Source organism: Cibotium barometz, chromosome 42, assembly GCF_041138505.1.
Source record: "Cibotium barometz isolate CiBa-2024 chromosome 42, ASM4113850v1, whole genome shotgun sequence".
Classification (NCBI taxonomy): Eukaryota; Viridiplantae; Streptophyta; class Polypodiopsida; order Cyatheales; family Cibotiaceae; genus Cibotium; species Cibotium barometz.
In genome coordinates, this window is record NC_141087.1 from 13,979,389 (window position 1) to 14,051,477 (window position 72,089).

Sequence of the window (72,089 nt, forward strand, 5' to 3'; positions counted from 1 at the left end):
TGTACTCAACAGGTGTCCCACTAAGGCCTTGTAGTCTATTACTCCATACGAAGCTTGGCATGGCAGGAAGCCTTCTATTGGTCACTTGCGTGTCTTTGGTTGCTTGGCCTGTGCTTTAGTGTCTGTGTAACAACGCAGAAGATGATAAGGCTGTCAAATGCATTTTTGTTGGTTACAGTGCTGAGAGCAAGGGTTACAGATTGTATCATCCGCAGTCAAAGCGTATCTTGATTAGTCGAGATGTTGTTTTTGTGGAAGATGTTGTGCAACCTTTGTTATCATGTACCAAAGAGACAGGTGTGAGCTCACGGGATGTATTTGATACATTGTTGCCTCTGTTTATAGGTGGGAATTCAAATGTAAGTCCTAATGAGGCAAATATTCAGCCTATGCAGATTTCAAATGACATCATAGATCAGCCTATTTCTGATGCAGATTTACAGGATGTAATTTCTGAGGATAGGGCTGAAAATGAGCAGGCTAGAGGTATGCCTAAATGGCTGGTGCAAACCTTGCGTGATAGTAAAATTGATGCACCTATGACTAGTCATACTCATTCAGGTTTTCAGCATGCCTCTTATACATCAGATTGTTATGCTTTGGCTGTGTCTAGTATGTGTGAAGAGGAAGAACCTCTTTCATTTGATGAGGCACAAAATTCAGAAAATTGGTTGGCTGCAATGCAAAGTGAATATGATGCTATAATGAAGAATGGTACATGGTCTTTGTGTGATTTGCCTATTGGTAAAAAGGCCATTGGATGTAAGTGGGTTTTTAAGTTGAAACGAAAGCCAGATGGCAGTGTTGATCGCTATAAGGCTAGACTTGTTGCAAAGGGTTATGCTCAAGAAAAGGGCATTGATTTTGATGAGACCTTTGCTCCCACTTGTCGTATGACTACCATTCGTAGCATTTGTGCATTGGCAGCTCATAATGGTTGGAATGTACATCAGTTGGACATAAAGACTACGTTCTTGAATGGAGATTTGCATGAGGAGGTGTACGTATTGCAGCCTCGTGGTTTTGTTCAAAGAGGGCAGGAAAACAAAGTGTGCAGGTTGAAAAAGGCTTTATATGGTTTAAAGCAAGCTCCACGAGCTTGGTATGAAAAGATACATGCATATTTTTGTATGTTAAACGTGTGGATGATGTACATCTAATCATTGCTCTCTATGTCGATGACATGCTGCTCATATAGTGAACCCCCGGAGGATGATGATGATGTATCTTATACTCATATACATGATGATGTATCACACATACACACATGCATGACGTGCACATGATGATATGACGAGACACATGATGATAGTGATATATGTGCACATGATGACATGGACATGTTATGCACATGATGTTGATATATGTGATAGTGATGTGTGCAGGCCAGATCATATGGGCATGATCTTGAGGGCAGGGATGACATCGAGCATTATGAGTTTTCATACATCTAGGCATGAAGAAATTCCATGGGAGCTTGCATTGGGTGAGCAAGGAGAGATATGGTGGGTGTATGTGAGTGGCATTCATAGTGCTAGTGTAGTATGAGTGATGTGTGCAGGCCAGATCATATGGGCATGATCTTGAGGGCAGGGATGACATCGAGCATTATGAGTTTTCATACATCTAGGCATGAAGAAATTCCATGGGAGCTTGCATTGGGTGAGCAAGGAGAGATATGGTGGGTGTATGTGAGTGGCATTCATAGTGCTAGTGTAGTATGAGTGAGATAGTGATTATAGATGGGTAAGATAGAGGTAGAATAGCAACCCACAAATTTTTCTCTCATTCATATGGCTCTTAAATAGGAAAAATACATGGCTACACTTTTACAATGATTGGTGTCATTTTTCAATGACCTTTTGTTCATTGGCTTGTGTTATTACAAGTACCCTTTTTTAATTGGACCACCTTGACTCTGCTCTAATGCTATTGGACCACCCTTTCCACCGTTCCCTTTTGTTTATACCCATTGGCTTTATGTAATGTGAGATTGTGTGCTCGTAAGCACATAACTGGCATCACTATTTAACACCCCCCTCTTTGATGCTAGGATGGTCATGAACATTAGCCTTGCCATTAGCCTTGCCATTAGCCTATGTCACCAAAAAGTGTAGGTGTTCCCCCCTTAAGCTAGGCTCAACCAATGGTGTATTGATTATGAAAAAAGGGTGTGGGATACTCCCCCCTTGAGTGCCCACATTTGCTCATAGCTCATGGAGTCATAAAAGGTGTAGGAGTTATACATAAATTAGCTCATTGAGCTTACAAATTAAAATGGCTAAAAAATCTTTTCCTCATTGAGGTCATATGAATCAAGTGGTGCATTTGATACAAAATTAGATTGTTGCTTTTGAAAGCACTTGTTTGCTTCATGCCCAAATCTTTGACAAATAGAGCATTTTGGTTTACCTTTGTTCCTACAATCTTTCTCCTCATGGTTGTTGTAGCCGCCGCAATAGGTGCACTTGAGTCCTTGTGTAGCCATTTGAGGTCTTGGATTCCTCCTTGTAGAGCCACGAATGCTAGACTACTTGATGTAGATGTCCATGCTTCCTTTTTCACCTTCATCTCTCTCTCCAATAGAGAGGCCTCAATATCATGCAATGATACATTGTCCATATTTGATAGATACTCAACCAAATCGCTATAACCTTGAATGTCACAGCTTGCCAATAAAATGGCCATAGCCTCATCATCTTCCAACTTCTTGTCAACAATGGAGACAAGTTGTTGCTTCAAGATCTTACATCTATTGATATGACTCATTACATCTTCATTGGGTTTTAGTTTAAGACCATATATTTGCATGAGTAATTTTACTTTGGAGTGTTTAGCCTTGGTGCCATAGATTTTTTCCATTTCATCCCAGGCCTCTTTGGCCTCATCAGTGATGCCACTAATGTTGTGGATTACTTCATCCCCTATTGCAGAAGCAATTATGCCTAGGAATTTCTCATTTCTCTCTTCCCATGCATCTCCTAGGGTATTCTTGGTGTCTCTCCCCTTTATTAGACCCCATAAGTTCTTTTGCATTAATAAATACATGACTTTAGATTGCAAGGTGTGAAACCTGAACCCATTAAATTTTTCTATTTCACTTTTGGGTGCAATTGCATGCAATGAGAAGATACAAGGAACTACAAATGGCAAGGTCTTACCTCCTTGGGACTCCCAAGGGCAGTTTCTATGCCTTACAATAAAAGATTTTTTCTTGGGTTTACTAAAATGAGTGCAAGGATTTGATTTGGCCAAAATGAATTGCTTCAGCTAAACACCTTGCATGTGTGTGTGAACTTATGTGGGTTGTGCAAGGAGATTAATGTAGGAGGAAAGAACAAGAAAGGAGGAATAATGTGATGAAATTGAGCTTAAAATAAGCCAAATTAAACTCCCAATGAGTGATTATTGAAGACTTTTGAAAAAGGATTTTAAGTTGATTACCTACAGCTTCAATGGAAGCTTCAAGATGAAGGGAGCTGATCAGGAAAATGCTCCATACAACCACATGGGTGCTTAGCTTGCCACAAGACTTTAGAGGCTCTTAGAAGGATATTAGGTAGACCTCCAACTCAAGCCATTTTTGTTCAGTCCTCACCATTTGCAAGAACGAGCCATTTTCCCAACCAAGCTGCTTAGTGTCTACTTGCTGAAAGCTGCTTGTTTGAAAGTCACACAATAATGGGCTTAATAATCATGAAATTTAATCATTAATATAGTAGAGAGGAGTGCCTAGTGTGCTCTAAGTGTCCCTACAAGGATTTTCCCAATGGTTGAGTGCACAAGGAGGAATTAGTGGATAAGGTGTGTGTGGTAATGGATATGGCAGCAAGAGGGTTGAAGCCTAATCACACTTAGTGAGTTAATTAGAGTGGATAATTGATGAAAAAGAGTAGAGAGATAAGTTATGAAATCTCATGTCATAAAACCAAGCTCTGATACCATGAATAACTTCCATGGGAGCTTGCATTGGGTGAGCAAGGAGAGCTATGGTGGGTGTATGTGAGTGGCATTCATAGTGCTAGTGTAGTATGAGTGAGATAGTGATTATAGATGGGCAAGATAGAGGTATAATAGCTATGGTTTTGGATTATTTGCTTGAGATTCAGATGCACCTATGGCACATCCTTGTCTTGGTGTGCACAATGATTCTTTTATGCCAAGAAAGTTTGACATTCTGGCCCATGAGTTTTGAGCTCATCATGTGGATGTCTTCAGTGCCAGATTCACATTATGACTCTAAGGATGGGCTAGTTATTAGTCTTCCCTGACTGCAACCCAGGAGGATTTGGTGCTAGCCTCATCATTGACATTTCTCTTCCATATTTACCATTTGACCCAGGTTGTTGGAGGGCCATTATTTTGGAGTTTGGATGGTTCAAATTTTCCTATGATCTAGGTAGTTCCATGATTAGCTTCATTATTGAGTCTGTTATCCTTTCCATTTGACCTTGGGTGGGTTATACAACTCCTTGGATTCACATTCAACTCAAAGGATGTAATATAGTGTCATCATTGGCATTACACTACATTTCTTTCTATTTGATCTAGGAGGGTTCATATGCTCTTGATGATGACATTAACATTCAGTTTTGGATGTGATTTTTGGATTTTGTATATAGCCTTTTGTATGTGTCTTGTGCATAACCACCCTTCGATTTTAAGGACGAAATCACTATAAGAGGGGATGGTTTCTAACAAAGGGATTTTAGGTTACACATGCACATGGGGGATGGGCCTAGGCACATGGGGCTTAGAGACATTTACACATGTGGTGTTAGGGAATGTGGGCCTTAACTTAGGCACCATACCTAGAACTATTGTAACCTTTTATGACTATTATGTCATTTCTTGGAGCTTATGCCCAAGCTTTCATGGCTCATGTCTAGGTACTACTCCCTATGATGAGTGGGACATGTGTGTACTCTATGCTAAAGAGTGCAATCCCATAGGTCCCTTCATTGCATGTTGTAAATATCTTACACACTTTCTACAAACAATCTCTTGCTACATCCTCATTCAATCATTGACGTGCACTTAGAGCATTAGAGTGTAGATTTTATTACATTTTTTGTCATTTTTCTTTCACTTTTTATGCTATCCATACTATCATCTGCACTCACTATCTTCACTAGATTCAATAAAAAAGTGACGACGATGATTCAAGAAAGAATATAACAAACAACTTGCATGCTTTAAGTTGATGCTTTTATTAACCACCTCAATAACAATAAGACTTTTGATTTACATGCTCTAGTGGATCCAATGATTTATTTGGGCTTATAAATTTTAATGTTTTTTTCCCATACTCTCAATTTGAACATATAACTAAGCTTTTTCTATTTACACCTCATTAATTGCAACTTGCAAATTATAACACTCTTTTTCCTTCTCTTTCATGAATTGGAGAGCTTGCATGTACCTTTGCTACAAGTTATCTAGGTCTTGTCTCATTATTCAAGAGAAAACATTAAGAAGATATATATACATTATGCACTTGATCAACAAGCCTCCTAGCGTACCCTAGCAAACCATTATTACTCACATACATATGTAATAAAACCAAAAATCTAAAAAATTATGAATTTTAACAAGTGAGAGGATTTGCTAGTAGATACAATGGACCCTCAACCCAAAGATCAATGTGTATCTTATCTATATTGGATTTTCACTTCTTTAGTTAACAACTACAAGGCATTCTAAAAAATAATTGGGGGGAGGGGGGGGCACAGTTCAGAGTCATATGAGGTGTGTCTTGGCAATCTTTGATATTGGTGGATTTCATTGATGGATTTGGGCTCTCTTTTTTTTCTAGAGCGAATGATTTTAGCAAGACCTCTCCTTCCCACCAGTGTGAGAAAAATGTGGTCCCATTAGGAAAAATATGAGCTCATTTTGGGGCCTTCTAAGGAGTTTCATGCTCTTTCTATCTCTTAAAAATGAGGCCACGATGAAATTTGAGCACATCATTCTCAAATTTTTTGGAGTTGGTAGATCTAGAATGTATTCTTCAAGATCTTTCCAATGGTATATATCATGATGGCATTCTAACATAGGATAGTGACGTTCCCCAAAAAGTGGCTTCAAAAGTGATGATGTGGCATGTAATATTACATTTTGGCAACTTAAATCTTGTTTGTGGTGTATCTTGAGCATTACTACTTCAAAGTTGTCGAAAATTGTATAGTTGAAATCTACTCGATAAGGTTCTTTGATATGTCACATGGAGGGGTTTTGACATAGGATTGACAATGCTCACCATGGCCCCATTTTTTAGAGAGAAAAAGAGCATGAAAATCCTTAGAGAGCCCCCAAATGAGCTCATAATTTCCCTGATAGTGGCCGACCGTGGGTGGCCCAAAGAGGCTCACAAGCAACTAACCAGCCCCGTGGGTGTCCTAGCTAGCCCCTCATGTGATATTTTTCACGTTAGCTTGTGAAGAGCTAGGTTGGGATCAGGAAGCCATTGGGTGATGAGTTGCAAGAGAGAGAGAGAGAGAGAGAGAGAGAGAGAGAGAGAGAGAGAGAGAGAGAGAGAGAGAGAGAGAGAGAGAGAGAGAGAGAGGACGGCACCTCTTTTATAAATTATGCTAGCCAAGCTCTTAAGCTTCAAATTGCATGCACTTTGAATTTATTATTTGTTGTTCTTTATCCAAATAATTATACTTTCCCATGGACTATTGGATTCATGATATGCTTAAGATAAACAAGGTATAGCCTCAAATATCCAACTACTTAGCCTTTTTATTAAAAAAATCCCCAACTAAATTATGGCGCTTCACATAAATGACATTTTACAAATGGTGCATCAAGAGTGGAAATGAGCCAAACATGAAGAACTCTTGGAAACATTTTACAAAAAAATTATGGTGCATCACGAGTGGACATTTTACAAACATGGTGCATCAAGGGTACAAACATGAAGAAATCTTGGAAACATTTTACAAACAAATTATGGTGCATCAAGAGTGGACATTTTACAAACATGGTGCATCAAGGGTGGGAATGAATGAAGAAATTTCTTGGAAACTTTCATTCATGTTGGGCTTACACATGCTAAAATAGTTTATGTATGAGGACTCACATTTACTTTGTATGGAGTAATGTGAGCTAGATGCACACCCACGAGTTTGAAGGACTATGCAAAAAAAAATGCATTAAGAAAAAGTACTTCATTTAAATATTCACATTTAAAATTCACTTAGAACCATTCAAGCTTTGACTTTAACAAAAAAAGGAATGTTTAGAAATTTTGAAAGAATAGTAACATATATGTGTCTCATGCAAGAGACAACTTATTCCAAAAGAATTGAGAGGGTGATGCATACATGTAGTGGGTAAAGAGGATTGTTTCCTTGCTCATTTCTCATTTTACAGCCGTCAAGAAGAGAATGAAGTGAACCATGAGATACGGATGGCATGACCTAGCATGATTTACCATATAGGCGAGTGCTACATGTACTCTCCCATAGTGCAATAGCCACTAGCTACAAGGATATTTTTGATGGGATGGTTTACCCTTCAAAATGACAAGTTTAATAGAAAAATGCATGTTTTTGACAATTTATCTTATTTTTTTGACCATCACTCAAAATAAGTATCTATATTTTACGATCAAAAAACCCAAAAATAAGCATGACACCCGTCAAAAACAACCTTGGAACCTTTGCCATTAGCGATGATGATGTAGATGATGTAGATGATGACTAGTGGCATTAAATGTGGTGGTGATGATGATGAAGACGATGGTGAATCTTATCAAGATGGTAGTGGTGAAGATTAGGTAGATAAGATTGTGTGAGATGGTGGTGGTGATGAAAATGATGATGCCAATGATGACAACAAGGAAGAATATGATGATGATGATGAATGGTGGTGGTGGTGGGGTGATGGCGATGATGATGATGATGGCAATGACGGTGATGATGATGATGATGGCAATGACGGTGATGATGATGATGTCAATATGACGGTGATGATGTTGAAGATGATGATGATGATGACGACGTCGAAGGGTCGTGACTCATGAGATGGAGGAGAATGATGGTGATGAGATGGAGGAGAATGATGGTGATGATGATGGAAGAAGATGAGGATGACCACAAACTATGATCATTATCCATCATCTTCTAGTCCACCCTAGTGTTGATCATAATACATGTCCGAAGAGGTGTCGTCGTGGTCGGATTTCCTCATGTTTTCAATCATGGTAACAACGTCGGCCATGGGGGGGCGTTTATCAGGGGAGGGTGAGACACAGGACAAGGCGATCTGGAGGAGCTGTGTCATTTCCTCTTGGATGTACTCGAATTTCAGGATCTCAAGGTCGAAGACTTGAGCGGTCCACTGCTCACGGCCGACGGATTGGACCCATTTAGGCAAATCGCTGCCGCCGTCGGCACTATTTATGGCGGCAAGGATGGGAGATTTTCCCGTGAGGAGCTCTAGAAGCAACACCCCGAAGCTGTAGACGTCCCCCTTGTAGGTGACCTTGCGCATGTCGCCGACCTTGCCCTTGTACGTGTGTCTTGGCAATCTTTGATATTGGTGGATTTCATTGATGGATTTGGGCTCTCTTTTTTTTCTAGAGCGAATGATTTAAGCAAGACCTCTCCTTCCCACCAAAGTGTGAGAAAAATGTGGTCCCATTAGGAAAAATATGAGCTCATTTTGGGGCCTTCTAACGAGTTTCATGCTCTTTCTGTCTCTTAAAAATGAGGCCACGATGAAATTTGAGCACATCATTCTCAAATTTTTCGGAGTTGGTAGATCTAGAATGTACTCTTCAAGATCTTTCCAATGGTATATATCACGATGGCATTCTAACATAGGATAGTGACATTTCCCAAAAAGTGGCTTCAAAAGTGATGATGTGGCATGTAATATTACATTTTGGCAACTTAAATCTTGTTTGTGGTGTATCTTGAGCATTACTACTTCAAAGTTGTCAAAAATTGTATAGTTGAAATCTACTCGATAAGCTTCTCTGATATGTCACATGGAGAGGTTTTGACATAAGATTGACAGTGCTCACCATGGCCCCATTTTTTAGAGAGAAAAAGAGCATGAAAATCCTTAGAGAGCCCCCAAATGAGCTCATAATTTCCCTGATAGTGGCCGACCGTGGGTGGCCCAAAGAGGCTCACAAGCAACTAACCAGCCCCGTGGGTGTCCTAGCTAGCCCCTCATGTGATATTTTTCACGTTAGCTTGTGAAGAGCTAGGTTGGGATCAGGAAGCCATTGGGTGATGAGTTGCAAAGAGAGAGAGAGAGAGAGAGAGAGAGAGAGAGAGAGAGAGAGAGAGGGGACGACACCTCTTTTATAAATTATGCTAGTCAAGCTCTTAAGCTTCAAATTGCATGCACTTTGAATTTATTATTTGTTGTTCTCTATCCAAATAATTATACTTTCCCATGGACTATTGGATTCATGATATGCTTAAGATAAACAAGGTATAGCCTCAAATATCCAACTACTTAGCCTTTTTATTAAAAAAATCCCCAACTAAATTATGGCGCTTCACATAAATGACATTTTACAAATGGTGCATCAAGAGTGGAAATGAGCCAAACATGAAGAACTCTTGGAAACATTTTACAAAAAAATTATGGTGCATCACGAGTGGACATTTTACAAACATGGTGCATCAAGGGTACAAACATGAAGAAATCTTGGAAACATTTTACAAACAAATTATGGTGCATCAAGAGTGGACATTTTACAAACATGGTGCATCAAGGGTGGGAATGAATGAAGAAATTTCTTGGAAACTTTCTTTCATGTTGGGCTTACACATGCTAAAATAGTTTATGTATGAGGACTCACATTTACTTTATATGGAGTAATGTGAGCTAGATGCACACCCACGAGTTTGAAGGACTATGCACACCCACGAGTTTGAAGGACTATGCAAAAAAAAAAAGCATTAAGAAAAAATACTTCATTTAAATATTCACATTTAAAATTCACTTAGAACCATTCAAGCTTTGACTTTTAAAAAAAAAAGGAATGTTTAGAAATTTTGAAAGAATAGTAACATATATGTGTCTCATGCAAGAGACAACTTATTCCAAAAGAATTGAGAGGGTGATGCATACATGTAGTGGGTAAAGAGGATTGTTTCCTTGCTCATTTCTCATTTTACAGCCGTCAAGAAGAGAATGAAGTGAACCATGAGATACGGATGGCATGACCTAGCATGATTTACCATATAGGCGAGTGCTACATGTACTCTCCCATAGTGCAATAGCCACTAGCTACAAGGATATTTTTGATGGGATGTTTTACCCTTCAAAATGACAAGTTTAATAGAAAAATGCATGTTTTTGACAATTTATCTTATTTTTTTGACCATCACTCAAAATAAGTATCTATATTTTACGGTCAAAAAACCCAAAAATAAGCATGACACCCGTCAAAAACAACCTTGGAACCTTTGCCATTAGCGATGATGATGTAGATGATGTAGATGATGACTAGTGGCATTAAATGTGGTGATGATGATGATGAAGACGATGGTGAATCTTATCAAGATGGTAGTGGTGAAGATTAGGTAGATAAGATTGTGTGAGATGGTGGTGGTGATGAAAATGATGATGCCAATGATGACAACAAGGAAGAATATGATGATGATGATGAATGGTGGTGGTGGTGGGGTGATGGCGATGATGATGATGATGGCAATGACGGTGATGATGATGATGATGGCAATGACGGTGATGATGATGATGGCAATGACGGTGATGATGATGATGGCAATATGACGGTGATGATGTTGAAGATGATGATGATGATGACGACGTCGAAGGGTCGTGACTCATGAGATGGAGGAGAATGATGGTGATGATGATGGAAGAAGATGAGGATGACCACAAACTATGATCATTATCCATCATCTTCTAGTCCACCCTAGTGTTGATCATAATACATGTCCGAAGAGGTGTCGTCGTGGTCGGATTTCCTCATGTTTTCAATCATGGTAACAACGTCGGCCATGGGGGGGCGTTTATCAGGGGAGGGTGAGACACAGGACAAGGCGATCTGGAGGAGCTGTGTCATTTCCTCTTGGATGTACTCGAATTTCAGGATCTCAAGGTCGAAGACTTGAGCGGTCCACTGCTCACGGCCGACGGATTGGACCCATTTAGGCAAATCGCTGCCGCCGTCGGCACTATTTATGGCGGCAAGGATGGGAGATTTTCCCGTGAGGAGCTCTAGAAGCAACACCCCGAAGCTGTAGACGTCCCCCTTGTAGGTGACCTTGCGCATGTCGCCGACCTCCGGCGGTATGTATCCGATGACTCGGTCGTTTCCCGCCGGCGAGAACACGGCCAGCTGCACCAGGCCGTAGTCCGTCACGCACGCCTCTCCTGCTCCGTCCATCAGCACGTTGGACGACTTTATGTTGCCATGCACCACCCTCTGGCTGTGCAAATACGCCACCGCCCTCGCCACCGTGCCCGCCACGCTTAGCCTCCTCTCCCAGTCCAAGGGTACTCTCGCCGTGTTGCCTGTGACATCCCATACAAACAAGACGGCTAATCAGTCCATTTCTTGAGTTGACATCGTGCTTTAGAAAGCTTAATGGAGAGAGTAAAGCCTATAATTCGCTCCTCTATATTACTATACTTAAATAAAAGTGTAAAAACAAATCCTTTTTTTAGTGAATTAAGCATCATTTTTACAAAAACAAAGCTTTCGCCTATCAAGTTTTCCCATCTCAATTCAATCAACATTGTAAGTTGAAATTTTGGCCACATTTTTTCAAGAGTGCCTTCTTTAAATAAAATATGCTATGTTACATTGTGACGTGTTGGGGAATCTGAGCCTTGTGGCTTGGCCACGTATCCTCCCATTAACTAATATTGGCACATTTGGAGTTCATGGCATTGGCACTAATGATGACACTTCAAGTTTGGTATCTCAACTTTAATGTTGGCATCCAACAAAAACTTTAAATCATTGACTTTAGAGGCCTAATATCCCCAAATACCAAGCAACTTCACGTTGTGAGGGTAGAGAAATAAACCAAAAAAACAGGTAAATTTGTATAGAACTCTGGAGTTTGTGTGTCATGCAATGATGATTGGTTTGCACTTAGGGTAGATGTCACAGAATAGAGGGGGTTTTGCCTTGAAATGCATCTTTGCATTTTGTATATATAGCATTGTGTAAGATTATGTGTGGGTGAACATCATAGTTTAAGAGATGATGATATATTTGGTCAGGGGTTCTTCTACGAGATAACCTTTGGTGATCTTTGGTTGGGTGGCATTCAGACTTGACCACTTTTTTGGTTGATTTATAGTGGTAACAAGGCAATGTTTGAACCATGTACTTAAGCTATTCTATACATGCATTTAAAAGGTTTGTCTACTAAGGTATTTAATACCTTAGTAGCCGTCGCTATGATCAAAGGTGACGAGAGCTGTGACGGGGTCATTGGAGAAGCTAGCTCGCTACAGGGAGATTCCAGATCATCGAGGAGAAGCGGCCGCAACTGAAAATAGAAGATGCATGGTAGGAGCATGAAGGTGGCGATGCAATCGACTGAAGAAGTAAGGCAAGCATGTGCAGAGCCGGTACCGTTGGCATCAGGGTTGGAAGGAATGGAAGACTGGATCGCTTCAGAAGGTGCTCGAAGGTGAAAAGTTATAAAAACGTGTAGAGTGAAGGCACGAATGAGCTTTGTACTTAGTAGAGGGGGAGACACTGCTGCTCTGATTACCCAAGCTCAAATAAGAGAAAATCAAGCAGACTGTGAGCTTAAGAGGCTGTATGTAGTGTTCAATTGAGGGCGGAGCTCAAGACAGTTATAGTGAATGGTGTGAAGGCCTTCAAATGCTCTCTTCGCTCAGGTTTTTTGCCATAGGGAAAGCTGTCGGGGGCTTTGCTTGATATCTGAGTATTTCTTGCAGTAGAAATTTAGCGCAACTTGCTTGCTTCATATCTTTTCCCTCTTGGTGTTGGCTAGTGGCACTATTCACAAGAAGACATACTCTTTGGTGTTTTGTAAAGTTCGGGGCTGTTCCTGCGCTTTGGTGGAGAGGCTACCTACACATCTTGATTGTACACTCAAAGAGCATTGAAGATTATCTTGGGTTTGATTCTTGTTATGCATGTGTGATGTGAGAGTTTGTTTTGAGATGATGCTCTTAATTATGGATGTGTGGTGTCGATGAGTGTGTGTCATTGTGGTGGTGCCTATTCTATTCAAAACCTTGTAAAGCTTCACTCTATTCCAATGTGTACGTGTGATGTGTGGGGTGTTGTGTGAGTTCACTCTCTCAAAATATTCACTTATGGACATCATATTAACTGGGTTTTGAGTTGATACGTTAAGATCAATTTCAAGGAGAGAAAGATTAAACATAAGCTAGAGTCATGTCTCATTGAACATTCACAACTTGTAACAATGCAAGTGTTATATGCTGTATTAGGTGTGTGAGGTTGGATAAAGGATTAACACCATGATTCTCTCTCTTGTACACTGGAACCTTGGCTACAGCACATATCCATTGTGGATTTTCCATTCAACATTGCAGGTACTTTCCACACTGATTATGAGTGGTTTGTCCTACTCCAATTACCAGTAGGGTTGGGTAATGTTCGTATTTCTCGAAATCTTCTAGAGTGGGTGATAGATGCAAAAAAAGTGGAGGAAGAAGAGGTAGATAGTAACTAACTTTATGTGGATGTTTTGTATTTTTTGGTGAACAAAGTCATGTATCTACCTCATGGTTGTACCTAGCAATGGTTTTTTGTATAGAGTTAGGTTTCTTTGATATATATCAACAATGTTTATCTTCCTTGGGATGGCTATGGTGACGGGTTAATTGGTCATTATTCTCATGGGGTTTTTTATGAGAGGCTAAGAGTTGTGTTTTTATTCCATTCAAGTGTGTCAGTGGCTTGCTTGTCAATTGGGTGTACACTTGTCCAATATCTAGCATTTTTCAATATCTGCTTATATGGAATAAAAGTCAGTATGAAATCTTCTTGGTAGGTTCATGTTTGTTCAGTAAGGGTTGGCCATGGCGGATTTGGGGTTCAACAAAGAATCTTAGGGTGTTTCTCTCATATGTTCTAAGGGTTGAGGGTTGACAGAGAGGAGTTGTAGAGGCAAAGACGGATTGTAGCTCGTCACATCACATCATTTTGGTGCCCCCACTAAGGAACCTATTTCAAGCACCTTTGGTTTGTTAATTGTGCTAATATGGCTCAAGATTTTTCACTTTTCCATGGGTTGCCGTATGAAAATGCCAAAACGTTTGTGGAGCAATTGAAAATCACTTGCTTGATCAAAAACAGGCAAGATCCTATCTTTATGCTAAGGATTCTTTGTTACTGCTTTTAGGATGAGACCCAACAATGGTTGAAGGGCTATGAAGGTTCTGTTCAAGAAAGAGACCCTCCACATAAGCTCACTTATGAAGCTATAAAGCGAGAGTTCCTGCAGCATTACTAGAAGATCGAAGATCCTAATCGGGTGTGACATGAAATTCTAGGGCTCACTTAGAAAGAAAATGTGGATATTTATGTTCAACATTTCACAAAATTGTGCGATGTGGTGTGTTTCGTTAGAGAATGAAACCCCTCCATCTATGTTGAAAAAGATAGATTTGTTGGCTTGATTAAGGGGGAACCTAAGGTTCAAAGTGGAGTTAAAAAATATTCAACTTTTCAAGAAGCTGTGGAAATAGCAAAGAGTGAAAAATGATTAGGTTGGGTCAACTTGGATAAGAAGTAAGTCACAGTGTGGAGATTGTGGAGGAGGGAGTCAAAGGAGAAGTTACAAATTGAGTGCAAACCTCACCTCAACTGTTAGTGAAAATCCAAAATGATGATGAATTAAAAAAGGAGGTGCATGAAGTAGTCAGCCCCTTCAAGAACCTTAGTTTGAATTTGCTAGGGGTGGGAAGAGAAAGAGGCAGAAGATATAGACCACCTAGTCTATGACCTGAAGATTATGGTGAAGGACATAGTGAAGGAAATGCCAAAGAGGTAGAGGAGTGCTTAGAAGAAGGTTTAATAAACCTTATAATTGTTTTAATTGTGGTAAATGGGGACACACAAGCCCAAATTGTGATAAGCCTTCTAGAAGAGAAGGAGATATGTATCCTTTATCATCACCCTTGCCTAATCGTAATGATTTTATAGTGGAAATAAAGGACAAGCCAAAAGCTCTAGTTTTTTGACACCTGAAGAAAAAGGCAAAGCAACTGTGAGTTCAATACAAGTGGAAGAGGTGACAATAGATCAAGAGCTTGATGTTATGCCCATGAAAAGAACTCGAGAGAAAGAGTTTGAAGGTGATCAAGAAAAGTCCAAGGGGAAATGACAAGAAGAAGCATCAACAATAAAAAAGAAAGCCAAGCCAACAAGACACTATCAAAGCAGCACACTTGCCTCGTGGAGATGGTCAAACAAGTTACGTGCTAAAAGAGGATCTTCTCAACAAAAAGGTGGACATATCATATGGCAAACTCATGGAGCTTTGTCCAAGACTAAGAAGAGAGTGGAAGAGGTTGGTGAATCTAAAAGGAAAAGAACCAAGAAAAGGCTATGTCTCTCTCTCTCTCTCTCTCTCTCTCTCTCTCTCTCTCTCACATTCTGCTTGAACACAACTGGTATCAGAGCTTTTGTGCTCGATCCACGAGAGAGCAGAGAAGAGCAAGGAGCCTGGAGCTTGGCATCTAGAGTAAAGCATTGTGTTTCTATATCCCTACTTCTCGCTTTTGCATGCGCGCATATTTTAGAGGTATGATCTCTTCCCGAGCTTGGCATCGGGAGATTCAGCATCCCAGGAGCTTTTCCATCAAGTATCCTCGGGTTTTACCCCCCTTTCGGAGCCATTCGTGCAGTCAAAATTGCCATCTGAGCTACAATTCAGGACCTACAATTAGCTTTGGATTAACTCGAGAGTGGAGCAGGACTTTGTTTGTTTGCTGGTGTTGTTGAAGAGTGTGTGTCTTCATCGACATTCTCTTTCGAGCTCCTTGCATTCATAACACACAATCGTCTCTAAGGCCATTTCATTCCCTCATCATAGAGCTTGGCTCTCTCTTTCGAGTCAGTGGGTGCATATTTTTCTTGCAGGTACATAAGTTGGCAATGACAGTGACACATGCTAGTGATCATGCTATTTTGGCAGTGATTATGCAGAGATACTGGATGCATTTTGGAACATTATGTTTATGGCAAGTAGTCTAAATCAGCCCACAAGAGACAGGCTAAGAAAGAGCTTGAGAAACTGGACTTGGTTCATTTAGATGTATGTGGTCCTATGCCTACATGGTCATTTAGGAGGGGCTGAATATTTTGTCACGTTCATAGATGATGCAACCAGGAAAGTTTGGGCTTATGCTATGGCTCGTAAGAGCAATGTGTTCAATGTGTTTTAGAAATGGTTGGCTTTGGTTGAGAATCAATCAGGTGGAAGGCTTAAATACTTGCGGATTGATAATGGTGGGAGAGTATGTCTCCAATGAGTTTCAGCATTTTTGTGACACATGTGGCATAAAGAGGGAGGTTACTACTCCTCGTACTCTAGCCCAAAACGGAGTTGTAGAGAGGATGAAACGCACCATTCAAGAAAGTTTGTAGTGTATGCTTTCTCATGCTAGTCTATCTGATGGATTTTGGGCTGAGGCAATGAAGACTGCAGTACATGTGATTAATAGATCGCCCAATAAGAAGTTGGACACTAGTGTTCTTGAAGAGGCATAGAGTGGCAAGAAGCCCTCTTACAGTCATTTGCGCATATGGGTGTGAGGAATATGCACATGTGCGCCAAAAGAGCTTCGCAAGAAGCTAGATCCAAAATCTAAGAAATGCATCTTTCTAGGTTATGGTGAAAGTGGAGAGATGGGTTATCGTCTCTGGGATCCAGAAGGCAAGAAGATCATACGTAGCCATGATGTGGTCTTCAATGAGAAGAAGATGCATGACACCCATCAGAGATATTGAAATGCACCAAATCACTTTTGAGGATGTAAATCCACTAGCACATGATGGTAGAAGGCAAGCTGGCCAAGCACCAGATGTGGATCAAATGGTGCAATCAGGTACTCCCACTGGTACACAACAAAGGGCAGATGATAGATCATCCATTGGTGGACATGATGAGCAGAATGTGGATCATATGCAAGATGGATAGCAAGCTAAAACACCCTTGAAAGATTAACTAGAATGTCTAGACCGCCTGGTAGATTTGTTCCAGGCATAGACTATGTGATGCTTTACTGATTTGCGGAGAGGCTATGATGCGCGAGGATCAGCACAGGTGGGAGAGTGCTATGCAGTCAAAGACGAGCTCACTTATGAAGAACAAGACATGGGACTTGGTTTCTTTGCCATGTGGAAAGAAAGCACTACCATATGTAAATGGGTTTATAAAATGAAGGTCATAGGTGATGATGTGCCTAAGTACAAGGCATAGTTAGTTGCTAAAGGCTTCAAGCAAGAGAAAGGTGTGAACTTTGATGAGATCTTCTCTCCTATAGTGAAGATGACCACAATGTGTCCTTGGACTTGTGGTAACACAGGATATGGAGCTTATGCAGATGGATGTCAAGAGAGCGTTCTTACATGGTGATCTTCATGAAGAGATTTACATCATACAGCCAAAAGGTTTTGTTGAAAAGGGCAAAGAGCATATGGTTTGCAAGCTAAAAAAGAGCCTCTATGGTCTCAAGCAAGCACCTAGAGAATGGAATCACAAGTTTGATGCTTTCATACGGTCCCAGGGTTTCAGAAGAAGTGAAATAGATCACTGCCTCTACACTAAAAAGGCTAAGGATGGTAGTCTTAAACTCCTGGCACTCTATGTGAATGATATGCTATTGGCTAGCAAGAACACTTATGAGTTGGATGCATTAAAGGCCAAGTTATGCGCGGCCTTTGACATGAAGGATTTGGGACATGCCGGTCATATTCTTGGCATGCGTATTACGCGTGATCGGAGTAAGAAACTTTTTTGGCTTTCTCAAAAGGAGTATGTTACTAAAGTCTTGTAGAGCTTCAATATGGAGGAGGGGAAGGCATTGAGTACTCCATTGCCTCCATGTGAAACTGAGTCGGAATGATAGTCCTAAATCTAATAAGGAGAGGGCCATGATGGCCAAAGTTCCTTATGCATCAGCAGTTGGTAGTCTTATGTATGCCATGATAGCTACTAGACCGGACATTGCGTTTGCAGTGGGAGTTGTTAGCTGGTACATGGCTGATCCAGAAAGAGACATTGGGAGGCAGTTAAGTGCATCATGAGGTATATGAAGGGCACTAAGGAGATGTGTATCTGCTTTGGCAGAGGAGATACACATGTACTTGGATACACAGATTTTGATTTTGCAGGGCATGTAGATATAGGGCATGTGGATAACAAGAGATCCACTTCTAGATATGTGTTCACCTTTGTAGGTGGTGCACTATCATGGATGTCTCGTCGTGCACAGAAGTCCATTACTTTGTCTACCACAGAGGCCGAGTATGTTGCAGCCCACTAAGGGATGCAAAGAGGCCATATGGCTTGGTCGGCTAATGGGAGACTTGGGGATTCCTACAGGTATACCGACATTGCATAGTGATTCTATGAGTGCTACTCAGCTAGCGTGGAATCCAGTCTTCCATGTGAAGACCAAACACATTGAGATCAAGTATCATTTCATCATAGAGGTACTTGAGGACAAGCGCATAGAGCTTGTCAAGGTGCATATGGATGATAACCCTGCAGATATGCTGACAAAGAGTCTACCTAGTCAGCGGTTTGATCATTGCCGTATATTGATTTGGGCATTGGATAGTATGTTCATTGGTTGTTCTCCCTTAAAGGTACATTGGCCTTTAAGTGGGAGGTTGTTGGGGTGAAGGCCAATGGCCCAGTTACCCTTTGTATATATGGCATATACTTCTAATAAGAACATTATCTTGATTTGGGTGGATTGTGCACCCACCACCACAAGCTCTCTCTCTCTCTCTCTCTCTCTCTCTCTCTCTCTCTCTCTCGCATTCCACTTGAACACAGGTACCATTACACTTTATGATTAAAAAAAGGATGAGAAGGAAGTTTAGCATGATTGATAAAAAGTTGTTGAGGGAAGATAAGGAAGAGGGAAATGATAATACTGAGAGTGAGGTTGAGAGTGAAACAGATAGTGATGAGGGGAGAACATGTTCATGTTCATGTTGATGTATACATGCTTACTTTAAAGCCCATGAGTGAAAGGGATGTAGGAAAAGTGATGGTGGGTGGTAGTGAGAGAAGATATTTTGAAGAGATAAAGGAATTCCTTGAACCAAAAAGGAATGTAAAGATGGATTTTGTTGACAAAATGGTAAGTTCTGATCTTACTTTGTGGAACATTATCAATACAAAACCATGTTGTAGGAGTTTCCTAATCTTTTCATCACCTCATATGAAGAGATTTGAGGCTTTAAAGGAGAGAGCCTTTATATATAACTCAAGGAAGGTGCCAAGCTAGTGTGCCAAAGGCTCAGGTCTTTGGGAAAAGGTCAACAATATGCATTAAAGGACAAAGAAGAAAAGTTGTTCATTAGGGGAAGGTTGAGGTCTATAGGGGCCCTTTAAGATGCCATGTGATTAAAATATTATTAAGGAAAAGGGCCAATCATGTGATGCCATGTATACAAAAATGTTGGGTGATTAAAGGTGGTCAAAAGATTCTCTAGAAGATGCCTTTTTGTACTTTTCATTTCCAAAAAGTGGGGGGGGGAAGTTTTTGAAATTTTGGACATCCATAACTTCTACATATGAGCTCAAAATTTGTCGGAGATTAGAGATCCAAAATCTACTCGTCGCTGAGCTCTTTCCATAGATATGTCACATGATATGGTTTTTCCCACTCAATTTTAAATTCAATTTTGGCCGAAAACTTTGAAATTCAAACTTCTAGCCATTTGAAGAATAAGAAGGCATCTAAAGTCAAAGAAACTTAACATTTTAACAAAAAGTCATTAAAATCATAATATGGCAGCTTAAAGGGCCCCTATAGACCTCAACCTTCCCCTAAAACTTCATCTACCTAGTCACAACTTCTGAATGGGTGAGTCCACTGGTCATTCGAAGATGGAGAATTTGTGTGGACCACTTAATGCAGCTACAAAAGGAACCACTATCCTCTTCCTTACATAGATGAAGTTTTGGATTCTGTAGTAGGTCATGAAAGGTATAGAATTTGTGATGGTTATTCATGATATTTTCTTTCTTCAAATTTCTCCTTAGGATCAAAAGAAAATCACCTTCATAACCCCTTGGGGGTGTTTCTGCTACAAAGTATTACTATTTGGTTTAACCAATGGGCCCTCATCTTTTCAAAGGAGGATTAATGTTGTGTTTGTACCTTATCTTGGGAAGTTCATCAAAGTTTTCATTGATGACATTTGCATACATAGTAGTAGAATATTGCATTGTGAAAAGTTGTGGCTTACATTTGAAAGATTGGATAGGAGTGGTGGTCAAATTAACCCAAAAAAATGTTTCCTTGCTCAAGGTAAAGTCAAGCAACTTGGACATGTTATTTCCAAAAATGGTATTGAAGTAGATGACGGCAAGGTGAAGACTTTAGTGCTTTTACCTCCTCCTAAAGACACAAAGCAATTAATGGTTTTTATTCACAAGGTCAAGTATATGGGAATATTTATTCCTTTGGCCTCTCAAGTCTTGTATCCTTTCCAACAAGTTGTTAAGCATGACCCTTTGAAGTGGACTCATGAATGTGAAGAGGTCTTCACCAAGGTCAAAGAGGTGCTTTGTAAGCTTTCATCTGTGCAAGCTCCTGACTGGGACAAAGTAGTTTATGTGAATCCTTCAATTGGTGTTGATTTTTTGGGAGCAGTCTAACTCCAACAAGGAAAATGAAGTCTTTACATGAAGCCTATTTACTATGCAACTAGGGTGAAAGCTGTAGTGGAAAAAAGAGGCTATAGTGAAGCATAGCAGGTAATGATCAGTGTGATCTTTGCTTGTAGAAAGTTTAGACATTTTCTTCTTTCAAAGCCTTTTGTGTTCTTAACGAGCCATGCTTTACTTCCTCAACTTATAAACAATGAGGTTATTAGTCCAAAAGAATGATAAAGTGAGTTGTAGAATTACAAGAGTTCCAATACTCTTTACTACTAGAGGAGTCACCTAGAGCTACTTTTGCTGATATACTCACTTACAAGGATGGCCCTTTTCATCATAAACAAGTGGAACCAAGGATGGAAGAAGCTGAGGATGCAAAGTTAGATAATGCTTTCACCATGTTTTTTGATGTTTCTTACAGGAAGGCTCATGAAACTTGTGGTATAAAGAATGGGTATAAAGAAATTGAAACTTTTGAAAAAGGTTTTCTATTTACATTTGAAATGGGTATAAAGAAATTGAAAATCAAAGGTGATGCCTTACTTGTGGTAAAACAAGTATTAGGTGTGAGGCAAAGCAAAAATATGGTTTTGAGAAAGATGTGTTAACAAATTAAAAGGTTGTTAAACAAGTTTAAAGCATGGTCTCTAAGTCATGAGAGAGAGAAGAATGAAGAAGATCATGTAGCAGCTCAGCAAAGTGTTTTAGAGGTGTTTGTTGTAAAGGCTAATTCTCCTTTGTATCTAGGAAGGAAAATCTTAGAGCATGAGGGGAATTTTTTATTAATAGGTCATCTTCTAGAGAACTTGGAGAAATCCAAGAAATATGCTTTTGTCAAGAGAGCAACAAAGTACATTTTAATTAATGATGTTTTGTATATGAAGGGTGAAGATTTGGTACTAAAAGGAGGGTACCATGGAGAGAGTAAATCTACAAACTTCTTGAAGCCAATCATAAAGGGACATGTGGTAGTCATTATGCTATGAAAATAGCTTTGCATAAAGTGTTTTTGGAGGGTTATGTTTGTCCTAGTATTCAAAAAGATGTATCTCATTGGTGTAGGTCTTGCATACAATGTTAACATATGGGTAAAAGGGTGTTAAAGTATGAGCTCAGGCATACCTTTATGTCTTTTGATGTTTTTGAAATATGGGGTATTGATGTAGTGGGGCCTTTGCCATGAGATCCAAAGGGAAGTACTACATTCTTAATAATATGGATTATCTTCCGAAATGGGTGAAAGCTAGAGCTGTGAAGCAGGTTGAAGCTAAAGAAGTAGCCAGGTTTGTATATGAAGACATCTGCTGTAAGTTTGGTGTGCCTTTGGAGCTTCTCTTAAATAATCGACCAGGATTTAGAGGAAAACTCATGACTCACTTGTGTGCTAAGTTGAAAATTCAACATAAGTACACTACTCCTTATTATCCCTTGTGTAATGGGATGAATGCAAGATTCAATGGTTAATTTATAAAGATGTTGACCAAGATGATGGAAGGTTATGGTAAAACTTGGAATTTAGATTTGCTTGGTGCTTTGTGGGCTTACAAGGTTGCAATAAAAGAAGGAACTAGGTTTTCTCCTTTTCATTTGGTATTTGGAAATAAGGCTTTGCTACCTATAGAAGTGGAAATACCATCAATAAAGGTACTAATAAAATATGAAGAAGTAGGTAGTAATGCCTTTTTTTTCAACTGGCCTTTGGCCCAAGATCCTCCAATAGTTACCAAATTTCACCGTCCGTAGACAACCACCCATAGGCTCTTATTTATCCACCCATAGGCGATGCCGCCAAGGAAGCACAAAGGGAGGTTTTGAACCCAGGACCTCTTGGTCCTAGGCAAACACCTTCACCACTTGAGCTATCACCTCATTGGCAGTAGGTAGTAATGCTTTACAACAAAGATTTTTGTACTTGTGCAAGAGCTACAAGTTGACAGAGTTTGAGATTTTGAGCATTATGCTCAAGTGCTTCTGAGAAATTAAGAGAGGTTCAATAAAGAAGTCAAAGACAAAGACATTGGGAGAGGGGATCTTGTTCTCAGATATAACAACACGCTGGATAGTATTTTTCAAAAAAAATTCTAGCTCAAGTGGGAAGGACTGTTTTGTGTGATAGAAAAATTCAGAAATGGAACTTATCAACTTGCAGATCTAGATGGGAGGTGGCATAAGAAGAGAGTAAATGGGTATAGGCTGAAGAAGTATGTACATATGCGGAAGCTCTAAGATGCTTCTTTTAGCCCTAAACACCATCTAGAACATGTTGATGCAAAAACGCAAACAGAAGGGAGAGTAGAGAGAGAGAGATAGCTAGAAAATTCAGTATTTCATATGGTACAAAAAGGTACATTTGTCTTGTAGCCCTTGGCTGCCTCCCATGAAAATGTAAAACACCTAAACAAATCCTAGTTCTATGACCCAGCCAACAAGGGGCTGAATGGTCACAACAATGAGCCTTGGCAACATTTATAGGGTTGGGAGAGCACCAATGGACTAGACGAATACTTGGGCCTCTTACCTATGCACTTTCCTTTACCTTGGACCTGTACACCTTCTTACAGGACTGAATCAGTGTTTAGCCTTGCTGAGCCGAATGCTCTAATACCAATGTTACATGTGGAAGCTCTGAGATGCTTCTTTCAGCCCTAAACACCATCTAGAACATGCTAATGCAAAAATGCCTCCCATGAAAAGGTAAAACACCTAAACAAATCCTAGTTCTATGACCGAGCCAACAAGGGACTGAATGGTCACAAGAATGAGCCTTGGTACCTTTTATAGGCTTGGGAGAGCACCCAATATTCAGTATTTAAGCTGCAACCGATAGATCATCCAAGTCATCCAGGGTTGACCATCAGCTCACCATGTCCTCCAACAGTAAACTCCTTTGCCAATTCAGCTACCTAAGCTCTCCACAGTTTGGTTCTACTCTTGTCTTTATCTTGTTGCCTCTTCAGGACTAGCTTTGAGGTATGCATGTGCATGTCTTGCACATGACAAAGTTTATAGCTCGTCTCATGACTATAATGAAAGATGACATATTTTGGGGTGAGGTTGTAGATAAAGATTTCTCTCAACAAGAAGAAGAAAGAGATTTTGGCATATGCACTATTTTCTACTACTCAAGCATGAATGCCCTAGGAGTTTGGGGGGAGGGCAAAATATGTGAGGCTAGAAAAATAAACCCAAAAAACACGTATATTTGTATAGAACTCTAGAGTTTGTGTGTCAAGCAATGATGGTTGGTGTGCACTTAGGGTAGGTGTCACAACAAAGTTGTTTATCCATAATAGACGGCATTGTGCCTTGAAATGTATCTTTGCATTTTGTATATGTAGCATTGTGTAAGATTATGTCTGGTTGAACATCATAGTTTAAGAGATGATGATATATTTAGTGAGGGGTTCTTCTACGAGAGATAACCTTTGGTGATCTTTGGATGGGTGGCATTCAGACTTGACCACTTTTTCGGTTAATTTATAGTGGTAACAAAGCAACGTTTGAACGATGAACTTAAGGTATTCTATAAAGGAATTTAAAAGGTGTATCTACGAAGGTATTTAATACCTTAGTAGCCGTCGCTATGATCAAATCTAACAAGAGCTTTGACAGGGTCATTGGAGACGCTAGCTCGCTACAACGAGAATGAGCTTTGTAATCAGTAGAGGAGGAGACGCTACTGCTCTGATTACCAAAGCTCAAATAAGAGAAACTCAAGCTGACTGTGAGATTAAAAGGCTTTATGTAATTGAGGGGGTGAAGCTCAGGAATATTATAGTGAATGGTATGAAGGCCTTCAAATGCTATCTTTGCTGAGGTTTTTCACAATAGAGAAAGCTGCTGAAGGGTTTGCTTGATATCTGAGTATTTCTTATAGTAGAAATTCAGTGCAACGTGCTTGGTTCATACTTTTCCCTCTTGGTGTTGGCTGTCGGCACTATTCACAAGAAGAAATACTCTTTGGTGTTTTGGGCTGTTCATACGTTTTGGTGGGGAGGCTACCTACACATCTCGACTGTACACTCAATGAGCATTGAAGATTATCTTGGGTTTGATTCGGGTAAGGCTATCTTGTTACGCATGTGTGATGTGAGAGTTTGTTTTGAGATGATGCTCTTATTCATGGATGTGTGGTGTCGATGAGTGGTGGTGCCTATTCTATTCAAAACCTTGTCAAGCTTACTCTATATACGTGTGATGTGTGAGGTGTTGTGTGAGTGCACTCTCTCAAAATATTCACTTATGGATATTATATTAACTGGGTTTTGAGTTGATAGTTTAAGATCAATTTCAAGGATCTCGAGGAAGATTAAACATAAGCTGGAGTCATGTCTCATTGAACATTCACAACTTGTAACAATCCAAGTATTATATGCTGTATTAGGTGTGTGGGAGTGGATAAAGGATTAACACCATGATTCTCTCTCTTGTACTCGAGCCTTGGCTACAACACATATCAAGTTGATGAATGCAAGGACCTCAACGTGAAACACGTAAACTGTGCATAAACTCGGGGGATTCACTTTTGGAATATGTGAAATAGTACGAGAGTTCAATAGAAGAAATTTTTTACTTTCGTTTTTTTGAGATAACTTTACAGAAATATATTTCCATAAGGGTATTATTTAAAGGATTTTGTAAGAGAAATGAGACAAGAAAAAATAGGACTCCGAACCGAATATCGGTCTGGTTGTTCAGGTGCTGAAGTGACATGAACCTGCGCTGCTGCCCCCGCCTGTCTCTGTTGCCTCCGCTTGTTTCTTTGCTGCTCTCGCTTGCCTCTGCTGCCTTCGCCTACCCATCTGCTGCCTTCGCACCCCCTTCGCCTGGCCAACTTTCGTCCTTCGCTAGCTTTTCAGTCCCCGCCTGCCCTTCAGCTACCCCCGCTAGCCCCTCTGCTGCCCACCGCCTGCCTTCGCCTGCCCCTTTTGCTGCCCCCGCCAGCCTCCCTTTTGCTGCCCCGCCTGCCCTTCAGCTGCCCCCGTCTGCCCCTCTGCTGCCCCCCGCCTGCCTTCGCCTGCCCCTCTTTTGCTGCCCCCGCCAGCCCCCCTTTTGCTGCCCCGCCTCCCCCTTTGCTGCCCACCCCCTGTCTTCTTCAGTCCCCGCCTACCCCTCTGTTGCCCTCGCCTGCCCCTTTGCCCTTGCTTCCCCAGCTGCTCCCCGCCTTTGCCCCCCTTCCTCTGCTCCCGTTTTCCCAAGAGCTATTTTACTTGGATTCAAGTCGCCCGCCCACTTTTCTTGATTGGTCTTATGGCTTTTTCTGCCGCAGCCAATCGCTCATCACCCCCACTGGCCGGGAGAATCATCAATTTTTCACAAGACGAGCTCACCTCTCTTCAGCATGACATTGACCTTGAGGTCCAGACTACCCTTGTTGCGAGAGTTTATGGTTTCCACCCTTCTCGTTCTCACAGGCCCGTGAATGGCTTCTAGCAGCTCTCCCTTCGGAGCTGATTGTGCACTTTCAGGATACTCGTTTACTTGGTCGAGGCTTCTTCTAGGTTGACTTTCATTCTTCAAAAGCTACTTCTCAGGCTTTGGCTAGCAGCCCCTTTCCTCTTGGTTCTAGGAAGATTTTCTTCTTTCAGTAACCAGGTGGGCTTTGATCCAATCATAGTTGCCACACGTTTTTTGAAACGCGTTTTTGAAACGTGTTTGAAACGTTTCAAAAACGTTTCAAACAAATTTCCAAAAGTTTTTTAAAAGTTTTTTTCAAATTTTTTTTCAGGTGTTTTTTCCAGGTTTTTTTTAGGGGGGTGTCCATAAATTTATGTTTGGTACAGTTTAATGCTAAAATCTACATTCAACTTTCATATACATGAATCATGATACATCATGAATGATGAATCCATGATTCAAATTTCATACTGAATCCTGATTCTTAATACATCATACATGATTACAATTTACATCATACAATGATCATACATGTAACATGAATCATGATACATCATACATGATACATGGCAGTCTTCAGGAATCAGGAATTAGATCATAGATGGCAAAAACCCATATAATTATTAATAGCATAACCAGTTTGAAGTTACAAGTTACAACTTACAACATACTAAGCAACATACTAAGCACTAGTGAATAGTGTCAAATGATAAATCTGAAATCTGAAATACAGATGTCTGTACCGAAAGACCAAATACAAAAACTCTGAAAAAACAAATGGTCTCCAATGTCTGGAGTCTGGACTCTCAACTCTAGACTCAAGTGTCAAGAGTCAAGAGTCACTAGTAGTAACTAGTAACTACTCAGCATCATCCTCCTCTGAGGAATGTGAGTCTGTGTCGTAAGAAGATGAAGCCTCAGCCTCAGCCTCAGCACTCGTAGATGCATGATCTGCTGATGTCGGTGCCCGTGATCGTGTCATAGTAGCTGGTGCCATCATCTCCTCGTATAGCATGGCATAGATGTCGCGCTCCTCAGCAGGGATCTCTGGTACGTCCTTCACTTTCTCTATGTCGATCTTGTCGACATTCACTTGGCGCGGCTCAATGGGATTGCCTTGCTGCTCAATTAAACGGAGGTTGCAATGACAATACACCAACCGTTCTAATTGAGCAGTGGACAATTTGTTCCTCTTCTTTGTATGGAAGAGGGCCCATGTGCTCCAGTTTCTCTCACATGGACCAGAGCTGCAATCCTGTGAGAGGACTCGTAATGCAAGGCGTTTCTGTCAAAAGATAACAGAAAACTTTATAAATAATAAGAAGAGACAACTTATATAAGTTGTAAGTACTAAGTTGTTACTTCAAAGTGCAAACTTATTACATGTAAGTTGTAACTTGTCAGTGGGCACTTACCAGAACTGGAGTACCGATGCCATATTTCTCCCACCAAGAGACTGGCTGAAGCTGAGTCTCTCTCAAAACTGCAGTGGCTCTCCCAAAGGCATGACTCCCATTCCGAAATACTAGGAGCTCATCCTCTAACTTCCTGAGGAGCTGAACATCACCTCCAGTCCAGGTCTGGATGTAAGACTGCCATCCCTCTTCTAGCTCCTCATTGTTGAACTGCTCCTCATTCCGCCATAGTGGGTGTAGTATATGGGCAACCGCATGGATTGGCCTATGAAACCAATCCCATCTACGGTTCCACACCTCCCTGATGTCCTGGATCCTGTTCAACGACACTTGGAAGCATGGAATTAATATCAATGTATAATGTGGCCACTGGCAACTAAAAGAACAACAATGACATACAATGATACATACCTCTCAGCTGATAGTATAGTGCATCGATCTAGGGCCTCTCCAATGCGGTCCATGAACTCATATAAGAGTCCAAGGGTGCTGCCCTCCATGTCCGTAATGCGAAGCACACTATATATAGGCTGAGTGGCCGTGACAAGTGCAAGGGCCTCAGCCCACCAAGTGTCTCGCATTACCGCGCGCACAAATGCTACTGCCTTGGGATGCTCTCTATCATCCCATGCCATCCACTCCTGAGAGACAACAGTGCGGAGTAAACCTGTACGGACCCGCACAAGCCTCTCAACCACAATGAGCATGTAAGCAAACCTGGTGTTTGAGGGCTTCAACAACTCCAAATCACTGTGTGCACGAAACATAGCTAAAACCTTTGGCCTCTTGGTGACAAACTTCACCATGCTCCGAGAAGTACTAAAGAGGTCGGCAATCCACCCAATTTTGGCCACATCCTCTATCAAGAGGTCCAAGCTGTGTGATGCACATGGAGTCCACACTATCTTTGGAAACTCATCCTCTAACATCCTGCCCATAGATACACAATTTGACCCATTATCTGTAACTACCTGCACTATGTTCTCTGGGCCAATCTCTAGCACTGCCTCACGCAAATGTCTCCATATGAATGCTCCAGTAACAACTGTACCTGGAACCGAGGCATCAATGGCACGCAAAAACATTGTGCCCTTACAACAGGACACCAAAATGTTATATACATTTCTCTTTCTCATGTCTGTCCAGCCATCACAAAGCAATGTGCATCCATATTTCTGGCATCTGCCAGGTTGCCTTCAAAGGCTCCATCTCAAGCTCCACTGCCTTCTTCTCCTTCCTTAAGTGGGTTTTGCGAAGGGACTCATAAGATGGACCCTCCCACTCATACCCAATGCGGCTGATAGCTTTAATGGCCTTCTTCCAACGAGGAGTACGCACGACGTGAAATGACAAAGCGCATTGTATAAACAACTTTGTCAATTCACGTGTGGCCTCCTTGACAGCTTGCTTTTGTATGCCTGCTTTAATGCCTGCCCTCTTTAGAGAAGGCACGGTGGGCAATGAAGATCTGTGGGCTACAGGAATGGAGCTAGACCCACCTGCTTGACTCTGCAAATCATCCTCTGTCCTAGCTCTTTTGGACACATCACCTACAGAATCTGTATCCTGTACATCATCATCAATAGGCTGAATTCCCTTTGCTGCTTCATGTTCTCTCTTCCATTGCTGAAGAGACGCTACAACCTCTCTTGGTACTTGACTGCAAGGGCCAATGCCTTCCCCTCTTACTCCTGTAAAATGGGCCTTTACCCTAATAATAGACCCACCTGACACTTTGGCACAAAAATTGCATTTCCACCTTTCTGTGCCTGAACCCCCATATCTGCTCACAGGAGTTACGTGGTTCCACATGGCATCCTTAGCCCGAGGCATGATGAATGAATGAAGAAATTTGGGCAACCTGGCAAGAAATGCCCAAATTTCAAATCTGAAATTTGGTCCAAAATCAGAAAAAATCAGCATTTAGGGTTATTAAAAACCTGAGAAGCAGGGTGCGTAGGGGCCGGAGGAGTAGGCTTGGTGCGTAGGCAAGGTGTGCATGCACCAATGTAGGCAACCTGGCAAAAAATGCCCAAATTTCAAATCTGAAATTTGGTCCAAAATCAGAAAAAATCAGGATTTAGGGTTAGTACAAACCTGTTACCTACGGTGCGTAGGGGCCGGGGGAGAAGGACTGGTGCGTAGGTAGGGGTGCAAGCAAACCTGGAAGACTTCAAAGGCTGGAAACGTCTCTTTCAAGCGTCACTTTCAAAACTGAAATGCCAGGAGATACTGCATCGTACGTTTTCTATCATAAAAAAAAACTGGCCCAGCAAAAAAACGCGTTTCAAACGTTTGAAACGTTTGCACGTTTCAAACGAGTAGCCTAAAGTTTGAAACGCGTTTTTTTGCAACTATGGATCCAATGGTGGAGGATCAGCGCCTTACCCTGGTCTTACTACGGTTCCTTGCTCTTCCTCGGTCCTATTGGAAGCTTTTAGCTTCCATAGGGGCATCCTTCGGCTAGGTTCTAGAGGTACCAATCCTCCCGAGCTCTCCCGCCTCAGCTTCCGCGGGGCGGCCGTTACCGCCACTCTTGATGGTGTACCTCGGGTCCTTGTGCTTGTTCCTGATCCATCGATTACTGATGATCATGTTATGCTTCAGAGACCTGATGGATCTCATTTCGACCAGAGGATGGAGATTGCAGGCAGACTTGACCAGTGTCGGATTTGTCGTCGAGACAGGGTCACATTGCTAGAGATTGTCCTAGATCGAGGGGCCATGTTAGGAGGCAGTGTGGTCCTGCCCATCAGAGGCCTTCTGCAAATGCCAAGACTCCAGCTGCTCCTTTGACACAACAGACCACACAACGTTGGGTTGTGGTTAGGGATGGCAGGCACCCTCCGACCCCCGTACCTGCCCCTTCACCCACACTCCTTGTGGAGCACCCTAACCCCTATGCAGCTCTTGCCTCACAGGATGTTGATTCTTTTTTGGAGGATGAGGCCTTGCAGGCACATGATCTGGATCCCTCACAAGAGGATGCTGCATTACAGTTACAGGATGATTGCACCCTTGAGGATGATGTTGCACATTCGCATTGTCATGGTACCTCTCCAGTTCTGAGGACTAGCCGTAACCTTTCCTCGGAGTGGGAGAGAGAGGTAAGGTTTACATCGTTAGATTTTCCCTCCCTTACCTATGCGAGACGTACTTCCGCCTCTAAAGGGGGTCCTTCGTCGACCACGAGATCTGGTCGTTCCTACTCTGAGTCTTTATGAGGATTGTCTCTTGGAACATTCAGGGTCTTGGGGGTTTTTTTCCACGTCGACGGAAAAAATTTGTAAAAACCCAGCTGCATTGTGCAGTCACACAGGTGGACCTATGGATATATTGCTCTTGCAAGAGCATAAACTGGATGCTAGTCAGTGTGGGAGATCATGCAAGCTTCTCTCGAGACACACCTTTTGGTCACCGACTGTTGGTACCAAGGGTGGTGTTTGTATCTTTGTTTCAGCTTTGATCTTGCCTTGCATCATTGGACATGGTGTCATTTTGCCTGCGAGAGCGCAGTGGATCCTTCTTATGCACGGTACTACACGCATTGGTATTCTCAATCTCTATGCCCCTAACCATAGAGGTGAGAGGATTGCCTTTTGGAAATCTCTCACTACATTGATGCCTCTTGCCAACCATTGGATTATTGGTGGGGATTTTAACATGGTTGAGATGCCAACGAATAAAAGAGGTGGACATGAGGGCTTGGTGCATTGGTAGAGATTGTTAGCATGAGGATCCACTCTTCTTTATTCATGGTCTAACAGGAGAAGAGATGTAGGATGTATCTATGCACGGTTAGATAGATTTTATGTGGATGATTGGGTGCTTAATAGAGGTGGACATACTTTGATTGCTACAGGCACCTCCAAATCGGATCATTGCCCAGTGGTTTTATGTATTAGAGATTCGAATTGCCATGGATCAGCACCCCATGTACGCATCCTTGATCATTTGTTTTCAGATGCAGAACTATCACATCGTATGCTTGATATTTGGAGATCTCATGACTTCGTAGAGGCCTCTCAAAGCCTGGCCTCTGCTCTCTGTGATATTAGTGACTTTTATCACACGTGTGCCCTGTCTAAGAGGCAAGAGGCCTTGGACGACTTAGAAATGGCTATTAGACGTAGATTGGCTGCCTTGCAGAAAGAGCACGAGAAACATCCTCATGCTCAATGGGTTGCAAATTCTTTATGTACTATTAGAGCAGAACTTCATCACTCTCTTGAGTAGCGTGCGGAGTTTCGTTTCCATGCCCAGGAATCCTTTTGGACACAAATGGGTGGCAGACGTAACAAACATTTCTTTGCTTCTCACGGCCCATCTCATGCCAGAGATAGTGTCACGCAGTCACATGGCACTCTTCACTCAGATCCTCTCATGGTTAGACAGCTTGCCACCGATTTCTATTGCCAGCTTCTTAGTGTTGAGCCGCATTCTGATCTGAGACACAGGGCACAGAGGAAGGTTTGGAATGCATTGCGACATTTGATCACCGAGGAGATGTGTGCCGCTCTGGATGCCCCTTTTTCTATGCAGGAGTTCAGGACTTCATGCTCTTCATGCCTTGCCTCATGGTAAGTGTCCAGGGGAGGATGGCCTCTCCCTTGTTTTTTTCACTACTTTTTGGGATGAGATTAGGGCTGAGATAACATCGGCTTTGCAGGAGATGTGGGACACAGGTTCTATGCCTTCTTCTCTCACTGAGGGGCTTATTTATCTTATTCCTAAGAGCGGGATAAGACATTGATTGGCCAGTGGAGACCTATCACCTTACTTGGGACTGCCTATAAGATTCTTGCTAAGGCAGTGAGCATCAGATTATTGCAGCCAATTTTGTAGGATGTTATTCATGATACCCAGAATGGATTCTTACACGGCAGGAGCATCTTTGATAACATTTTCTCGTTTTGGGAGGCCGTCCGAATGGGCTAAAGCGAGCAATCAGCCCTTAGCCATTCTGCTCTTGGATTTTGAGAAGGCCTATGATAGAGTAGATTGGGACTTTCTTGAGGGTACTCTTAGTCATATGGGCTTCTCTCAGAGATGGATCAAGGGAGTTTCATACATGTATCGTGATGCCCACAGTAGAGTTCTTGCTTGCGGTGATAGAGGAGAGCGGTTTCAGATTTCTTGCTCAGTACGACAGGGCTGCCCATTAACCCCTTTATCATATATCATAGTTGCAGACGCCATGAGCATCTTTCTCCGCTCCACTGCTGGTATTTCAGGATTGAGGTTGCCTCTTCGTAGTCATGAGGAGTCAGTTGACTCTGAGTTAGCTGATGACACAGCCCTGTTTTTGGAGGCTTCACATATATGCTTATGTTCCTTCCGGGTAGCACTAGAGGAGTTCTGTTTGGCAACAGGGGCACTCATTAATAATTGGCACAAATGTGCTTGTATAATTTATAGACATCCCATTTACCACGCATGTTTCAGGGATAAGACATTGATTGGCCAGTGGTGGAGACCTATCACCTTACTTGGGACTGCCTATAAGATTCTTGCTAAGGCAGTGAGCATCAGATTATTGTAGCCAATTTTGTAGGATGTTATTCATGATACCCAGAATGGATTCTTACATGGCAGGAGCATCTTTGATAACATTTTCTCGTTTTGGGAGGCCGTCGAATGGGCTAAAGTGAGCAATCATCCCTTAGCCATTCTGCTCTTGGATTTTGAGAAGGCCTATGATAGAGTGGATTGGGACTTTCTTGAGGGTACTCTTAGTCATATGGGCTTCTCTCAGAGATGGATCAAGGGAGTTTCATACATGTATCGTGATGCCCACAGTAGAGTTCTTGCTTGCGGTGATAGAGGAGAGCGGTTTCAGATTTCTCGCTCAGTACGACAGGGCTGCCCATTAGCCCCTTTATCATATATCATAGTTGCAGAGGCCATGAGCATCTTTCTCCGCTCCACTGCAGGTATTTCAAGATTGAGGTTGCCTCTTCGAAGTCATGAGGAGTCGGTTGACTCTGAGTTAGCTAATGACACAGCCCTGTTTTTGGAGGCTTCACATATATGCTTATGTTCCTTCCGGGTAGCACTAGAGGAGTTCTGTTTGGCAACAGGGGCACTCATTAATTGGCACAAATGTGTTGTATAATTTATAGACATCCCATTTACCACGCATGTTTCAGGGATAAGTAAATAACCTACATATTTTTATAATTTACAGACATCCTTTTTATAAACTTTGAGATGATAAAGTATCCCTCCTGAGTGCACTCCCCATGAAAAAGTTCTAAATGTCATCCATTAATTGATAGAAGATGGTTAAACTACAACTTCCTCTTAAATCAATGATGAAACATATGTTCTATTGGGGTAGGAGGGAGGTGTGGAGGAAGGTATGGAGGCACAGAGGCAGGCGACAAGGACTAGGGAGGGGGAAGGAATGAAAAATTTGGAGATTCTTGTGGTCATCACTACGCAATGAGGTGAGCATGAGATAAAAGTAAACTCTCTAACTAACACTTGCTTCCTTTTTTAGAAACTCACAAGGCGGGTGGACGGAGGAGATTTGTCCTTGGGCATGGGCAGGGTAGATTCCTTTTTTCCAAGTTGTGAGTTGAAGGTGTGTTAACTCCCAAGGCTAGTCTCTATGTAGGTTAAAGATGTGCGTCTAAGTTCCAACCAAAATGAGATAAGATAGGCATAACTTGAAAATTCAAACCTCAAAACGTGGGCACAAACCAATAAATATTAAGTAGGACACACTAATCTATAACTCTAGTCTCTAATCTTGTTCTTGGTTCCTTAGAGACAAACTTGATGAAAAAATCCCAAAGCATCATACAACAATTTGAAATGGTCAACATCTACCATTTGGAAAGGTCAACAACAATTTAAGATCAACATCTATCATTTGAAAAGGTCAACATCTACAAAGTGGCCAATATTTGGAAGGGTAGTACCTCTTGTGGTACCCGGGTGTGTGTGGTGACTAGTATGGTATGTGTAGCCTGACAGTATGGTATGTGTAGCCGGGTGAAATTTCCATGTGCGATTAGGAATGGAATAAGACCTTATGAAAAAAAAAAGTCAACATCTACACTAAATATTTTCCAATTTCAAGCCACTAAATCTTTTCCTTTTTTCCAAGCTAAGCAGTTCAAATTTTCAAACTTAATATCTAAATCAAGAATTTTTAACAAACGTTATGACTCAAAGTTGATGGGAATGGAGACTCACCGTGTAGCGAAGCGGACAAGCTCCCATTGGGCATGTGGTCAAGAACCAGCAACTTCTCTTGTTTGGTGAAGTAGTAAGCTCTGAAGGGGACAAGGTTGCGGTGATGGAGCCTGCCCAGCATCTCAATCCTTTGTCTATAATCCTCTCTTTCACTAATCACATCTCTTAATCTCTTAACCACCACCACTAGCCCATCATCTAGCATGGCCTTGTAAGCGGTTCCCAAGCTCCCCTTGCCCAAAACCTCGGCGGAGGCCCTTAATAACTCCTCTAGATCAAAGGTTTGCCTGCTGTTTTTGTCAATAAATATGAGATTGTCTGGGTTATCTTGCTTTGAGGAGGCTGCTCGTGTGCTTTTGTTGGTGGCCAGCTGTTTGGCATCATCTGCTCCTGCTGTTTCTGGTGGTGATGTTTCTTTTGCTTCAAAATCATATCTTGCAGAGAACAAGTCCTTGCCTTGTTGTTTTTGGGTTTTTGATGAGCTTGATCCCTTGCATAATAGGAAGAAAAGCAGCATAATTAGCAGGAGAGCTCCAATAATTGATGCAATAACTATGCCCACTATGGCCCCTGTGCTGATCTTGTGATGGGCGTTTGCAGAAGATAAGGTTGAATTAGGGTTTGCAGTCACTCCATCTGCGCATGCATCAGGCAATGGTCTCCCACAAAGCCCATCATTCCCTGCAAAGCTTTGTGCAGAGAATCTTGATAAAGAGGGTGGTATAGCTCCATCAAGCTGGTTGTTTGCCACATTCAAAATGCCCAAAGAAGTTATATTTATTGCAGGAATGGGTCCAGAGAGGGAGTTATTATAGAGGTAAAGAGACTTAAGATGGGTGAGATTGTTGATAGAGGAAGGGATTTGCCCACTAAAGTTATTAGAGGAAAGGTCTACCTGTAGCAAAAAAGGCCATGCAGAGAAATCTGAAGGAAGTGGGCCTGAGAAATTGTTGCTCTGCAAGTAGAGCCTTCTTAATGAGGTGCAGTTAGCAAGGTCTGCAGGAAGCTCACCAGAAAGCTTGTTTGATCTCAAGCTAAGAGTATCCAAAGCATCAAGCTTCCCTATGCTTGACAATGGGATGGAGCCATATAAAGATTTCGCCGGTAGCCGCAGCATGGTTACCCTCTGTGATGACCCATTACTGCATGTGACTCCTGCCCATGATGTGCATATGCTGGGTATGGCTTCTGTGCTCCATGATACCAGATTCTGGTTTGCTTTGTTTACTGTGTTATCCTTGAAAGCTAGTAGAGCTGCTGCATCTGTGTTGATGTCTGATGAGCTTGCAAGGCAGAAGAAGAAGGAGCTTAGAAGAAAAGCAGAAAAGCAAGAGGCTACCTTCATGTGCCTCATTGCTGCTGCTGCAACTGAAGGCCATACCATGGAGAGAAGAAAACCTATGCAAAGTCAATGATAAGTTAATAATAATAACTATTAGTAGTGTTATTAATGCTCACTAATTACTATACAGAAGGAAAAGATGCGATTCTAAGATGTAAGAAGGATATCGAATCTTAGGAGAGATTAAGATGGCTATGGCTTAGGCGAGGTTTGTCTGAAGGATGCTTTAAGCAAAGGAAGACTAAGGGGAGAATTATGTAGCGTCATGAGTTTGAAGGAGAGAGTGGATCAGCGGATCAGGAGCTTGTGTTGTGGCTATGGTCGTGGTGATGGCGGGAGAGAAGAGTAGGCAAGTGAAAAACATTCAATGTGTGTGTGTGTGCGAGAGAAGAGAGAGAACGCGCGCGTGTGTATGTGTGTGAGAGAGAGAGAAAGAGAGCTATGTGCGTGTGTGTGAGAGAGAGAGAGAGAGAAAGACATGTGCAGTGTCGATGTGTGCGAGAGAGGGAGAGCGTGTGTGCGTGTGAGAGAGAGAGAGAGAGAGAGAAATGTGCAGTGTCTGTGCGAGGGAGGGAGAGCGATAAATGAGAGGTGTTGGGGACCCATTCACAATACGCCACATGCCACCTCGCTTCCAGCACATACATCGAGGCTAGCACGTTTTGATCATTCAAGGCCTACTTAGAAATTGGGTGGGCCTCTCAAGTACAGTTCACTATTGACCCTACAAGATCTTGTAAGGGTGTTCTCATATACAAGGTCGCTAAGGGGGTTCTCACATGCGATACTATTCAAACTTCGCTACTTAAGGCTTCTCACAAGACCCAAATTTTCTCCAAATGACAAAGGGTTTCATATGAGATCATTGTAAGACCCAAAGTTTCTCCACATGACAAAGGGTTTCATATGAGATCATTGTAAATATCTTAATGCAATCATTGTAAGATATCTAACCTCTAGAAGTAGCTTACATGCAAAGGGTTTTATATGATAACATTGTACGAAAAGCAAAGGCTCGAAAGAAAAGGCTCAAAAATATCTCAATGCCATGAACCTTTTTTTGGCAATGCATCATGTCTCTCTCTTAACATGACCCTCTCCCTCTATTTTTGTGTCTCTCAAGGTGTCTCTATCTCAAGAGGAGGTCGCACTTTCTCAATGTATCTTGAGGCTCACCAAGGTACATACGAGGCACATACTCACTTGAAGTTCAGTAAGGTACTTTACTTAAATTGGTCACACATTAATATTGCTTCCTATGAAGCTACCTAATGGCCCATTTAGAGTACAAAAAGATTCTAGTGTAAAAAAGTTGAACTACAAGAGTTAGAAATGCTATTATGATATATTATTAGCTTTGAAGCATGGTCTTTTTTCAAGTCAACTATTAATGACATTATATGGCGATAAGAGGAGGACTTAATACTATAAACATTATATGGCGATAAGAGGAGGACTTAATACTATAAACAACAAATAAACTAGTTTGCTAGTTGTTGCCATGTAATGGAACCCTACTATTTATGTTGAACATTTTTAAGACTTACAAGTTAGACGACATATGGACCTAATTTTGAAGTTCCTATCATTAGCACATAATTTTAACTACCATTGAATAAGAAATAATTGCTACTTACATATTGTGAATATATATTGTGAATATATAGCATAATTAATATATTTCAAATATACCAAAACTATGAAAAATCTCACTCTTGCTAACACATGGCCGAAAAGCAAGCACGAATGACACACTAACATGATTACCTGTGACCTTAAACTTTCTCCAATACTAGGTTCCAATCAGTCATCCACATGGCTTAACAGAATTAAACATATGAGTATCCCTCCTCGATGCCATCCATATACCATCCTTTTTTAGTAAAGCAGCCATTTGAATCTGGAGGGGCTGCAATGTGTCATCCACCCATGCTCATGTGGCCAAGATGAAAGTGTTAGAGGCTAAGCATCAACTATAACATTTGTGCCATGAGTTGGTCGAGGCGGCGAACTTGCAGGTAAGCTCAATTGGATGTACGAATGCATCGACATGACTTCCCACAATTAAACATCCTATTATCCTTCCTCAATGCCATCCATTATCCATGTACCATCCTTTGAGTAAACCACCCATTTTAATCTGGAGGGGCCACAATGATGTGCCATCTTCCCATGCCCACATGGCCAAGATGGCGGCAATAGAGGCATCAACTGTGACTGTCTATGTGCCAAGCTACCCGAGGTGGCGAGCTTGTGGGGTGGGTAATCTCAACTAGATGTTACTAACGCACCTATGTGGATGTTGCAAATGCACCTCGACTAGATGCTACAAACAGAACTTTATCTCCCTCTTTCTCCTTAATATAAATCAATGGGAACCCTTGCAAGTGGTTGGAGCTACTAAGAGTGGGGTGTGGGTTTCACTCCTTTGGGATCTACTTTATTACCGAAACATTTGAAGAGTATGCCTCATCTGTTTTGCAGGTCTTCTTCTCTTAAAGGCTAGGCCTTACCCTGCTTGAGGGGTTCACCTAAAAATATGTAAGTATACGACGTGAGTTCAAACGAAGGGGTTTTTTAATTCAAATTTCAAAGGTGATTTTACAGAAGTACATTTATAGAAGTACATTTACAGAAGTACATTTTAAAGGTGATTTTACAGAAGTACATTTACAGAATGGTTTTTTTAATCAAAATTTTAAAAAACCTATAAACTTGTCCATAAAGAAAAAGGGATCATTTTATTCATGAAAAATTTACAGGTAAGGGGTTTTTTAAATACCCTTTGAACGGATGTGACACAAAGAGTTTCTTAGTAGTACACCCCCTGCTGAGCTGCCCTGTTTGCCTTTTCTGAGGAGTTTTCAAGTATTGGGTAGATTAGAGTTAGTTGTTGATGTGAACAATCCTTATTAAAGTCTATGTTAGAAGATAAGCCTACTTAGTGCCTATAAAAGCATGTACTTGGGAGGCCTACTTAGTGCCTATAAAAGCATGTACTTGGGAGGCCTACTTAGTGCCTATAAAAGCATGTACTTGGGAGGCCCTCTAATTATACCATTTGAGTTGTACAACATATTTCTCTTGTGCTTACTATCACATCTCTCTCTCTCTCTCTCTCTCTCTCTCTCTCTCTCTCTCTCTCTCCCACACACACACACACTTATCATGGCTATTCCATCATAGTCATGGCTTGATCCTACATCCCTCTTTTTGTAAATTCTCCATCCTAGCACCATAGATACTAACATGGTATCAGAGCCACCTTAGCCACATCTCCTCTTAGATGAATTTTTCAAATGCTGCCATGATCATGCTATGCTGTGTTTTTTTCCCCATATGAAGCTATGCATTTTTTTTCATGCTATGCTGCATTTTTTCCTCCAACCTATGCTATGTTTTCTTTTCAGAAGCTATGTGATGCCCCACGTGCTTCTTTATGGGATTCTTGTTGATGACATAGCTTGTAGCCATCTTTGATTATTTCTACACACCATATGACAATCTATAGAAGCAAAAGATGCACCATCAAAGGGGGTGGCAAGGTCATAGACATAGCATCTAGTCCCAAATTCAAGGCTAAAGGGGGGTCCTCCTAGAAACTATTTGTAGCAGAAGATAACACGTCATAAAAAACCAATAGAGCAAAAACACATCCCATCTTTAGTGTTTAAAAATGGCCTTCACGATGGCCTCTATAGTAGCTTTAATGCAACCATTAGGATAGTCCTCTAGGGCAACCAAGTGCAGGTACATTGCAACCATCAGGATAGTCCTCTAGGGCAACCAAGTGCAGGTACATTGCAAAAACTTACAACCATTAATGCAAGGGAGAGAAGGCCAATTGATGTTCCACATGTGCCCTACAACAAAACCCAAGCATCTGGTGCTTGGTGGAAAATGCTACTCCTACAATGACTATATGAAGAGAGATGCAGGTCTAACCAGCCTATAGAAGGAAAAATGCATATCACAAAGCTATCCAACGCCACATTAGAGAGGGCCAACATTCAGTTCAAGACATCATCTTTATGCGCATGCCATCGACCACTATATAAAGTTTCCCAACAGCACCAACCCAAGAAAATCATCAAATTGGAGCTTTAATATTCATAATCATTTAGGGCTTTCTCAAAATTGAGCCTCTTGCACCAAATAAAGCCTCTACATCCCATAGAAATTTAGCGTTTTTTTCAAAAGCAAACCTCCTACATGAAATTGGATATTCTACAATGCCATAGAAGGTCCAACCACCATCTGCATTAGAGCATTATTGCCTTCTATAATAAAATCTTCTTGGCATGCAAAATCACCCAAAAGAGATTATTGTTCATCGATATTCGTCATTTGAGGGAAATTCTATCTTTTTCCTATCATGTTTGAGTTTCGTGCAAGGGAGGGAACAATGAACACATAGCATAAAACATTCCAAAAAAGAATATCAAGACAAGGAGATGAACCCCTACCTTGGTGTGGGCCAGGAGGCTTTGGTGCAGATGTCGAGCAGAGATGCAGTGGAGAGCATCTAATGATGGAGGAGCATAGAAGATCTAGAAGCAAAAAAGAAGATTTGAAAAATATTGCTAAAAGACGAGGACAAGTAGATTTAAATACAATCTATGAGTGCCAAGTACGGGAAGTTAAGTCATAAAAAGGGATAGGCAACACATCTTGTCAATGGTGGTGAGTGCTTTCACACATGAGAAACACATTTTTTCATGCTTGTGAAAATCTAGGTTTTTCACTGTCAAAAAAGTGGGGTTTTCATGCCAAAATTTTATCAGTTTATTTATTTTTTAATTGATGTAGAGATTCCCCACACCCTTTAGAATCCTCTTGTCACCTCAAATCATTATTTTGATGCACTTTTTTGGGCGTGAAAAACTCAAGTTACTCATGGTCTCATGAATATCTATTGGTTTTTCATGTGGAAAAATATTTCAAGTTCTATCAATCTAAGCTTAGCCTAAAAATTTCAAACATTTATGATATTTGTTGCCTTTGAGATAGCCTTTTTGGGCATGAAAAACTCAACTTTCTCACAGTTGTATCTAATTTTGGTTTTTCACGCGTCAAAAATCTTTTGATTTTTCATCTTTTGAAGTGATTTATTATGTCGTGGGATCCTACTGACTTGCCTTCCTTACTTAGATCAGACATGTTTTTGGGTGTGAAAAAATCAATTTACTCATAGTCGTGAGTATCTATTGGTTTTTCATGTGAACTATTTTTCATGATTCCATACCCATGACTTCATAGTTTTATCGTCTTGACATTGTGATATGTTTGGCATGCGTTTTTCTCCACATGGGACCACCTTACGGTTGGACTATTTAACTTAATCAATCTGCCTCCTCTTTCGAAAAATTCTCTAAGTTTTGTGTTCGTTCCCCTCCAATTTGTGGTAGTCTTTCCTTATCTAGTTGCAGAAGGATATTATTGCTACAGATCTTCCACATCCCTTTTATGGGGACTATGGCAATTTCCTCCTTAACTTTGCACTTACCCTTGTCACTACTCCCCTTTAGTATTTCTAGTTCAACTAGTTCTCCTTAGACTTTCCATCGATGAGATAAGGTTGTACTTGTAGTTTTGTTTCCACACAATTGTTTGTTTTGTGTTTCAGTGGTCTCTCTTTATTTATTCACATTAACCTCTGCATTCCATTATTGTTTGTCCTATGGTGTTTCAACGGGGTTGGCATCTTAACCTTTTTGACCCTTTTTTATATCCAAATTTTTGTGGCACCTTGGTAGTCTCTTGGTAGTACCCTTATGTTGTTAGCATTTCTCTTGGCACCCACAATAGCTTTGGCTTGGTTGAGATTTATGTTCTCTCTATAGTCACGCCACGGCGGCATTACTCTTTCTAGTTAATTTAGAGTTTTATCTCCCTCATACTTTGATATCCAAACCTGTTTATTCCCTCCATAGAAACCTTGTGCCTTCAAGAGGTTAATCATCAGAACCCACTACTTCCTTAGTTGCTGGTGTGGAAATTTGCTACTTTTTAAAACTCTTGGAGTTAATATCTTAATTGGCCTTTGCTTAGTGCCGATCTCTTGGGGCTCATTAGATCATTCTTTGAGCTTGAACTCCCTTGAGTTATTGTGAAAGTGAGGTCTTGTTTTAGACTCAGGGACCCAAAGGGTACCTTTCTTTAGTCATCTTTTAATTTGCACTTGGATGGCCCATTCCTTCCATTATATGAAACGATCCAACGTAGTAATCCATGGTCTTCCTATAGCAATACCTACTCTTCCATCACATCTATAGTTATCACATATACATTTTCAGTCCCATAGGGTTATTGGAAGAATTCGCACATTTAAACATTCTTGAACATTAAATATTTTACCATGGAAACTTCAGGTCTTAGCATTGTTTTATATTAGCTTGGGTTTACCCAAGGATTCCCATGTCTCATATGACATCAAGTTATGATTAGTTCCTGTGTCGACGATGAGTAGAGCTATGCTTGTGTTAGTGTTTTGAGCTACATACACTTGAACATAGTCACCCTTGTAGGCTCCATATCTAGGTCATCATCTTCCACTACAACACATCGAGAGCGTAGCAACGTTTTTAAAAGGAAAATATCAGGGGTTTTTAAGATGCTCAGCAGCAATCTATCGCTACTCTCTGGGCAGCGCTTTTAGTAGCGCTTTTTCGCTCTGCTGAGTAGTGAAAAAGCTCTACTCAGCAATGTCTATATAGCAATGAAAAAACGTTGCTATACTGTAAAAAAATCTTGCTTTTTTTACCGCTTCTTTTGCCTCCGCATAGTTTTATCTTTTGAATACAATAAACTTGTACTCTGAGTTTTTTTTATACAGGTTTTTACCTTGTCTATCACTTCTACCTCTCCTGCCCTATCCTCCTCAAGCTCAAGCAAGGTATGTCTACTGTTTTCCTTCATTTCCTATGTAAACAAGCTTTCCATTAAAGCTTTCTTGTGGGTATATCCCTTCTCTTTCTTCTCTTTTAAGTTTTTCTTTTCTTCTTTTTTCCTTCTCATTGAAGCTTGACCCTGCTCTCTATTATGTTTTCTATTAAGAAGCTAGGGTTAGGGTTAAGCTACAATGAGAAGGAAAAAAGAAAAATTCAATAAGTTTTCTATGTTATGCAAAATCTTTCATTAAGATTTCTATTAAGATTAGGGTTTTGTATATGCTTTCTACTAGGGTTAAGATTAGGGTTATTAATACTTTTTTTTAAAATTTGGTTTGATTTTGTAGGTTACAAGCCTCCTAAAGGTAAGAGATCTCTCCCTTTTATGTTTCCTTTCTTATGCTGTTATATGTTATAAGGTTTGTAAGTTTTAGGATTTGTATTTTTTCTCCCTTACATGGATAGCATAGCTTCTCTCTAGAGGTGGCCATATGCCTTAGCCTTCTGTATAAGGCTAGTGCATAAAGCTTATGCATTAGCCATATGTATAAGGCTAGTGCATAAAGCTTATGCATTAGCCTTATGCATAAGCCTCATACATAAGGGTAGTGCATAAAGCTTATGCATTAGCCTTATGCATAAGCCTCATACATAAGGGTAGTGCATAAACCTCATGCATAAGACTTATGCATTACCAAATGTGTAAACCTCATGCATGAGGCTTTTACAACGTAAGGTTGATGCATGAGACTTTTGAATAAAGCCTCATGTATAAATCTTATGCATTAGTGTTATACATAAGCTTATGCAGCATGAGGCTTATGTATTAGCTATATGCATAAGCATCATGTATAAATCCATATGCATAAGCCATGTATAAAGCCATATGCATGTCTTATGTATAAAGCTTATGCATATGGCTATACATAGAGGCTTATGTATAAGGCTAATGCATAAGCCAGATACATAAGCTTTATGCATGAGGTTTTATGCATAAGCCTTACGCATAAGCTGCATACATGAGGCTTATGTATAAGCTCATGCGTAAGCCACATACATCAGGATTATGCATTAAGCTTATCCATATGGCTAATACATAAGCCTCATGTATGCGGTGGCTTATGCATAAGGTTTATGCATGAGACTTATGCATAGCTTTATGCAGGCTACGAATGCGTAGCCTCATGTAAGCTATGAATGCTATGCATAAACCTTATGCATAGTATGCGTGAGCCTTATGCATTAGGTGAGTGCTATCTATAGGCATGCACATAGCTACTGGAATGCACCAGAAGTTCCCATTACATATGCCGGGTGCTACCTATGCATGCCGGTAGCTACCTAAGCATGTTGGATAGCTTCCTATGCATGGTCGGTAGCTTCCTACGACATGTCGGTAGATTCTTACGCATGCCAGGTGCTACCTAAAAATTTCGGTACTTACTAACTGCCGGTAGCTTCCTATACATACCGGTAGCAACCTACGAATGCCAGTAGCTTCCTATGCATGCCGGTTTCTACCGATGCATGTCGGGTGCTACCAATGCATGTCGGGTTCGTCCTACGCATGCGGGTAGCAACCTACACATACCAATAGCTTCCTATGCATGCCGAGTGCTACCGATGCATGCCTAGCTTCCTACGTATGCCGGTAGCTTCCAACGCATGCCTAGCTTCCTATGCTGCATGCCAGTAGCTTCCAACGCATGCCTGTAGTTTCCTATGCATGCGGGTAGCAACCAACACATGCCGGTAGCTTCCTATGCATAAGAGTTTTAAGTATTTATGTTTTTTCTTGGATAGATGGTAAATAACTTAAGGCGTGATATTACACGTGAAGGAGGAGTCGATATCCCAACAATATTTATAAGTATATATTAGCCTTACATTGTATCTTATCTTTTAATTAATGAAGGTTATCTTAAACAGCAACTTTCTAAAGGAGGAGTCGATATCCCAACAATATTTGTAAGTATATATTAGCCTTACATTGAATCTTATCTTTTAATTAAGGAAGGTTATCTTAAATAGCAACTTTCTAAAATGTTCATTTGTTTTTGTACAACTGAGTAGTGGATCGCTGGAATATGATTTTGCATTACAACGGGGTTTGTGTAAGCTCTATTTGATAGGGTGTAAGATGATGGATGGGTTGTTATTACTGGAGGAGATGCTTGGCAAGCATGGCAAGTAAGTACATTCCTAAACCCTAAACCTCTTTATTTTTGCAAAATTGATTCTCACTTATGTTAGTTTTATTGTGTTTTAGGATCATATAACTTAAAACGGTGGTACAAATGTCCATGCTAATAGCAATGGAAATTTGAGAAGCGAAAGGGCTGGAGCCGCCCCCGGGAACAATACGGATCGCACAGCATGAGATCTAGATAGCCCCTAGCTCCATAGGTTTTTATTATGCTTTATCTTGTATACGAGTTTTTTGGAGACATACACTTATGTAATCCGCTAAGTATTGTAATTGAATTTTTACATTCCTAAAACCATGGTTTGTAAATGTCTTTTCTTTTTGGTATTTATAAGTTTTACATTACACTTGTTTATGTGATGATGTGAAGTTATGTTAGTTTTACTGTGTCTACATTAGAAAAAAAAGAGCTGGGGTAGATTGGGGAGTCCTGTGCAGACTCCCCAGTCTGGCCCAGCTTTTTTTAATTATGCAGTACATTCGCTGCTCAGCATTGCAACTAGTAGCGAACCCGGTAGCGTGTTTAGCAGACATAACATTTTTGGTGCTGCTATCGGGAAGCCATCCCTTGGCTTTTTTTATCGTATTTCTTTAACCTATGCATTACCCATTACCCATTATCTTTAATAATGGGTAATGGGTAATGCATTACCCATTACCCATTATCTTTAATAATGGTTTACCATGAAAAAGATGTGGTTTTGGATGATTTGTTTGTGATTTAGTGAGGAATAGCTGGGCGGTTGCAAGATGAGGGTACCCACTTTCGTTCACTCTCTCTAAAATTAGGACATCCACGCATCTCAGGTGTTGAGATATCGAGCTCATCTAGTGAGGCGTTGGACACTGATGACCCGCCTGGGGGATAGGCCCCACACTTACACCACTGGCATGGTTGGTGAGATCATGGGTGATATGCAGCCAGTGGGATGACAGGCTGTGTGACAGCCATTCTAGAGGCTGGCATAGTTATAGCACCAGCTCATTTAGTTGGGTTCACACTATAGAGAACCCTATTATGTATTTGGTTGAGTACCTTTCATATGTGAGTACTCTTATCTTTTTATATGGAGTGTTGAGTGTTGAGTGAAGAGAATATTTTTAGGCTCTCACCTTGTGTGTTCTCTATTAGGGTTTTGTGAGTGTGTGTGTGCTTGCAAGAGCTCAAGCTCTCTTCTCCCCTGCATCTTTTCATGGTATCAGAGCCTAGTTCATGCTAAGGGCTAAGGTGCAAGCAAGAGAAGCACAGGAAGCAGTATAAGGGTAAGAGCTTCCCTATTTGTGTTGGCGACTACACCCTTGTCTTGGGAGCTCTACGCGAGGCACTGGCAAACGATCTCTGATTGAGGAGCTTTCTTTGCTGCAGGAGTAGAGCTATAGGGAAACTATAGTGTCCTATTGGACGACAAAGTATTTTGGGTCGAAAACGTGTTTCGGGCGCGTCTCGACCTCCGTTTTTTAAGAAAGCAAGCAATTTTGAGCACTGCGGGTAAGTCATCGATTCTCTGCAGAACTCTGTTTTAAGAACTGTAGGAAGACAGATTGGCTGTGCAGACATTGTGTGTGCTGCAAGGAGATCAACAGTTGCCATTGGGTGTATGTATGCACATTGAGGTCACTAGTTTGTGACATTTGAGTGTACTACAGTACCGCTGCAGGAAATGTCATTGGTTGTGACATTTGAGTGTACTACAGTATCGCTACTACAGAAAATATACAGTTTGTGCAGGACAAACCAGAGTGCTATTTCTGGTAAATTTGTGTGTTTGGCAAGATGTCAAATGATGGCATAACCCAGATTGTTGCTGAGAAGCTTGATAAAAACAACTTCCATGCTTGGAGGTTCAGGCTAACAAATTTCTTGATGGGAAAGGGCTATTAGGACTATATAGAAGGTGAGCATGAAGAGGCATCGGAGATACCGGACATCAATCCGACTGCTGCAGATGTGAAAGAGTTCAAGGATTGGAACCAAGGAGCCAGAAAAGTTATGTATTGGCTCTCTATCAGTATACCAGACACCATGATTGGGCACATACAGGATGCTAAGTCCCCCAAGGAGGCATGGGACACCTTGGTAAAACTCTATGAAATGAATACCAAGGCACGCAAGATACAGTTAAAGAATGAACTTCATGCTGTGGAGAAAAAGAGTATGTCTGTGAATGACTATGCATTGAAGATAAAGGGTATTGTGGGATCCCTTGCATCTATTGGTGTTTCAGTAGATGATGATGACAAGGTGGAAGTCTGTCTACGTGGTCTCGGGCCACAACACAAGGCGTTCAAGATGTCTATTCAAACTTGGGAAAACATTCCCAATTTTACAGATTTGGTGTCTATATTGATAATAGAAGAGAAGAACTTGGGTGAAGACCAACAGTCTTTACAAAACAAAAATAATTCAGAGCAATAGGCCTTCTACACAAGTTCAGGAAGAGGACGAGGTAGAGGAGGCCGTGGACGCGGTCAAGGAGGTGGCCGAACAGGTGATCAGAATTATGGCCAGCAGCAGCAGCAACAACAACAGTCCCAGAATTCACAACAACAACAACAACACGCAAGTGGAAGAGGCCAATTCAGAGGCAGGGGGAGTCAAAGAGGTCGTGGAAATTGGCAAAGGCAGTATAATGATACACGTGGATGCTTTTATTATGGTAAGCCTGGACATGTGCAGGCAGATTATTATAAGAAGTAGGCTGACATGCAAAACGAGAAATTATAGCAAAACAACTATGCATCCTCGAGCAGAACAATGAGGATAATGAAAGGTTGTTTGTTATGCATCATGTCGTTAATGCCATGTCTGAAAATGTAGAAGCAGCACATAAAGATGATGTATGTATGGTACGTTGATTCAGGTGCCTCAAACCACATGACAAGTCATGGGGAGTGGTTTAAGGAGATGAAGAACCTTGAAAGATTAGGTTTTGTGGAAACAGGGGATGACACTGCTCATCCAATTGTCCATGTTGGAGATGTGCCATTGTCTATGCAGGATGGCAAAGTGAAGTACCTTGCAGATATACTTCATGTTCCAAACATAACAAAGAATCTGGTTTTAGTTGGCCAGATGATTGAGTAGGGTTTGCAGGTTCGGTTTAACCCTGATGGTTGTTATGTTGAAGACTTTGAAGACAAGTGCAGGTTGGTTGCAAAAGGCAATAGAGTGGGCAGAATGTTTACGTTGAATGTAAACATGCCTGAAGTGAGTGCTGCGATGTTTGCAAATGGTTCAGGAATTGTTGCAGACATAGACATTTGGCATAAAAGAATTAGACATGTGAATGTGCAGAGAATGAAGTCTATGCAGACTAAAGGAATTGTGACAGGGCTGCCAAATTTTAAAGTCAAAGGTATGCAGAAAATATGTGAAGCATGCCAATTTGGAAAGCAAACAAAGCATGTATTTCCACGTAACAGAAATGTGAGTAGAAGTGCACTAGATGTTATGCATTCAGATGTATGGGGTCCTACTACGAAGACCATGTCTATGGGAGGCTGTAGATATGCTGTAGATATTATGTGACATTTATTGATGACCACACAAGGAAAGTGTGGGTATACTTCATGAGGGAGAAGAGTGAGGTGTTCACTCACTTTCAAAATTTCAGAGTTATGGTTGAAAAGCAAACAGGGAAATATGTAAAGTGCCTAAGGTCAGATGGAGGGGGAGAGTACTTCTCCAATGAGTTCTCTGAATTTTTGAAGAAAAATGGTATTCGGAGACGGTTTAGATGCAGATACACTCCGCATCAAAATGGAGTTGCTGAATAGAAAAACATGCACATTGCTGAGATTGCACGAGCATTGATGGAAGAGAAGAATATGACGCATATCTATTGGGCTGAGGCTGTTGAAAAGATGCAGGGGGGAAGAGAGCTTGAGCTCTTGCAAGCACACACACACTCACAAAACCCTAATAGAGAACACACAAGGTGAGAGGCTGAATATCTTCTTCTTCTTCACTCAACACTCAACACACCATATACAAGATAAGAGTACTCATAATATGAAAGGTACTCAACCAATACATACACGGGTTCTCTATAGTGTGAACCCAACTAAAATGAGCTGGCGCTATAACTATGCCAGTCTCTAGAATGGCTATCACACAGCCTATCATCTCACTGGCCGCATATCACCCAAGATCTCACCAACTATGCCAGTGGTGTAAGTGTGGGGCCTATCCCCCAAGCAGGTCATCAGTGTCCACCGCCCGCCTCACTAGACGAGCTCGATATCTCAACACTCCCCCTCGAGCTCAACTCCATCTCATGTACACCAAAGTGAAGCCCTGAATCTGCGGAGCTTCTCTGTACCCAATGCTTTGGTGAAGATGTCAGCTACCTGATCCTTTGTGCTGACATAAACAAGGTCAAGGTCTCCTGCCAAGACCTTCTCTCTGACGAAGTGGTAGTGAACCTCTATATGCTTCGTACGAGCATGAAAGACTAGGTTCCTGGCCAACTATATAGTGCTAATGTTGTCACAGAAAATGACAACTTGTCTATCCACTGATAGACCCAAATCTGCAAGTAGCTTTCTTAACCAAGCTACCTCACATGCTGCCATAGCAGCTCCTCTGTACTCCGCCTCTGTACTGGATAGAGCAACCGTAGGCTGCTTCTTGCTGCTCCAAGTCACAGCAGCACTCCCCAAAGAAAACATGAATCCAATAGTAGATCTCCTATCTGAGATACTACCAGCCCAATCAGCATCTATGTACCCATGTACACATATCTCTGTCCCAGTCTCATAGAATAGTCCACAATGCAAAGTAGACCTCACATACCTCAGTATGCGTCTCACTGCATCCAAATGCGGTTTCTGTGGAACTTGCATAAACTGACTCGCCAACCGAACAGCATAGCTCAAATCTGGTTTGGTGAGATCGTCATATAGATCAAGCTTCCTACTATGCGTCTATACATAGTAGGATCCGCCAAGATCTCTCTTGAATCTGCACTCAACTTGCCATTCTGATCCAATGGCACTGAGATAGGCTTACAGCCTGTCATACCATACTTGGACAACATGTCCAAGCCATACTGTCCCTGCAGTAGTCCAATACCATGTGGTGACCTAATCACCTCAATGCCCAAGAAATATCTGAGCTCCCCCAGATCCTTCATCTCAAACTTCTGTCTAAGCAAGATCTTTACATCAAAGATCTCTGCATCATGGTCCCCTGTAATGATCAAGTCATCTACATAGATGACAACAAGCACAACCCCTCTATCACCATGTCTCACATACAGCGAGAAATCTGCATTGGCTACATGAAAGCCAATAGTGACAAGATATTCAGAAATCTTGTGAGACCATGCTCTTGGTGCTTGTTTTAAGCCATACAAGGCTTTCTTCAACCTGCAAACATGCTCGGGGGGGTGACCCACATCCTCATAACCAGGTGGCTCCAACATATACACCTCTTCTTGCAAATCCCCATGCAAGAATGCATTCTTTACATCCATCTGATGTAAAGACCATTGCTTTGACGCAGCCACTGCTATCACAACTCTCACTGTTGCCATCTTGGCAACTGGGTTGAAAGTTTCCTCATAATCAATGCCATCTTGGCAACTGGGTTGAAAGTTTCCTCATAATCAATGCCATATGTCTGCGTATATCCTTTGGCTACCAATCTAGCCTTGTACCTGTTTATGCTTCCAACACTGTTATGTTTTACTTTGTACACCCACTTGCATCCAATGGCTTTCTTGCCTTCAGGCAATTGCACTAAATCCCAAGTCTCATTTCCATATAGTGCATTCATCTCCTCATCCATAGCTTTCTCCGAACACACATTTCCAACAGCCTCATCAATGCATGTGGGCTCTACAACCTACACAACCTTTGCCATATATGCATAGTGATGTGCCACATAACCATCATAGGTAAATCTCTGCACAGGATTTTTCACTCTCCCAGATCTTCGTAGCTTTTCATTCATGGCTTCCATAGCCTTCTTTACACCAGGTGTTCTCATAGCTGGGATCCCAAGCTCCTCATCAAGGCTCATATCTGAGCCACTAGACTCTCCATCAACATGAGAATGCCCTGCAGAAATGTCAGGCATACCAAGGGGCTCAACCACTTTCTCTTTTCCTTTACGTGATGTACTAATCACATTTGCAGGACTGGTATTATGACGCAGCCTGCCACTCCATGGTTTATCAACAGACCCACTAGATGAGAACTCTCCTAGTCCACTCAAAGACTGTGATTGCTGACCTGCATTCTGTGCAACCACACTTACACTCACATCAGCCCCAACAACTTCTTTTTTAGCAGCATACCAGCTGCTCATCTCATCAAAGACAACATCCTTGCTTACCCTCAAAGACTGTGATTGCTGACCTGCATTCTGTGCAACCACACTTACACTCACATCAGCCCCAACAACTTCTTTTTTAGCAGCATACCAGCTGCTCATCTCATCAAAGACAACATCCTTGCTTACCCTTAACTCACGTGTAGCAGGGTTATAACACCTGTATTCCTTTTGCTCAAGGGAATATCCAATAAACACACATTTTTCAGCTTTTGGATCCAGCTTGGTTCTCAGCTCATCTGGCACATGCACATATGCAATGCACATATGACTTTCAGATGAGACAAATCTGGTTTTCTGCCAGTAAACCTCTCCTCTGGAGTTACATCATGTATGGCGTTACATCATGTATGGCTGCAGTTGGAGTCCTGTTCATGATGTATACAGCTGTAGAAACAGCCTCAGCCCAATAGCTATGCGGCATATTTTTCTCTTCCATCAATGCTCGCGCAATCTCAGCAATGTGCTTGTTTTTCCGCTCAGCAACTCCATTTTGTTGTGGAGTGTATCTGCATGTAAACTGTCTCCAAATACCATTCTTCTTCAAAAATTCAGAGAACTCATTGGAGAAGTACTCTCCCCCTCCATCTGACCTTAGGCACTTTACATATTTCCCTGTTTGCTTTTCAACCAAAACTCTGAAATTCTGAAAGTGAGTGAACACCTCACTCTTCTCCTTCATGAAATATACCCACACTTTCCTTGTGTGGTCATCAATGAAAGTCACATAATACCTGCATCCTCCCATAGACATGGTCTTCGTAGGATCCCATACATCTGAATGCACAACATCTAGTGCATTTCTGCTCACATATCTGTTACGTGGAAACACATGCTTTGTTTGCTTCCCAAATTGGCATGCTTCACATATTCTCTGCATACCACCTCCTTGACCGTGTCCATGGCCTCCTCTACCTCGTCCTCTACCTGAACTTGTGTAGAAGGCCTGTTGCTCTGAACTGTTGAAGACTGTTGGTCTTCACCCAAGCTCTTCTCTTCTATAATCAGCATAGACACCAAATCTGTAAAGTTGGGAATGTTTTCCCAAGTCTGAATAGACGTCTTGAACGCCTTGTATTGTGGCCCGAGACCACGCAGACAGACTTCCACCTTGTCATCATCATCTACTGACACACCAATAGATGCAAGGGATTCCACAATACCCTTATCTTCAGTGCATAGTCATTCATAGACATGATCTTTTTCTCCACAGTATGAAGTTCATTCTTCAACTGTATCTTACGTGCCTTGGTATTTGTTTCATAGAGCTTTACCAAGGTGTCCCACGCCTCCTTGGGGGACTTGGCATCCTGAATGTGCCCAATCATGGTGTCCTGTATACTAATGGAAAGCCAATACATAACTTTCCTGGCTCCTTGGTTCCAGTCTTTAAACTCTTTCACATCTGCAGCAGTCGGATTTATGTCCGGTATCTCTGGTGCCTCTTCATGCTCACCTTCTATGTAGTCCCAATAGCCCTTTCCCATCAGGAAATTCGTCAACCTGAACTTCCAAGCATGGAAGTTATTCTTATCAAGCTTCTCAGCCACAATCTGGGTTATCCCATCATTTGAGATCTTACTAAACACACAGTTTTACCAGAAACAGCACTCTGGCTTGTCCTACACAAACTGCTGTATTTTCTGCAGCGGTACTGTAGTACTCTCAAATGTCACAACCAGTGACTTCAATGTGCATACATACACCCCAATGGCAACTGTTGACCTCTTTGCAGCACCCACAGTGTCTGCACAATCAATCTGTCTTCCTGCAGTTCTTAAAACAGAGTTCTGCAGAGAATCGATGACTTACCCGCAGTGCTCGAAATCGCCTGCTTTCTGAAAACGGAGGTCCAGACGTGCCCAAAACGCGTTTTTGGCCCAGAAAATGGTGTCCGATAGTCCGATAGGACAGTATAGTTGCCCTATAGCTTTACTCCCGCGAAGAAAGCTCCTCAATCAGAGATCGTTTGCCGGTGCCTCCCGTAGAGCTCCCGACAAGGGTGTAGTCACCAACACAAATAGGGAAGAGTAGTTGAAGCTCTTACCCTTGTACTGCTTCTTGTGGTTCTCTTGCTTGCAGCAGCTCAGTCCTTAGCACGTACCAGGCTCTGATACCATGAAAAGATGCAGGGGAGAAGAGAGCTTGAGCTCTTGCAAGCACACACACACTCACAAAACCCTAATAGAGAACACACAAGGTGAGAGGCTGAATATCTTCTTCTTCTTCACTCAACACTCAACACGCTATATACAAGATAAGAGTACTCATAATATGAAAGGTACTCAACCAATACATACACGGGTTCTCTATAGTGTGAACCCAACTAAAATGAGCTGGCGCTATAACTATGCCAGTCTCTAGAATGGCTGTCACACAGCCTGTCATCCCACTGGCCGCATATCACCCAAGATCTCACCAACTATGCCAGTGGTGTAAGTGTGGCGCCTATCCCCCAGACGGGTCATCAGTGTCCACCGCCTCACTAGACGAGCTGGATATCTCAACAGCTGTTTCTATAGTAGTTTACATCATGAACAGGGCTCCAACTGCAGCCATACATGATGTACCTCCAAAGGAGAGGTTTACTAGCAGAAAACCTAATTTATCTCATATGAAAGTCTTTGGGATGCATTGCATATGTGCATGTGCCAGATGAGCTGAGAACTAAGTTGGCTCCAAAAGCTGAAAAATGTGCGTTTATTAGATATTCCCTTGAGCAAAAGTCATACAGGTGTTATAACCCTGCTACACGTGAGTTGAGGGTAAGCAGGGATGTTGTTTTTGATGAGATGAGCAGCTCTGGTATGCTGCTGAAAAAGAAGCTGTTGGGGCTGATGTGAGTGGAAATGTGGTTGCACAGAATGCAAGTCAGCAATCACAGTCTTTGAGTGGACCAGGAGAGTCCTCATCTAGTGGTTCAGTTTTGATAGACCATGGAGTGGCAGGCTGCATCATAATACCAGTCTTGCAAATGTGATTAGTACATCACATAAAGGCAAAGAGAAAGTGGTTGAGCCCCTCAGTATGCCTGACATTTCTGTAGGGCATTCTCATGTTGATGGAGAGTCTAGTGGCTCAGAGATGAGCCTTGATGAGGAGCTTGCGATCCCAGCTATGAGAACACCTGGTGTAAAGAAGGCTATGGAAGCCATGAATGAAAAGTTGCAAAGATCTGGGAGAGTGAAGAACCCTATGCAGAGGTTCACCTATGATGGTTATGTGGCACATCACTATGCATACATGGCAAAAGTTGTACAGGTTGTAGAGCCCACATGCATTGATGAGACTGTTGAAAATGTGTGTTGGGAGAAAGCAATGAATGAGGAGATGGATGCACTATATGGATGCACTATGAATGAGGAGATGGATGCACTATATGATGGAAATGAGACATGGGATTTAGTGCAATTGCCTGAAGGCAAGAAAGCCATTGGATGCAAGTAGGTGTACAAAGTAAAACATAATAGTGATGGAAGCATAAGCAGGTACAAGGCTAGATTGGTAGCCGAAGGATATGCGCAGACATATGGCATTGATTATGAGGAAACTTTTAGCCCAATTGCCAAGATGGCAACAATGAGAGTTGTGATAGCAGTGGCTGCATCAAAGAAATGGTCTTTACATCAAATGGATGTAAAGAATGCATTCTTGCATGGGGATTTACAGGAAGAAGTGTATATGTTGCAGCCACTTGGTTATGAGGATGTGAGTCACCTCGAGCATGTTTGTAGGTTGAAGAAAGCCTTGTATGGCTTAAAACAAGCACCAAGAGCATGGTCTGACAAGATTTTTGAATATTTTGTCACTATTGGCTTTCATGTAGCCACTGCAGATTTCTCACTGTTGTATGTGAGACACAGTCATAGAGGGGTTGTGCTTGTTGTCATCTATGTAGATGACTTGATCATTAAGGGGGGGACCATGATGCAGAGATCTTTTTGATGTAAAGATCTTGCTTAGACAAAAGTTTGAGATGAAGGATCTGGGGGCAGATATTTCTTGGGCATTGAGGTGATTAGGTCACCACATGATATTGGATTACTGCAGAGACAGTATGGCATGGACATGTTGTCCAAGTATGGTATGACAGGTTGTAAGCCTATCTCAGTGCCACTGGATCAGAATAGCAAGTTGAGTGCAGATTCAGGAGAGATTTTGTAGGATCCTACTATGTATAGGCGCATAGGAGGAAGCTTGATCTACATGACGATCACCAGGCCAGATTTGAGCTATGCTGTTGGGTTGGTGAGTCAGTTTATGCAGGTTCCTCGAAAGCTGCACTTGGATGCATTGAGACGCATACTGAGGTATGTGAGGTCTACTTTACATTGTGGACTATTTTATGAAACTGGGACAGAGATATGTGTACATGGGTACACAGATGCTGATTGGGCTGGTAGTATCTCAGATAGAAGATCTACTAGTGGCTTCATGTTTTCCTTGGGGAGTGCTGCTGTGACTTGGAGCAGCAAGAAGCAGCCTACGGTTGCTCTATACAGAGGCCGAGTACAGAGGAACTGCTATGGCAGCATGTGAGGTAGCTTGGTTGAGAAAGCTACTTGGTTGAGAAAGCTACTTGCTATGGCAGCATGTGAGGTAGCTTGGTTGAGAAAGCTACTTGCAGATTTGGGTCTATTAGTGGATAGACAAGTTGTCATTTTCTGTGACAACATTAGTAGTATATAGTTGGCCAGGAACCCAGTTTTTTATGCTTGCTCGTACGAAGCATATAGAGGTCCACTACCATTTTGTGAGAGAGAATGTCTTGGCAGGAGATGTTGACCTTGTTTATGTCAGCACACAGGATCAGGTAGCTGACATCTTCACCAAAGCATTGGGTACAGAGAAGCTCTACAGATTCAGGGCTTTGCTTGGTGTACATGAGATGGAGTTAAGCTCGAGGAGGAGTGTTGAGATATCGAGCTCATCTAGTGAGGCGGTGGACACTGATGACCCGCCTGGGGAATAGGCCCCACACTTACGCCACTTGCATGGTTGGTGAGATCATGGGTTATATGCGGCCAGTGGGATGATAGGCTGTGTGACAGCCATTCTAGAGACTGGCATAGTTATAGCGCCAGCTCATTTAGTTGGGTTCACACTATAGAGAACCCTATTATGTATTTAGTTGGGTTCACACTATAGAGAACCCTATTATGTATTTGGTTGAGTACCTTTCATATGTGAGTACTCTTATCTTTGTATATGGAGTGTTGAGTGTTGAGTGAAGAAGAAGAATATTTTCACGCTCTCACCTTGTGTGTTCTCTATTAGGGTTTTGTGAGTATGTGTGCGCTTTGCAAGAGCTCTAGCTCTCTTCTCCCCTGCATCTTTGTATATGGAGTGTTGAGTGTTGAGTGAAGAAGAAGAATATTTTCAGCCTCTCACCTTGTGTGTTCTCTATTAGGGTTTTGTGAGTGTGTGTGTGCTTGTTGCAAGAGCGTTCAAGCTCTCTTCTCCCCTGCATCTTTTCATCGGGTGGAGTACCTCGATCGTGATATCACCACCATCAATTAAAACACAACATGTGCCTCCCAAGCCTAAAGCGACATATCTCGAACGAGATACCAACTAATGCCACGCTAGCAGGTCCGGGTTTTGAGTCATCATCCATGTCACCAATACAAGTCACCGCCACCACACTATCTCGATCGAGATATTCATGCCACTCGAATCCACATCAATGCCACGGTGTATCCCCCTAGGCATATTTGACCAGCCCATCTCCACTGTCCACATATCTTGAACGAATGAGAGATTGAAATAAAATCTCGACCATTGAAATACCTCGTTTGAGGTATAGAAATGCAATCTCCACCATCCACATATCTCGAACGAGATATTGAAATAAAATCTCGACCATTGAAATACCTCGTTCGAGGTATAGAGATGCAATCTCCACCGTCCACATATCTCGTTCGAGGTAAAGAGATGCAATCTCTACTATCCATTCACACACATTGGAAGATGCGATCCCAGCCGTTTAAATATCTCGATCGAGGTATTAAATGAATCTCGACCCCGTCAAACATACCTCGATCGTGGTAATGACTTAAAATCTAAGCCATCCATGTACCTCGAATGAGATACTAATTTCAAATCTCAGCTGTCGTCGATCCTTCACCAGCCCTAAAATTAAGTGCATATCTTGGCCGTTTGTCTCACCCACCACTGACCCTAAAATCCAGAGCATACATCTTGCAAACCCTAAAGTGCATGATGCCAGTAAACCTCATTCAAGGTTATAAAACTAGAAAACTGTTTTTTTTTGCCTCATTGTCATAAGTCATTTTCACTCTCCTTACTCTCTTGATGATTTGGATTAGCATTAGTGGGCCCATTAGCATTGTTTTATAGCTTCATTTTAGTGCTACTTAGCACTAAGCATTGGACCTTTCACATTGGACCTTTGTGTAAGGCTTAGGTTTTAGCATGGAGTCACATGAGGATGGCCGCTCGTCTATTGTGGACCTCATTGCGGAGATAGACCGCGAGTTAGCGGCTATCCGTAGAAGTAGGAGTGCTAGAGACATACCGTCTACATTACATATCGTGGCAGACTTGGAGGCGATGCTTTCGTCCCTTCGTAGCCTTCACAATATTATTTATGTTGATGAGTGGATAGCCCACCATCGCACTGCTCTTGTGTCATCGTGGGATGAGGCCTGGGGGCGGGCAAGCCCCTTACTATTTTGCGGTGCTCGCATCCTCGTATGGTGGCACATATATAGTCGATATGCTGCCGGATATGGGAGGATGCCGAACAACCGCTAGATTCCCATATACTTTGCAAAGAAATTATATGCGGAGTTTGTCTTAGGGGAGGAGGTGGATTACACTAGCCATCGACCGGGTAGTGGTGCTGGCTGAGGCCGTCTCCAGGACCAGGGTAGGCAGCCTCCACCAGCCCTTCGTGTAGCTCCTATAGATCCTTCATTTGTGCCTATGTCGACAGTCGAGGCTCTTGGCACCCAGGTTAGCATCGACGTACAGAGTACCACACGAAGAGCATCCAGCATGTGGTGCGCTTGTTCTCACGATCGATACCGATGATGACAGATGTCAAGGTATTTACATATTTATTACTTCTTAAGTTTTTTTAGTCATTTATTTACATGTTTATATGTACTTTTCTATATTTTTACATGAGCAGCATGGTTGATTGTCACGTAGGGTCCCACACCTACCACTAAGAGACTCACTCAGGAGTTGGTAGAGGCGAGAGCGGAGATCGCCTTAGAGCTGCATTACAGACGGCAGAGGCAGCTACTGCGCAGAGGCACGACATGTGAGAGAGTCTGACATCCAGCAGCAGTTAGGTAGGTTTCTCTTGCACGTAAAAGAGTTATAATTAAGGTCCTAAGTTATAAATTTCTTTAAGTAATACCTAATGAGAGACTAATCAATTATTTTTATGCTTTACTTTTTTGCATAGGCTCGGACTGAGGTAGAGAGTTCTAGAGCTGAGGCGCAGCATCACCTGATTATGGAGCGGATTGCATAGCATAGGGCAGAGCAGTTGATGCTGCATGTTTGAGAGTTTCGCAGATCCTCAAACGTGGCAGTGCCCTACTTGCCTTTATATCCATGGCCTGTTATACAGAGGTTTTTAGACGACCTCTCCCTCAGGATGCACCACCATTCCTCCGTGATGCCTGCTGCACTCTCTGTATCGAGGACATTGACAGTACTGGTGGATATGCTCTTGGATGTGGACATTTTTTCCATTTGTCTTGCATCACCCAGGAGCTAGTACGCTTCTCAGCATGTCCCTCTTGCCGTCCCTCTTGCCGTGCACGCATCAACCTAGCGACATACAGATTTTTGGGTATTGATGATCTTCACCCAGGCTTTGCTCGAGTAGATACTAGGACTTGCAAGCCTCTTGATTTTACCTCAGCTTCTACTGACTTGGGACTCGACACCACCAATGACAGAGATCAGGAGCCTGAGGTGCCTCCAGAGATTGAGTGGAGTGCACATGAGTTTGATGCATACCAGAGAGTCCTTCACGAGAGCTAGATCACAGCATACGAGCGTGTGGGTGGTGCTGGTCCTAGTGGCACCTCGGGTGATGGTGCTGCTCCAGCAGCATGTCCTTACAGAAGAGGAGCTTACACGAGCAAACTGGCAGACACGTACCATTGCTGATTATAGATTTTGGGTTTACAGAGACAGAGACATCTTGCAGTAGCACGACATAGAGAGAGGGAGAGGGCTATAGCAGCTTATGGGACTCGTGAGCTCCCGAGTACACTAGCACCGGCTCATGATCCTGCCTCCTTTGAGGCAGACCTCCCTGCAGATATTTGCCGACCCCCGCAGCCGGCACAGCCTCCTTGACGTGCACAGTAGCCCCCTCGACGCGCACGTCGACCAGCAGTTAGAGATGATGATTTTCATTGGGTTGCCACCGTTGATAGTGACTAAATTAAGACTAGTTGGGTTAGCTCACTTACATTGTACTTAGATTTATAGGCAATGACTAACCTCAGACTAGCTGGGGTAGCTCATTTTCATTCTGATGTACTTATTTGATGTTTATATCATTACGAGTTTTTTCATTATTGAGTATCATTACATTTTAGTTGATGTTCTTGATTTTTTTTAATTTTTTAACACTTTGGCTATCAGATTGTTTGTTGAAAATCTCCATGCCATCGTACCCAAACATGCTCCGATGTACCCAAACATGCTTCGATGGGGGGGACCAAACTTTGCAAGCATGTGGGGGGGAGCCCACCCCCACATGCTTGCAAAGTTTGGTCACGATCGGAGCATGTTTGGGTTAGTAATTAGCGCCGCCCAGTGTGGATTTTTCAAGTCTCTTGGTGCTTAAGTGGCCATGGAAAATCCGGGTCTCCCCATACCATCGTACCCAAACATGCTCTGATGGGAACCAAACTTTGCAAGAATGTGGGGGAAGTCCACCCCCACATGCATGCAAAGTTTGGTCATAATCGAAGCATGTTTGGATTGGTAATTAGCTCCCAGTGCGGATCTTTCAAGTTTCTTGGTGCTTAAGAGGCCATGGAAAATCCGGGCCTTCCCCATACCATCGTACCCAAACATGCTCCAATGGGAACCAAACTTTGCAAGCATGTGGGAGGGGCCCACCCCCACATTCTTGCAAAGTTTGGTCCCCATCAGGGCATGTTTGGGTACGATGGTATGGGAAAGGCCCGGATTTTCCATGGCCTCTTAAACACCAAGAGACTTGAAAAATCTGCACTGGGCACTAATTACCAATCCAAACATGCTCCGATTGTGACCAAACCTTGCGAGCATGTGGGGGTGGGCCCCTCCCCACATGCTTGCAAAGTTTGGTCCCCATCGGGGCATGTTTGGGTACGATGGTATGGGAAAGGACCGGATTTTCCATGGCCTCTTAAGCACCAAGACTTGAAAAATCTACACTGGGCGCTAATTACCAATCCAAACATGCTTCGATTGTGACCAAACTTTGCAAACATGTGGGGGTGGGCCCCTCCCACATGTTTGCAAAGTTTGGTTCCCATCGGAGCATGTTTGGGTACGATGGTATGGGGAAGGCTTGGATTTTCCATGGCCTCTTAAGCACCAAAAAACTTGAAAAAACCACACTGGCTAATTACTAACCCGAACATGCTCCGATGGGGATCAAACTTTGCAAGCATGTGGGAGGGGCCCACCCCCATATGCTTCAAAATTTTGGTCCCCATCGAAGCATGTTTGGATTGGTAATTAGTGCCCAGTGCGGATTGTTCAAGTCTCTTGATGCTTAAGAGGCCATGGAAAATCCGGGCCTTCCCCATATCATCGTACCCAAACATGCTCTGATGGGAACCAAACTTTACATGTGGGAGGGACCCACCCCCACATGCTAGCAAAGTTTAGTCATAATCGGAGCATGTTTGAATTGGTAATTAGCACCCAGTGTGGATTTTTCAAGTCTCTTGGTGCTTAAGAGGCCATGGAAAATCCGAGCCTTCCCCATACCATCATACCCAAACATGCTCCCATGGGGACCAAACTTTGCAAGCATAAGGGAGGGGCCCTCCCCCCAGGTGCTTAAAAAGTTTGGTCCCCATCCGAGCATGTTTGGATTGGTAATTAGTGCCCAGCGTGGATTTTTCAAGTCTCTTGGTGCTTAAGAGGCCATGGAAAATCCGGGCCTTCCCCATACCATCGTACCCAAACATGCTCTGATGGGGACCAAACTTTGCAAGCATGTGGGGGTGGGCCCCTTTCACATGCTTGCAAAGTTTGGTCATGATCAGAGCATGTTCGGGTTAGTAATTAGCACTCAGTGCAGATTTTTCAAGTCTCTTGGTGCTTAAGAGGCCATGAAAAATTTGGGCCTTCCCCACACCATTGTACCCAAATATGCTCCGATGGGAAACAAAATTTGCAAAAGCATGTGGGAGGGGCCCACCGCCACATGCTTGCAAAGTTTGGTCATAATCGGAGCATGTTTGGATTGGTAATTAGCGCCCAATGCGGATTTTTCAAGTCTCTTGGTGCTTAAGAGGCCATGGAAAATCCGGGCCTTTCCCATACCATCGTACCCAAACATGCTCCAATCGGGACCAAACTTTGCAAGCATGTGGGGGTGGGCTCCTCCCATATTCTCGCAAAAGTTTGGTCATGATCGGGGCATGTTGAGATTAGTAATTAGCACCCAGTGCGGATTTTTCAAGTCTCTTGGTGCTTAAGAGGCCATGGAAAATCGGGGCCTTCCCCATACCATCGTACCCAAACATGCTCTGATAGGAACCAAATTATGCAAGCATGTGGGAGGGGCCCACCTCCACATGCTTGCAAAGTTTGGTCACAATCGGAGCATGTTTGGATTGGTAATTAAAGCCCAGTGTGGATTTTTCAAGTCTCTTGGTGCTTAAGAGGCCATGGAAAATCCGAGCCTTCCCCATACCATCATAACCAAACATACTCCGATGGGGACCAAACTTTGCAAGAATGTGGGGGGATTCACCCCCACATGCTTGCAAAGTTTGGTCAAAATCGGAGCATGTTTGGATTAGTAATTAGTGCCTAGTGCGGATTTTTCAAGTCTCTTGGTGCTTAAGAGGCCATGAAAAATCCGGCCCTTCTCCATACCATCATACCCAAACATGCTCCCAATGGGGACCAAACTTTTCAACCATGTGGGGGGGCCCCACCCCCACATGCTTGCAAAGTTTGGTCGATCGGAGCATGTTCCGGTTAGTAATTAGCGCCGAGTGCTTGCAAAGTTTGGTGATTTTCAACAAACAATATGGTGATGGTGATTTTCAACAAACGATATGGTGATGGTGATTTTCAACAAACGATATGATAGGTAGTGTTAAAAAATCAGAAAACCATGAACATGAACTAAAATTCAATGATCCTCAATAATGATAAAACTCATAATGATATAAACATCAACTAAGTACATCAGAATGTGAGCTAACACAGCCGCTCTGGGTTTAGCCACTAACTCAAAAGATCAAGGTATTTTGAAAATGAGCTATCCTAGCTATTCTGAGATTAGTCACTCCCAAAAAATCTAAGTACAATGTAAGTGAGCTAACCCAGCTAGTCTGAGTTTAGTCACTACTATCAAGATAGAGATCTAGTCAGCAGCACCCTCTCTAGCTCTCAACTGCTTTAGAATTCTCTCATGGTCATCCACTCGGAGCCGAAAACGAGCATGAGAACTGTGTTTTTGGCTCTGCACACTCGATCAAGAGTGAGCCTAGTAGCAACCACTAGATGAGAGAACTGAAGTGCCTCTAACTCCCACTTCCACTGCTGGAACTCAAGACTCCCCCAAGATGAAGTCAAATCTGCTGGTAGAACCGGCCTGCCACAATCATGCTATGGGCATCAAAAGAAAACCCATGATCATCCATTGTATCCTAGTCAAGGATGCACTTTGGCCTAGTGCAACTCATCAGATAGTAATCTACTCCCTCGCCATTTCCCTCACCGACAATAATAGCAAATACATCACCCTCCTCTAGAAAATCGTTCAGGTCATCATAACTGACCCATGAACGTAGGACCTGTGTGATGGATGTGAAGGATGCTTGGGGGAGAGGAATGTCTGTATCCATGCATCTGCCCATCCTCCCGAGGCACAATGTGACCAATCGCCATCCATACATGCTCCACACAAGCATGCAAACCATCGTGTGTAAATTGTGGGGGCCGCCATGCACGTGCTCCTGATGGAATGTAAGCCCAAGGTGCCAGGTACTGTGTCACAATCATGGTAGGCTCTATGGTCAATCATGCCACCATTCACATGCCAAAAAAATATCCTGACAATCCAAGCATCATGTTTGGGATATGATGATGCTGCACTCCCACACAAATGTTGGGAGCACCACTCGACTACGTGGCCCGCATCTCTGAACCGCTCAGCATCCTGCCACGCAGAGCTGATGATGTCTCAGGGCACGTTTCACACACGCGCCCGCACCATCATGCTCTCCCCGTGATGACCAGTCTCAAAGAATGACCAAATCACTGGGATACTAGACTGCACATGCCACCTATAAATCCATAAAACAAAGTCTTAGTTATTGTTTTCTTTAAGATGTTCTAAGTGAATTTAGTTTAATTGTTGCGAATATAAGAGAACCATAAGTACTACCTGTAGAGCCAATAGAATTGTCGTGAACCATCCGACCAAACCCATCGCTGGCCACGTATGATCCCACAATCTTGTAAAAAATTATCATGGTGGAGAAGAAAAGAGTGTTGCACAAAATGTGCATCATGTGAACGATCATCACTGATATAGAAATGATACTCTCGAATAATGACACGGGTCTCGGGGGTACTCTCGCTATCCCATCTACATGAGCCTCTGCATGTCGATAGCTAATGTGGACCATAATAGCAACCTGGTGAGGTAAGCAACAGACAATTAGGACACAAAAAATCAAATAAGTAATATATCTCAAACACGAAACAAATATTATGAAATATAACCATTACCTGCTCTGAGAAGTAATACTCAGAGCAACAGACGATTAGGACACAAAAAATCAAATAAGTAATATATCTCAAACACGAAACAAATATTATGAAATATAACGATTACCTACTCTGAGAAGTAATACTCAGATTGTATCTCCTGAAAAGGTGTGAAGGTGTAGTTCTCTACAAAATCAATCACAGAGACGACCACACCAATAGGAAACTCTACCAGGCATACTCGGAACTAACGATCCTACCACTTGGCACAATGATTGTGCCGTATATAGGGGTAGATTTGCTCCCTAAATGTGGCTGTGAGGTGACAATGTGGTGTATGTTTGTCCACGAGCTGCAACTTCCTAGACTGTCCACACCACTCTGGAGCTGGTGTGTCACATACTCATAACGTTGCCATGGCACTATCTCTTGGTCACTTGCATCAAGATCTACCATGTATAGATGTGCAAGTGAACCACATGATGTGCAATTGCTCTCCACACAAGGCATCCTATGGAACTGGGCATCCTCCGTGCGCATGCACACAAAAGAGAGTGGATGAAATCACGAGGACTACGAGGCAACTCTCTATGCCCACTAAGAGAACGGAACACATCATAAAAAAGTTTGAACTCAACATGGTAGTAGCAACAACAACATGTGTCACGCTGATGTGAGTACCTCACAAAACCAAGGCTTACACCCCTCAAATGACCTTTGCCCAATTTTAAGCTCTGAATACGATGCCACAAACTGAGAATACAACTCTGTTTGGGTCATTTCAAGAAAGCAAGCACCGTGCTCAATGAACACTCCTTTTGTCACTCTCTTACGCAAAGCTTTCTTGAAAACTGGCAAGGCACGACAATTCTCCTCCCAAAAACTTTCTATCAAGGCTATAGTGGTTTCATCTAGTAGGCGATCATACTCCTCGTCGCCCACAAAGCACCAACCTCATTGGCATCTAAACTTTGTCATCTAATAGACCCAACTTTAAGTGCGTGTGGTGCTATGGAGGAAAGGATGCAAGATGTGGCACTCACCTTACCCTTCATTTGGGAGCTACTTATGGCTGCCACGATAGCCCGTCGAGCGGCCAAAGCGTTCGCAAAGTTCTTGTTAACTATATAGGAATGACGAACACTTTGTAGCACCGCCATGCCAGCTCTCCTCTCTCTTTGACCTCCAATGTTAGAAAGCGCCCTGCAGTTGGCCATGTTGGGTAGATCGATCAAAGCATCAAGCACACATGCCTGTGATGAAGGTATGAGGTCTTTGAAATAGGAATGGAAGATTGCATGGGCACGACGATGTGCCCCTGACTTTGATAGTTCGTTCCTATGGGCGCCCAAAGGAGAGGGGGTGGGTTCTTGTAGAAGAGAAGGGGACTCAGGAAGGGAGGGTTCATGTGGATTATCTAAACTAAGGGGTAGTGGGGGGGAAGAGGGTGGAGGGAGAGGAAGTGGAAGAGGAGGAGCAAGGCTTGGATCATCGCCAACGGAAGGTGTTGCTTGACGTGCTCTCCACTCTCTCTTTCTCTCATGAGCTACCCTTTTCCTCTCGTCCTCTTGAACTTGGTGGATAGGGGGAAGTCTAGTCCTATCACGTTTTCGACTCCTACGACTTTGAGAACCCATTCTCAAAGAAGCTAAGAGAGAAAAAATTATGAAGGCTCAATGATGGGATAGTACTAGAGATAAGTGTGGGATAGTACTAGAGATGTGTGATTATATAGGAAAAATAGGTTATCCACTTCAAATCTCTTTGGATTTTTTATCTAAGATTGATTGGATAATTAAGATAAACATAAAGATAATTAAAGATAAATTATTATCCACTTAAAAATTAATATTATTAATAATATTTATTAACAAGTCTAAATATTTATCATTACTAGATATATAAATATATCTTTAAATTTATCTTTTATTTTTTAAGTGGGGTAGGATGTAAGATTCCTCCCTCCAGCTTTTGAGGTGGTGTAAAGGTGTAAGAACCTTCCCTTAAAGGGTTCTACTCTTGTTTGAAGTAAGAGTGGCCACAAATTCACTTTGGAGAAGATTAGGCCAAAAACAATTGAATTATTAAGAAATTCAATGTAGATGGCTCAGGACGAGAGGAGTAGAGTAACAGTGCATAAACACCATTAAGTTTTTACAAAGGGGGAGGCTTCTATTTATAGGAAAAAGTGAGCCTCTAACTAAGTAGATTCTAGAATTTTCCAGATGAGTTTTTTTGGGTCAGTTCAGCTTACTTTTTGGATCTAGTTTTGAAATAGGAGAGAGGAGAGATGAAAATATCTCATTTTATTGATTAAAAATTAGAGGTAATGATGAGAAAAAAGGCACCTAATTCATGAGGGGAGATCCCCACTCTGAGGTGTCAAAATTCAATTTTTTAATTGTTTTCTTTGGTCCTTAGTCCACTCTTCATCTTATGTGAGCATTTACTCATTTTTGGGGGGTTTTTCTTTTATTCTTCAATTTCTCTCCTCCCTACATTTGGATTAATCTCATTGGTCCATAAGAACTTTAATCCAAAATTTTTAGAAAATCTGGATCCTTAGCTAAGGTCTTTTGTGCACATTATAATTTATTTCTAATGCACCTTAGGAATTTCTTTTTGAACTTCTGTTTTGGGGGAATTTATTTTAATAAGAAGGGATATTTTTCCATCCAAAGATATCAAAAAACTGAATTATCTCTCTCTAGAATATTTTCTCTCTCTAGGCCAAAACAGGTAGAAACAAGATCTTTTATTATTCTAAAAAGGGGATTGATTACAGGGGAAGAAACTGGACATCTTGAGGGGCTGGGGAGGAATCTTATACCCTCTCTCACTTGAAAAACGTGAGATGTCCTCATCTCGCAAATTGGGGATAATCCTGCATCAGTTCGGCTTCTTTCTCCTAGGTGGCGTCTTCAAAAGGATAGAACTTCCATTTGACTAATGATTCTCTCATAATTATATTCTTGAGAACCTTCTCTCCAACATCAAGGATTTCTTCAGGTTGAAGTTCTATTTGCCCTTGGGTTGAAGATGTTAAGAGTTCATTAAGCACATGATTCGGGCTTGGTACATACTTCTTAAGTAGGCTGACATGAAATACATTATGTACTTTGAGATGAGGAGGCAGAAGAAGTTCATAGGCTAAGTCACCTACTTTCCTTATAATCAGATATGGCCCATAGTATCTGGGGGATAACTTCTTGTACTTCCCAATAGAGGACTTCTTTTAGGGCGTACTTGAATGAAGGCCATATCTACTTCTTCGAATTTTCTGTCTGACCTCTTCTTATCTGCATACTACTTTTGTCTATCCTGGGCAACTTTTACATCCTTGCAGATTGACTGCATATGCTGCTCCATGTCGTCAAGCATCTGTCTGGATATCTCGACCCTAATTAATGGGTCAGACCAAGTTAATGGTGTTAGGTAGTCTTGTCCATACAGAGCTTTGAAAGGGCTCATCCCGATACTTTGGTGATAAGAAGCATTGTAGGCGAATTTGACTAGGTGCACATAGCTTAGCCAATTCTTGGGTTCCCTGCCACAGCATGACCGAAGTATATCTTCGATTACTTGGTTCATCCTTTCTGTTTGACCATCAATCTCGGGGTGGTTCATCCTTTCTGTTTGACCATCAATCTCGGGGTGGTAAGTTGTGCTGAGATCCAAGAAAGTTCCTACTGCTTCAAAGAATGCAGTACAGAATCTTGACGTAAATTTGGGATCTTGATCACTTACTATTCTCCTAGGTAGGCCATGCAATCTGAAGATTTCCTTGAGAAACACTCTGGCCACATACACTGCAGTGTAGTTTCTTTTACTGGAATCAGATGGGAAACTTTGGTTAGTCTGTCAACTACCACAAAGATGGAGTTGTAACCTGATTGCACTAAAGGTAGTCCAGTAATAGAATCCATACTGATACATTTCCACTTCATTTGGAGGATGTCTAATGGATGTAACTTCCTAGGCATTTTTACTCTCTTTGCTTTGACTTTTTGACATATCAGGCATTGACGTACATGATTAAGTACATCCTTTTTTAGTCTAGGGCTAAAAGAAGCTTTTCTTTACAGACATGTAGGTCTTGATGAAACCTAGATGTCCTATTATAAGCCTATCATGATGGGTTTCATTCTGAATTTGACCCTTAGTTCCCTCATCATTTGTTGGGAATGCATAGCCTGCTATCATAATACATAATTCCTTCATTCAGGCTGTACCCTTGAACTCAGTTCAACTGCTGAGGAGTTTTGCTTTCCTGCATAAGTAGGGTAGCAATAAGGCCAAAGAATCTATCCTACATGATCTTCTCTCTTGCTTCATTAATCAATGGATTTGACACCACTGTGATTGTTGCAAGCAAGGAGGCTTTTCTGCTGAGGGCATCTGCTCTACCACATTTTCTTTGCCTGGGCAGTACTTGATTTCAAAATCGAATTCCTGCAGGGCCTGCATCCACCTTCTTTGGCGCATGTTGAGATCCTTCTAAGTGAGGATCCACTTTAAGCTTTGATGATCTATCATTAAAGTGAATCTTTGACCCGGTAGGTAATGTCTCCACAACTTCAGGGCATAGACTACTAAAAGTAGCTCCAAGTCATGGACAACATAATTTCTCTCATGCGTTCTCAATTTTCGGGATTCATAGGCCACTGCATGACCTTCCTGCTGCATGAGTGCACCTTCCATTGGCATCAGTTATTACTACCTCAAAGGGTAGAGAGAAATTTGGCAACTTCAGAATAGGATTGGTTACCAAGGCAGTCTTCAGCTTATCAAAAGCACTCTGACACCTGGCAAACCATTGGTTACCAAGGTGGTCTTCAGCTTATCAAAAGCACTCTGACACCTGGAAAACCATTGAAACGGGGTTTTCTTCTTGAGAAGATTAGTCGTCATAGGGGGGAAGCTATGAGAGCATACTTAGGTATAAAAATTCTACACCAACCAGTTAATCCCAAGAATCCTCTGACTTCTTTCACTGTCTTTGGTTCAGGCCAATCTATGAGTGCTTGGACTTTTGCAAAATCTGAAGAAATTCTATCTTTGGATACCAGAAAGCCCAAGTATTCAACATGGTCGACAGAGAAAGTGCATTTGCTCTTCATTAGGAACTCAATGGAGTCTTTTTGGGCCCTTTAATTTGCCATTGCCTAATGGAGGTGATTAAGAAATAGACAAATAGGGAGATTACATGTGGACTGACACCAATGGTTTGTAAGAGCCTAGAAGGTAGTGGTCAAACTTAGAATAATAGGCTAAATAGGCTCTTTTTAAATTTTCAAAATCAACTAAAACTCAAAAATTCAAAACGTATATGCATTTTTCCCCTATTTTATATAGAAAAAGATAGCTGCAGCCTGCCAGCAGCCTGCAGCCATCATTAACTAAGGCCTCCAAAGTGATAGAGGCCCAAAAACGAGTTCCCATGCATTCAATGCACATTCCCCTTCACTTTCCACTATCCCTCTCTCCCACGTTCCCTCCAAAACGCTCTCTCTTCCCCCTTTCTCATAGCAAGGCGTTGTTCACTCTCTAGACTACTTCTATTAGCTATCTACATCTTGATCTACCTCTCTCTTCACTCAGAAACCCAGATCTATAGCTATGGAAGCTTGATCTGCAACCTCCTCTTAGAAGCTATGGAAGCTTGATCCTCTGATCTGCAACCTCCTCTTAGAAGCTATGGAAGCTTGATCCTCACTTACATTTCCTTCCTTCATCCTTCTTCCTTGTCCAACCTCCTTTTACAGAGTGTAACAGCAGAGCTTAGCTATGGAAGCTTGATCTGCAACCTCCTCTCAGAGGCTATAGAAGTTTGATCCTCACTTACATTTCCTTTCTTCATCCATCTTCCTTGTCCAACCTCCTTTTACAGAGTGTAACAGCAGAGCTTAGCTATGGAAGCTTGATCTGCAACCTCCTCTCAGAAGCTAGGGAAGTTTGATCCTCACTTACATCCTTCTACCTTGTCCAACCTCCTTTTACAGAGTGTAACAGTGGAGCCAAGCTATGGAAGCTTGAGTTGCAAATGCTTTGGCTCTCATAATCTTACTCATTGTCTCCTCTCATCCCCTCCAATATCCTCTTTCAAAGTGCAGTAATAGCACAGCCAAGCCCTTGGAACTTGCTCTACAACTCCTTCTCTTTTTTACATCTCCCTAGTCTAAGTTTTTTTCTCACCATTCTATTTTTCTTTGCCATCAAGGTTTATAATCTCTCTAATATATACATCTGATGTCTTCTTCTAGAGCTCGAAGGCCTCCGATCAGTATTCAATCTCTCTCTTGTAGCAGTGGTCAAGATGAGGATGGGCACTGGAACATCAAACAGTACGAGAAGTGGAACTGGATTACGATGCAGCCTAGTACAAGAGGAAGCCACAAGGTGTCAAAGCGATACGTTGATATACAAAGTCACCATTGGAAAGGGCGGATATTGGAGCTCAAACAAAATCGTGATGGAAAAAAGCTAGCTAAGGTCCAACATGTTTACAAGGCAACAGAGCTGAAACTAGCAGACCATGACCAACGTCAACGATTTCCTGCAAATTGTAAGTTATTTCACCACTTTATATTCTTGTTTTTAAATCAATTGTGTGCTAATAATGGTATACTGAGCACTGCGTTGATTGTTCTTGGGTTCCTGTGCGTAGATATTTTTCCCTCAAACTATAGTGAATGGGAGCCTATGGAGGCAATTTCAGGAACCTTTGAAGCATACCATGTGGAGCTTGGTAGTTTAATCTTTGGAGGGTGTCCAGCTGCACAACTTCTTGCACGAAACATCTTCTTCTATGAGGATACATATGTGGTTCCCACGACAGCAAATGGTACTGGAAAATTAGTTCCAAAACCTATGCCAACTCTCACATCTATTGAATGGCCAATTCCAGACAATGCTTCAGTGGCCATGGCTTGTTTGCAGATCGAAAGCAAGGTGCAAAATGCTATGAAGTGCACATATGGATCTCACAAAGCAACCATAACCTGCTTCATACCTCTACACCTCTTTGTGTACCTGTTCCGTACAAGTGACACACATCGTACCCCAACTTTATGGATTGCAAAGGGGGAGAGAGCTCTGACTTGTTTCTTATCACCTGCATGGGATAAAAAAGTTGTTCAGCACAATGGAGACACCATCAGATGCGGAGTAATTGTTGAGAAGGTTGTGATGCGCTATCATATTGCTAAGCAACAGTTGTCCATTGCGTTTCCTTACAGGCGATGGAAGCTTACAAATGGAGAATGGGAGGCGTTAGACTCCGACACAACCTCTACAGAACAGGGTGTGCTACATATATCCATGCAAGGTGGGGATGTAGAAGATGTTACTGTGAATGATGACTGGTCCCTTGCCAACTTACGTGACTACTTAGTTCTTCGATTCTCACTCAGTGGTGATTTTGCTTTGATAATCAATGGTAGAGTAGTGCGCAAAAGGCAGGAACGATCTTTTCTTTGTAGAGAAAT

General features: G+C 42.0%; 2 protein-coding genes, 1 long non-coding RNA gene and 1 pseudogene across 3 annotated transcripts; all 4 read right to left on the minus strand.

Moving 5' to 3' along the window:
* Window positions 1–8,139: 8,139 nt before the first annotated feature.
* On the minus strand, window positions 8,140–8,499 carry LOC147614189 (putative inactive receptor kinase At2g26730 pseudogene; annotated as a pseudogene).
* A 2,347-nt stretch (window positions 8,500–10,846) lies between these two features.
* Window positions 10,847–36,252, minus strand: LOC147614190 (putative inactive receptor kinase At2g26730). Its single transcript, XM_086780732.1, has 2 exons — window positions 34,880–36,252; window positions 10,847–11,511 (listed from the first exon to the last, which is right to left on the minus strand). The coding sequence occupies exons 1-2, from the start codon at window positions 36,231–36,233 to the stop codon at window positions 10,910–10,912; spliced, it is 1,956 nt and encodes a 651-aa protein (XP_086636858.1). The 5' UTR covers window positions 36,234–36,252; the 3' UTR covers window positions 10,847–10,909.
* On the minus strand, window positions 26,955–28,761 carry LOC147614191 (uncharacterized). The gene is made up of 3 exons (XM_086780338.1): window positions 28,088–28,761; window positions 27,677–27,992; window positions 26,955–27,546 (listed from the first exon to the last, which is right to left on the minus strand). Exons 1-3 carry the CDS (start codon window positions 28,759–28,761, stop codon window positions 27,121–27,123), a joined length of 1,416 nt encoding a protein of 471 aa, XP_086636464.1. The 3' UTR covers window positions 26,955–27,120.
* Window positions 29,502–30,043, minus strand: LOC147614192 (uncharacterized). The gene is made up of 3 exons (XR_015263086.1): window positions 29,781–30,043; window positions 29,617–29,694; window positions 29,502–29,537 (listed from the first exon to the last, which is right to left on the minus strand). It is a non-coding gene; the product is annotated as an uncharacterized LOC147614192 (long non-coding RNA).
* Window positions 36,253–72,089: the final 35,837 nt, after the last annotated feature.

Excerpts from the sequence above, each read along its gene's own strand:
- LOC147614191 (XM_086780338.1), bottom strand. The coding sequence starts at position 28,761 with ATGTTTTTGCGTGCCATTGATGCCTCGGTTCCAGGTACAGTTGTTACT. Across the intron at positions 27,993-28,087 it reads ACTATACTATCAGCTGAGAG|GATCCAGGACATCAGGGAGG; the intron begins GTATGTATCATT and ends GTCGTTGAACAG. Across the intron at positions 27,547-27,676 it reads GCATCGGTACTCCAGTTCTG|AAACGCCTTGCATTACGAGT; the intron begins GTAAGTGCCCAC and ends ATCTTTTGACAG.
- LOC147614190 (XM_086780732.1), bottom strand. The coding sequence starts at position 36,233 with ATGAGGCACATGAAGGTAGCCTCTTGCTTTTCTGCTTTTCTTCTAAGC. Across the intron at positions 11,512-34,879 it reads CTTGTCCGCTTCGCTACACG|GCAACACGGCGAGAGTACCC; the intron begins GTGAGTCTCCAT and ends GGGATGTCACAG.